Raw genomic sequence first — 71,923 nt, 5'->3', positions numbered from 1 at the left:
ACCTTTGTTGGCAAAGTAGTCTCTGCTTTTAAATATGCTGTCTAGGTTGGTTATAGCTTTTAGCAAGTGTCTTTTAATTTCATGGCTGTAGTCACCATCTGCAGTGATTTTGGAGCTCAAGAAAATAAAGTCTCTCACTGTTTCCATTGTTTCCCTGTCTATTTGCCATGAAGTGATGGGACCGGATACCAGATCTTCGTTTTTTGAATGTTGAATTTTAAGCCAGCTTTCTCATTCTCCTCTTTCACTGAGGTTATTTATATTTCTCCCTGCAATCTTGATTTCAGCTTGTGCTTTATCAAGTCCAGCATTTTGCATGATGTACTCTGCATATAAGTTAAATAATCAAGGTGACAACATACAGCCTTCACATACTCCTTTCTCAGTTTGGAACCAGTCTATTGTTCCATGTCTTTCACTCTCATCAGGAGGCTCTTTAGTTCCTTTATGCTTTCTGCCATAAGGGTGGTGTCATCTTTATATCTGAGGTTATACAGCTATATGTATACATATAGCTGATTCAATTTGTTGTACAGCAGAAACTAATACAACATAGTAATTATCTTCCAATTAAACCTAAATTTAAAAAAATACAAGGTGCTGTGAACACAATGGAAAATGGCATCTACAGATGGTCTCCAACTTACAATGGTTCAGCTTATGACTTTTCAACTTTACAATAGTGCAAAAGCAATACATAGTCAGTGGAAATCATCCTTGGGATTTTTATCTTTTCCTGGCTAGTAATTTATGGTATAAGGCTCTCCTGGGGTGCTGGGCAGGGCAGTCACAGCTCCCAGTCAGTCACAGGATCATTAGTAACTTGAAACTTCCCTGGTGGTCCAGCGGTTAAGACTTTGAACTTCTAATGCAGAGGCATGGTTCTGATCCTTGATCAGGGAACTAAGATCCTATGTGCAGTGCGGCGCAGCCAAAAAAAACATCACCACCAAGAATTTGAAAAATTTGGTTTAAAAATGACAAGGCTGATATTATCTCAGAGAGATATGTTAATAAACTGAGAATCCAGCAGACCAGATAGATAATCACTTACATAATTAAATACTTAAAGTTATTTAAATTACTTAAATACAAAACTGATTCATGAAATATATCCCATGAAGAGACCGATAACAAGAAGTTAACACTGTTTTAGTACAACTTTGATGGTCTCGTCCTTTTTCTTGGCATATAACTTCCTCTGTTTCTTCTTCTGTTAGGATTTAAAATGTACTGAGAGAAAGAGGTCAGGACCTCCAAGTTCCAGTGAAGCAATGTCATTTTAACTAGCATTTTCCTAGCACTACCACATCTGTGGGCCACCTGTATTATTATCTAATTTATTTTTTTCTTCAAATCAACTTTAACTTACCTTACTTTCAAAAACTTTGTTTCCGAGTAGTAGCATTGGCAAAAATTGGCTTTGGTGTACTAATTTTATTCTCCTCTCAAGCTCACTAAAAGAAACACATCCTTGCTTGAGTGAGAAATGTTTGTGTACTGCTTAAAATCATCTGCTTATCCTGGGATTACGTTTGTCCCACCAAAGAAAGAATTATACAGGTATCTAAGCTTCCAAAACAGAACATTTTCATCCTCAAAATATAAAATTGCAAAAAGCTTTTAATGTCTAAAATTTAACAAAAGTAATACTAAGAAGTTATAATATATATACACGCATAGATCACTTAGAAAGTTATGTCAATATCACTTGCCATCATTAAGGCACACAAACAGCCCCTGATCTCAGCACACAGGACTTAGTGCAACAAGCATCAAGTGCCTTAAACAGATGGGATGAATGTGTTGTGGCCTTGACCGGCGCGGTTCTATACTTTCTCCCACTACACTCAATAGCCCAGAGGAGACAACATGGACAAATGGGGTTTCCAGCATGGGGCACAGTCAAGGAGGATACAGTAGATAGCCTAGGGGGTGTTATTAAGAAGGAAAGTAGGGACTTCCCCAGCGGCTTAGCGGTAAAGAATCCACTGGCCAATGCAAGAGACACAGATTTGATCCCTGATGTGAGAAGGTCCCATATGCTGTGGAACAACTAAGCCTGGGAGCCGCAACTAGTGAGCCCACGGGCTGCACCTATGGAAGCCCGAGAAGCCTAGAATCCGTGCTCCGCAACAAGAGAAGCCACTGCAATGAGAAGCCTGGGCACCAAACACAACTAGAGAATAGCCCCGCTCACGGCAAAAGCCCGTGCAGCAACGAAGACTTAGCACAGCCAAAAATAAATACATACAATGATTTCAAAAAGGAAAATAAATACAGTATTGCTGTATAAATTTGATAGCCTATTACAACTTTTTAACATCATTTAACTTTTTGAATCATGTACATGTTGCATTTATCAAACCATAAGTAATAATATACAAAAATGCCACTGATAATACACAATAAAAATTATTCGAAGTGGTATAACAAATCTAAGACCACCACAAGCACTGAAATGGCAATCTTAAGGATTAATCCAGAGAAACAAGTGGGATGGTGGTGCTGGTGGGCTCATAAACTCGGAGAAATGTTGATCATTGCAGCATTATTTACTATAGAGAAAAACATTTAGCATGAGGAAAATGGCTAAGCAAATTATGATGGCCTCTTTCAGAGCTATTAAACATAAATGGTTTTTCTAGAGGTACCTCTGGGGAGCTGGCTACTTGGATGTATGTGCTCCCCAGGTTATGAAAACCCTTCAGGCTATACACTTAATATCCATGCAACACACACACACACACACACACACATGAACACACCCCAAAGATACACACCAAAAAGGGATCCATGCAAGTTTCTGTATATATGCTACACTTTAACAATTTTAAGCGAGTGCTTTTAATAATTAGGGAAATGTATATGAGAGAATGTTCAGCTTTAAAACGAGTTGGTTAATGAAGAATTTTAAAGTGCAACTTGGTCTCTCCAAATCTATCTCCCTTTCTCCCAGCGATCATTTCTGCTCCTCTGATTGGTTACAACCAGGATATTTGCTTCCTTCTTTTTCTATTTCCATCTACCAGGAAGGGTTTCATTTAGCTGGAGAGTATAAAGAAAAAAAGAAAAACAACAAAAAAAAGACATTTAAAAAAGAACAATGCAATTTGAGAGAATTACTCTAAGGAAACATAGACCCTGGAACTGTCTGTCTGCAGGGGAGATCCTTGGGATCCCCAGAAGGGCAGAGAAGAGAGACTGTGTCTTCTCTCCCTTCCTCGTTTCCTTTGTTAGGACTCAGCTCTTTCAGTACTGGATCCTTGGCAACTTTAGCTTCTCTTTCCTTGAGTTGCTGATTGTCACTCCCAAGACCTGCTCACAGACTCCCAAATGCTCTTGACACTGATAGCACCTGCTCATTCTTCTCTCTTGTTATTGACCTCACGGCTCTGACCTTGCTGCCAGAACCTGATTTTTTTTCCCCCTCTTGTTTGATCTAGAAGTGGTCCCCAGGCCACCCCTACTTTCTATCTCTTTCTGGCTTGTATGTTGACAAATCATGCTTATCCTCTACAATGCAAGGAAATGGCCAGTAGCCTCTGCCCTGTGGGCAGTAGCCCTGGCCAAGTGAGTTAGATTCTGTGGGACAAATACCAGAGTCAGCCCCTGGAGGGCATACACTTCCTGACGGCTGGCCTCCCACCTTTTGTGTGTGTGTGTGTGTGTGTTAGTCGTTCAGTCATGTCCAACACTTCGTGACCCCATGGGCTATAGCTGGATAGGTTCCTCTGTCCGTGGGATTCTCCAGGCAAGAATTCTGGAGTGGGTTGCCTTTCCCTTCTCCAGGGGATGTTCTTGACTCAGGGATCAAACCCAGGTCTCTGCATTGGCAGGTGGATTCTTTACCGTCTGAGCTTTATCAGGGAAGCTTTGGCTTCCTACCTTGGTATCCGCCAAATTACTCTAAAGGGTCTGGGAGGAGCTCTGACAGATCCTCCCCACAGCCCTCCACAGGGGACCTCGTCTTGTTGTTTGAAATCCCTAAAAAGGGGATAAGCCATAACTGAAAAGCTCAGAGTTCTCGTGTTGACACAATCAATAAACAATCTGTAACAATGAGCAGGAGAGGGTTTTATTTGAACCAGGCTGAGGACTAGCTCAGGAGGGCAGTCTCCAGTAAGGAAGAAAGTGGTCTGGAGAAGCATGGTTTTCCCTATAGTTTTATATTGTGTCAAAACGTAGAGCCTATGTCAAACATGACCTTTCTTCAAGGTTTCAACAGATGGTTACAGATTAGCATGTACACAGTGAGTCAGCAGGACCCTGGCTCTGGGAAGGCAAGCTTATCTTCAAAGGAGTGGAATGTTGGCATCACAGGAAGGGGAGTTTATAAGGGCAAAAACCACAAGGTTACAGTTAGATGAACTTTTTATTAAGAACTACAGTTGGAACTGGCAAAAATTAAGGATACTTGTTGAGTAAGAACTGATTGGGGCCCTAGTTACAAGGGGAAGAACTTGAGACCACAATTTTGCAGCCAGCAGGTTTTGTTCTGAAGACAGCTGGTGGTGTCCTTGGGTTGGAACAGTTTAAAGAAAGTTCATGTTCTCAGAGAGGCAGAGAGGTGTCCGAGATCAGATCCTCAGTGGCCACCATTTTTATACACCCAAATTGTGATTACTCAATTATAATTTCAATTTGTCATCACGAAGAATATTTTTAAGAAATATTTTAAGAAAATATTTAACAAAAATAAGCTACAAATTTTGCCTTCCTAAGAGGACCAAGGAACTATAGACGCCATTATTTGTCTGTTGAAATAACACTGCCTTAGTAAATATTCCATGAAAACTTGAGGCCACCTCTCGCCCTATTGTTTTGGATCCTCTAGGCTCACAGGGCAGTCCTGTTCCCCTGATGCATGTGTGGCCATGCACTCGTGCTGGCATTCTTTTAATCTGTTGGCAGATGCCATGACCAAAAGGCAGCCAGTGGCTCTAAATGGGCAACCAGGTTTAGTGATCCACCTCAACTGTTCAATGCCTCCAAAGGTGATGATCCAGTCTTGCTTTTTTCTATGCATGTAGTTTTATAAAGCAAACTGTAGGATTCACACATACATGTCCAGCCTGTTGATCTGTCATCTTTGACTCATCAATTCCGTGAGAATTATGGAAAAGGAGGATGGAAAGTGTTGAGGAATATGTCCTGGCAAGAATTTGGAGATCTTGAAAGTCGAGTTCTACTTCCACCCAAAGGATGCAACTCAGCCCACGTGACCGACATTTTGCAGGCAATGAGTTCTTCTCCTGGTTACCTGAGAGACCCTGGCAGCCAACCTGCCAATCCTGGGTGAAGGCGAGGGGATCAAACAGTGAGGAACAGGTTGATGGTGAAGCAGGTTCAATGGCTGTGAAGGAACAGATTTGGCAATCATATTCATGGGAGCATGGTAGAGACCAACAGATTATGGGCATGGGCAATGCAACGACCAATTGCTAGAAAAGAATAAATGGCAATTGTAATTATCCTGAATAAAATGTCAACTATTAGCCTAACAGATTCAAGTCACTTCCAAAAGATTCTTCTTTACATGTTTTTATAAATTAGCAGATGGTACAGAAAACTTGGTTTCCTCTAATTTCTGGGTTCAGCACTGATAGGTGAAGGGGCAGTGATTATTTTTGATATGAACTTTCTCAACTGTCCCTATTTCCAAAACAATAAAACTATGCAAAAATATTGAACACGGGCTTCACCGAAGAACAGACACTTCATTTTTGGCTATTAGGTATCATGCTGTTATATATAGTAACACCAGATTCAGAGCACTTAAATCAAAAAAGAAATTAAAGTACAGGATAAGAGGTTTAGGGATAGAAGAGAAATAAGGGACGAGTGCTCATAAGAAGGGTGCTGGTCTGTGTTTCTGAATTTTACTTCCCCACTCGAGATTGGGCTTCCCTGGTAGCTCAGATGATAAAGAATCCACCTGCAATGTGGGAGACTGGGGTTCGATGCCTGGGTTGGGAAGATCCCCTGGAGAAGGGAATGGCTATCCACTCCATTCTGGTCTGGAGCATTCCATGGACAGAGAAGCCTGGCAGGCTACAGTCCACAGGGTCACAAAGAGTCAGACACGACTGAGTGAATTTCACCCGCGCTCTTGAGATCAGGCTTGGCCACTCACTCCAGGCTCTGGTCAGTAGGTGGGTGGAGCACGTGTGCCCCCAGGAAGAAGTTCTAAGGACCCCCATGGGGGTCTCCATGTTTGGTCTCTTCTGCCAAGAGCTGTCAGCTCAGGCTCCCAAGATGCCAGAGGAGAGCCAGCTGTGATGGACATGTGTGTGTGAAAGTCGCTCAGTCATATCCAACTCTTTGCAACCCCATGGACTGTAGCCCGCCAGGCTCCTCTGTCCATGATTCCTCCAGGCAAGAATACTGGAGTAGGTAGCTGTTCCCTTCTCCAGGGGATCTTCCCAACCGGGGGATCAAACCTGGGTCTCTTGAATTGTAGGCAGATTGTTTACCATCTGAGCCACCAGGGAAGCCTGAGAATACTAGAGTGGGTAGCTTATCCCTTCTCCAGGGGATCTTTCTGACCCAGGAATCAAAATGGGGTCTTCATGCATTGCAGGCAGATTCTTTACCAGCTGGGTTACCGGGAAAGCCTGTTATGGACACACAGTGAGTAAGAAATAAACCTTTGTTGTGTTTCACCCTGAGATTTGGGCAGTTGTTTCTTCTTGGAGCAAGTTGAACCTACCCTGACTGGTACAGGAGGATTTCCCAACACCTCTGGTCCCAGTTCGAAGATGAACTATTAGTTTTCCTAGTGGCTCAAATGTAAAGAATCTGCCTGCAATGCATGAGACCTGGGTTCAATCCCTGGCTTGGGAAGATACCCTGGAGAAAGGAATGGCAACCCACTCCAGTATTCTTCCCTGGAGAATTCCATGGACAGAGGAGCCTGGTGGGCTACAGTCCATGGGGTCACAAAGAGTTGGACATGACTGAGCAACTAACGTGACCGTATTACATTAATGAATATGCCAATAGGCAAATCAAGGTTTTTCTGATGCAGAATGCATGATGTTCTGATGATACCAAATCCTGACATTTTAGTACCTTCATGGATAGAAGTAGGGGAAACTGCTGTTTGACACTATCAATAAATTTTTAATTCATTTTAATAGCGCTTGTTCAGGGAGATGGAAGAAGCAACGTTTTGATGAGCTTCTTGGCCACATGAAACAAAATCTTCCTTCTTGGATTAAAAGGATTGAAAGGATCATGTGCTTAATTATGAGTAACCCTATCTTCTATAGGGGCCAAGTTGCATTTGCACTGATTGTTGTGTTTTGGAGGTGGGATCTGGACTCAGGCAAGGGGACCTTGTCCAAGAATCCCTCCCATCTAGGGGAGGTAAGATGGTGCTGGCAACTTGGGACAGGTCAGCGCCAGGGAGGTAGGACTCGGGGCAGCCTCCAAACAAGCCCATGGCCAATAGACTCTAGAAGCCAGAGTCCAATGCCCAGTTGTATGGTTGGTTTCTTTTTGTGGGGGGTAGGGGTGGGGGAGGGGAGGGTATATAGAATCCTCTCTTCCTCAGGCCTTCAGTAAAAAATCACATGAAGTTACAGCCAGGCTTTTGATGTACTTTGCAGGATCCTGTCCATGGTTGTGAAAGTGAGTGAAACTCATTCAGTCGTGTCCAACTCTTTCCAACTCCATGGACTACATAGTCCATGGAACTCTCCAGGCCAGAATACTGTAGTGGGCAGCCATTCTCTTTTCCAGGGGAGCTCCCCAACCCAGGGAGAGAAGCCAGGTCTCCTGAATTGCAGGCAGATTCTTCACCAGCTGAGCCACAAGAGAAGGGGACAAAAATCCATGGTTGGGGTGCAGGATTTTGGGAGAAATTTGCAGCTTGTAAAGCAATTAGAAGATGGTAAAAGGTGGCTGCAGAGAAGTGGAAGCCAGCCAGGGCTAGAGATTGGCTGAGGTATGAGTGACAACCAAGACTAGTTTATGTAACATAGAAGAATTCCTAGAATTTCCAGGAATACTTTGGAAGAGGAAAAACATAAAAGAAAGAATGTTAACTGTCACATAGCCTGGAGGCTTGAATGGTTACTTATGAGCTTGTTTAGGATTCTCTAGCCTGGAAAATCCCATGGACAGAGGAGCCTGGTAGGCTGCAGTCCATGGGGTCACTAGGAGTTGGACAAGACTGAGCGACTTCACTTTCACTTTTCACTTTCATGCATTGGAGAAGGAAATGGCAACTCACTCCAGTGTTCTTGCCTGGAGAATCCCAGGGATGGCAGGGCCTGGTGGGCTGCCGTCTATGGAGTCGCACAGAGTCGGACATGACTGAAGCGACTTAGCAGCAGCAGCCCCTCAGTTTCTGCCTACTTCCTCTATAATCACAGTCACTTTATAGATACAATGTAGTAGAGAACTTCAAGATATTTTCTTCTGTTTGTTGTCACTTCACCTTCCCTTTTTAACGGAGGATATACTTTTTAGGGCTCCCCTGGTTGCTTGGTGGTAAAGAACTCACCTGCCAATGCAGGAGACCTGCATTCAATCCCTGGGTCAGGAAGATCCACTGGAGAAAGAAATGGCAACCCACTCTAGCATTCTTGCCTGGGAAATCCCATGCACAGAGGAGCCTGACAGGCTACAGTCCATGGGGTTGCAAAAGAGTGATTAACAATTTCTAAAAATTTATTTTTAAAAATTGATGTATGGTTGATTTATGGTGTTGTATTAATTAGTTTCAGGTGTACTGCTATATATATATACTTTTTCAGATTCTTTTCCCATATAGGTTATTAAAAAATACTGAATATTGTTCCCTGTGCTATACAGTAGGATCATGTTGTTTATTTTACATATAGTAGCATGTATATGTTACTTCCAGTTTCCTATTCACCTTCCTTTTCATTTACTTTGTGGTTTTGATGTCTGGTTCCAAACATCTATGGAGTGCATAACTGCTGATGGTAGCCATGTATTGTTCCAGGTGGGAATCTAAGCATCTCATGAGATGGGGTATGCTTCTCCCCTCCTTTCCATCCATGCAGACAGCAGGTTCTAGGTTCAGTCTCAGGACAGGATGCCACAGGGAGAGAACACATTGAAGAAAAAGGTTTATCAATTATAAGTTTACTGTATTCATTGTTATCTTTGAGTCAAATCTATTGTTATAGGAAGAAGAGCCTTAAGGAAAAATAAGTGTTTTCTCCAGGCTTCAGTCCTGGGGAATCCTAATTGGGTTTCGGTGTGAGAAATGTAAAACGTTCTGTGACTTGACTTCATCAACCCGATTTTGTATGACGCTTGGCAAGACCTTCTGGGCCAATGGATGGCTCCAGTACTCAGAACTGTAAGCACAGAGGTCTTTTTGTTCTGTCAACTGTTCCCCTGGAGGTAAATTCTGTGAATCTGTCTTCTTCCATTGGGCTGTCCTCAACGGCTCAGTTATCCCTGCCTGGGAGCTCCCCTTTGAGACCCCCGGGTGGACCGTCTGCCGCTCTGGAGTGAGCATTCTGCCTAAGGGTAGGTGCAGTGTATTCACTGCCAGAACAGACGTGTTGCCAAGCGGGGTCTCTTGGTGGCTGGCCTCCTGGACTTGGACGGTCCCGCTCTCCCTACTGCAGGATATGGCTCTTCCCGCCCTGGAGGCTGTGAGTCGAGAATGGGTATGTCTGGTGCAGGTGGGCCTGCTGGCCCGGCTGCTTCTACTGCAGCACCCTGTGTAATCCCCTTCTGACTTTCCTCTCTGTACGTTGCCCAAGCCTGTCCTGGCCCCGGGTTCCACCACTTGCGGTGGTTCCAGGCCTCCCCAGCGGGACCGCCACCCATTAGGGTAGTGCCCACCCATGCACCTGCCACCGGTGTTTCAGGCGGCAGTTTCTCTCTTCAACTCAATCCCCGATGGTTTCACTTTCTCACGGACTTCTTAGCTTCACATCCACGACTTCCCATTCTTGCTTTAAAAACGTTTGGCGATGTATTTCTCTATTCTTTTTTTGAAAAGTGTGTACCACATCTCAGTTCCAAGACAGGAGCGGAGGGGGCAGTAGGATCACATGTCCTTATCCACCGGAAGCACGTGTCACAGCAGCTGGCAGGTCTATTAGAGTCAACAGGTCTCCTGATTTCCCCGAAGTACTGCAACACTAACAGGGAACAAGGAGGTTGACAGGACTTCCAAGAGGTTCTATGAGGCTGACAGTGATGTGTCTGCAAATGTATTATCTAAAGAGACTGGATTTTCAGTTTGTCTCCTTGTGTGAGAAGGAACCGCTTGTCAGTACAGAGAACTGCTATGAGCTACAGTAAGAACGGCTAACGCTGAACAAGCACAACTGCCGTGTGCCCTCTGCATACCATCCTTGAACCCCACAAGCACCCTATGAAGTAACTACTATGATCACCCTCTTTTTACAGACGTGATGTGAGACCCAGAAAGGAGAAACACCACACTTGTGTGGCATATATCTAGTGTAAGGAAGAGCTTAGAGCCAGGCACTCTGACTCCAGGGCCCGCAGTGTAACCTCGACGACAAGACGTGTGCTACCTTATCACCCCTCAAGGAACTGACAGAGCAGTTACAAGGTCAAAGGGTCAACAGTGCTATCTTGCCTGGTAATGGTTTTAAACACGGCAGATGATGCTATCCCTAGGTTACACATGGATGTAATGAGCCAGTGGTTGGGACACGGTGTCCACCTCTGCCGTTTACTTTTCACACCCTCCCTCATTACCTCTCCTTCACCCCAAGCCCTGACACGCACAACTGACAACTGACTCTTCGTTCCCCTGCACAAATTCATCAGTGGATCTGCTTGATCATTTAAAATATACCCTGAGTCTCACCACCTCTGACATCGCCATTGTATCTGGGACCCAGAGATCAGGGTCAGAATCAAGAAGCCCCTGCGATCATTGCTGCTACTGTGCCTGCCGCCTCCTGTACCCCAGGGAGCCGAGGAACCATGGCCAGGATGCTGCCCTGGAGACCCACTCCACGCCCCTGCCTGCAGCAGCAGACCGGCCAGCACAGGACAGGAAACTCCCTGCACCTCAGCTTTGCTTCCCTAATTGTTTCTGCCGGTGAAGCCACATACTTCTCATACTCTGGCATACACAGGATCAGCTTCCTGTGGTCCATTCTTGCATCTTAGCTCCCTAGACTTCTAGCTCCAAGAGGGAACCCGTGCCCTCATCTTTTTATGTTCCCCAGTAGTATCTAGAATGCAGTCCTTTAGTACATAGGTTTCACTGGGAACAAAGAACTTTTCCAGGCTGGAGCTTTTTTGTGGGGGGGGGCACACAAATTGTCTTGTGGGATCTTAGTTCCCTGACCAGGGATTGAACTTGAACTCAGGCCCTGCAGTGAAAGCGCAGAGTACTCACTGCTGGACTGCCAGGGAATTCTCAAACCAAGCTTTTCTTAATCATTAGGAGACTAACATCCTTCTTCACTGCCATACTCATAACTTGGTTTTAGAGCTGATTCTTACCAATGTTTTGGAGCATGATGAAAATAAGGAAAAATCTATCCAACTTAATTTAATTTCAAGAAATTGTTCAGCTGTGAACAGTTTTAGAAACAATCTTCAAATGTTCAATGTAAGTATACCTAGCTTTCAGGAAAACATCTGCCCATTTTGGAGGTTCACAAGTCTACACAAGTTCATTGACACTTATTCCACACTATATTTCAGTTCAGTTCAGTTCAGTTGCTGTCGTGTCCGACTCTTTGTGACTCTATGAATCGCAGCACGCCAGGCCTCCCTGTCCATCACCAACTCCCGGGAGTTCACTCAGATTCATGACCATCGAGTCAGTGATACCATCCAGCCATCTCATCCTCTGTCGTCCCCTTTTCCTCCTGCCCCCAATCCCTCCCAGCATTAGTCTTTTCCAACGAGTCAACTCTTCACAGGAGGTGGCCAAAGTACTGGAGTTTTGATTTGACAAGAGAAAAAAACATTTGATATTAAATGCCAAACCGTAAATCTAAATTATAAAATACTGTTGTTTAGTCACTAAGTAGTGTATGACTCTTTGTGATCCCATGGACTGTAGCCCATCACACTCCTCTGTCCATGGGATTTCCAAGGCAAGAATACTAGAGTGGGGTGCCATTTCCTATTCCAGGGGATCTTCCTGACCAAGGCTTCGAACCCATATCTCCTGCCTTGCAGGTGGATTCTTTACTGATGAGCCACCGGGGAAGCCCTTTAAAGTACTGGGTTGGCCCAAAAGTTCATTCATTTTTTTGGTAACATCTTATGGAAAATCCAGAACGAAACTTTTTGGTCAACCTAATATTAATGCTCTTACAAATACATATGGGAATACTTGTTTGTTCTCTAAAATTTTATTCTATTTGATGGTTCCTACGGCTATAAACTGTGACAGTTTTTCTTTTATAGTATTAGCCATTCTACTGAAATAAAAAATTCCTGAGTTCTCCTTTTAGTATTGCCTCTAAATACACAAAAGAAAACGGAACTATAATTGAAAGAGGAATGTTTTATGGTCTTCATTATTTGACTTCCTCCAAATCATATTAAAGCAGACTCTAAGATCCTATAATTTGAATTTTTTTTAACATATAATGAGATTATAAGTAGGACAATTTGGGACAAGATTCTTTCCAAGATTCATTTTTGATAAAAGAGAACACTACTTTTCTCTGTTCACACTGTACCACACAGATCAAACTTTTTTTTTAACGTTTACCTGTTTGAAATGTTTGCAAAAAGCAAAATGCTCTAATGACAAACAATAATAAATTATAGTAAAATGTGAAGTCATAAATAAGAGTTCTGAAAATTAAGAACAAGTACAACCTTGACATTAGATGGTCAGTAGCCTTGTTATGTCAACAAAACCTTCTATGGCTGTTTTTTTAAAAGGTTAGGTCAAAGTTCTACTCCACCAAATTACCAGTCCTTTGACTACAGCTCAGTATCATATGGCTTCACTGTAGTATTTATTACTACAGTTTCACTTTTATTTTGGAAGTGAAACTTCTGCAAGATTAACAACTAATGTCCTCCCTGCTTTATAGCACATTCTTAAAATGGATAATGCACTTCAGCAACTGAAGTGTGTTGTACGTTTTCATTTCAAAAACACCCACAAACTAAAGCGGATATTTAAAATCTTTATTGTTTCATCATCAAAAGTTCTCTTTCCATAGAAGAATGGCAATGCAGGGTCAGTGCATATTCTATGGAAAATTCAGCCCTCAAGTAATTTTAGCCTAGAAATCAGAGACAGCACGATGTCAAGCTAGTGTGCAAGGTCAAAGACACAATGCTGCCGGGGCGATTATTATACAGAAGAAATCCGCAGCTGCCAGAAAAAGAGTCTACGGCCAAGTAAATAAGACAGTAGCAGTGCACCGCACTGACACTCTAGAACAGAAAACAGGGAAGGACCAGAGACTGTACTTTTGGCAAAAAGAAAAACTCGAGTAGATCACAGGCACTGAGCTCCCAACTCTGCCTCCAGCTGCCTGCTCCATGAGCAGCTGTCCCTTCGTCTTTAGGCCTACCTCATGACACCGCAAGCCGCCTTCGGCTGTGTGCAGATGCGACAGCCACACGTGGGCATCTCGTCCTGCTGCCCATCTCACGGCTCAAAGTAACAACTTGGGTTGGGCAAAGAAGCCTTGAGGCATCTCTAGTAGAAAGTTGAACAAACCCACAATCTGCTCCCAATTTTTTTGAGAAATCAACTTTATAGAACGAGATAGTTGTCGTAATTACTGTTTCATCTGAAGGCAAAACAGATTTTTAAGTAAGTATACTGAATAAACATACAAACAAATGTCCTTAACAAAATAGTGTCAGACCTGGACTATTTTCAAAATTCCTGAACAAACACTTATCATTGCGGAAGAGGTGAGTGACCACGACAACTTGATCATGCCTGGTTACTGGGAATCTGGGGGTCAGGTTTGCATCTGAAGCTGCCACACAGCTGGATTTGGCTGCTTTGTATGAATTCACACAATCAAGGCCATTTATAAAAGGAAACAGTGTATCTCTGAGGGTGAAAGAAAAAAAACGTTGAGAAGTACACAGAAACTCGTCTTAACTATTTTAAAAACACGTATGTACAACCTTAGGGAATAAGTACTACCATTCCCATGTTCTAGATCTTAAGTTGTTAATTATGACTGGCAAGACTAAGTCACTTGTTAATCACCTCAAGGCCTTCTGTGTGGGGCAGGGACACTCTGAATGTGGGGCAAAGCACTCACCTCTAATTTAAGGTGTTACTAAACTGTATGGGAAAATTTACTGAATATATACAATGTATAAAATAAGTCACAGGAGGAAGCAGGAAGAGGTATTCTAGTATGTAGGGTGCAAACATACACTTTCCAGTGTCAGAAGCAGTTCCACATGTGTCCCTTTACCCATGTAAAACATGAAAGCCTGAAAGAAGATCAAAATTTTCACTTATAAATAGAAACAGGATTTTTTTAAAAAATGGAATTTCAACCTCATTTCTTCCTGCCATGCAACTCACTCTAACTATAATAAACATAAATAAAAACCATGTCTCAAAAATCTGTTTTTACACCCTTACCTTTAACCCTAAGTTCTTCTAGCAACTGAGAATAAAAGCACTCCTTTGCAACAATTCCATAAAATAATTTTCAATTCACAAAACACCTGCTTTCTGGCAAAACCAGCAACTATTATGGAGGGCACGGCATTAACACTTGGCCCCTCTGAGGTATAAATGCAGCTAGATTTGCACTGAGTATATAGTCTATAAGGTATGCTAATGGTCTGCATGTTTGCATAAAATTGGGAGTGATGTCATCCTGACTGAATGAAAAATTTATTTTTATAACTATGTGTAGTAATGGAAGTTAAATAATTTTAAGGGAAAAAAAAATGTATTTAGCCCAGTAATAGCCAGCAGAACCCTAATGCCTAACCAATGCAAATGGTTATTACATTTAAAAAATGTTTAACATTGCATATTGATTAAAAAAAAAAACTGAACAGGAAAAACACATAAATATTTTAAAATCAGCAGGACACGACAAAAAGCATACTAGAGATAAGTGTGAAATCAGTCAAGCTCCTCCAAAAGAGAAAATCCTTTTAATCCTTCAGCAAGTCTCTGTGAAAATAGTATGCTTACAATACAAGTGAGAAGGGAGCACCTTGAACACCCCCGAGAGGCTTGCTCCACTGCTCAGCATCACTGCCCTGTCTCCTGTGTGTGCGGACGGCCGAGAAATGACAAGAAGTCCATGTGACAAGAGTTCAGTGATTCCTTTCACCACTGCTGCCAGCTGAAGTCATCATTGCTTCCAAAGACCAAGAAAAAGCCCAGGATAGTTGCAAAGATGACGGTGTTTCCTGTGAGGACGAGTGCACAAGCTCCCCATTGGATCTACGGATGTAAGACAGAAATGCTCAGTTAACAGACATGAAAAACAACAAGGGAACTAAAAGCAATCAAGGCTCCGATTGTACGCCAACCACGATCCAAAACAAAGACGACGTGTAATGACAACTGACACTGCTGAACGTAATGGCTGTTCCTGTAGACCTGGCTGTTCTTGTAGACCTGTGATTCCTTTAAAGAGACAGAAAGGCATGGAAGATAATCATTTTTGAAAAGCAAGCTTGACTTCTAGGTTATGAAGAGGCAGCACAGAATTCTACGATTTTCTGTTTTCAGAGAAGTTTGCTTCAAATCTTCCTTAGTGAATCTAAAAATTTTACCTAGAGAGCAGACTATATTAGAGCTTGCACCTGTGCTCGTGTATGGTCTGTTAAGGAGGCAGGCGGAGTCACTGCCCTCTCTGTGTGGAAGGGTGGCCAACCTGTCTTCTTTGCCGTCTCCATCTTCCCAGACACGGAGGAGCGAATCTGACTGGTGAGTCAGGGAGGTCTCTTCTATTCTTTGGTACCTTCCCACCTGCAGAGATTTCCTCAGGTCGTCAATGTTTTAAGCTGTACAGGGTAGGCCTGGGGTTGTGCGGCACTGGGCGAGTCCATGCCCCCAGTTGTTACCTATCTATTTAAGTTCTTGGCCACACCACGTGGCATGTGGGATCCTAGTTCCCTGACCAGACACTGAACCTGGGCTCCTGTGTTGGGAGCATGGAGTCTTAACCACTGGACCACCAGGGAAGTCCCCATGTGCCCAATTCTGAGAGTGAAGTACTGGCATGCCAACCGCTGCTGCCAATACATTCTAGTATTTGTACCAATTAACAACAACAAAAGTAAGATTTTTCTCTCATCTTCTAGGTTCCTATGTCTCTCATCTCTTTTTCATGTTATTTAACAGACTTTTTTTCCAAGAAAAACTGAACATAGTCTACTGCAAAATCGTAAGTAGGAGAATGCTGTCACTTACCAAATTTGCTCTGGCAAATACGATAGGGAGGCCAAAAGCTGAGACCACAATGCCTGTTGTAAGAAATATGGCGAGTTCCTTACAGGCGTTACTCATAGCATCCGTATCGTCTACTAGTCTTCTTGCTATGCAGTATGGAATAGGTGAAAGGATATAGAAGAACAGAACAAAGAGGGGCCAGTATTGGCTAGAAAAGGAAAAATAAGTTAATGTAGTTATTGCTGTCTTTGTCATTTTCCTATACACAGAATATACTCTTTTTAAAAAATAAGGACCAAAGTATACTGCAAGGTACAAATATGATATAGTTTAAATATAAGCTATAAGCTGAACACCAAAAAAGAGAAAACATTTTGAGTCACAGTATTCCTAAAGTCAACTGTGATACAATGATTAAATTTTCTTAAATGAAAAGAAAATGCTTTATGATTTGTAACAGTTGGAATTAAGGCCCAAAATTAAAAATATTTTTAGGTTATAAATAAAAAAGCATATGAAAAATGGGATTATTAACACAGTATTTTTTAAAATTCAAGATTCATAACCTTGACTTCTAAAATCCTGCTTTGGCATGAAGCTGGAACACCCCCAAACTTTCCTTAGTTCACTAGGAACTCCCAAAATACTGCATAAAGAAAATGAACTGAAAGTAATACTGCAGACTTTCAATCAGAATGTCAACTTTATCATAATAAAAATCACCTAGCTATTGTATTGTGCCATGTCCTTTCCTGGTTTGGATGATATAAAACACTTATGTAAGATATTACCACTGGGAGAAGATGGGTGAAGGGTGCCAGGAACTTCTCTGTGCTATTTTTGCAGCTTCTTGACAGTTCATCATCATTTCAAAATGAAATGTTAAAATGAAATAGATGACTTTTAAAACTGCCATAAAATACATATCATAATGGAGATTTGCTTGTACTTAGAGGCTCACGATAAGCAAAGATTTATCTATGTGTTTCTCCTAAAAATCTTTTGCTGAATATTTTGAGAACGACAACAAAAAATTACAAATGGGCATAAGTTTAAGGGAAAACACCTGCAAAAAATACAAAAGGACAACAAGTGAAAAATCAAGGTTACCCGTGTCTTCCCTTTCCCAGTTCTACTGGTGTGGGTCTTTCCAGATTCCCATATGGATAAACTTTAGAGATACGAATGAATCACTGTACTTATAAATTTAACAAGATCGCCTGTTTAACAGATTAGCAATCATGGCTCTTTCTTGTCCCTTATAAGGCGACCTGGTATTTCCATCAGTGGATGTACTGATTTATCATTTTTCTCTTGACAGACCTTTAGGATGCTTCCAGTTTTCTTGCTGTTGTTAGTATTATAACCAAGGCCGCCATGAACATCCATACTCTGCCCTGACTACACCTATCTTTGTAAACATCTGCAAGTAGATGTGTGTGAGTAATTCTAAGAAGTGGAAGGATATGTTTTGAGAGCTACAGGCAAACTGGTCACCCAGGAGATTGCACCTGTTTGAACTTCCACCCAGGGTACACAACAATGCTTGTCTGTCGTATCTTTTACCTTTGCCAATTGATTTCATGTAATTTTAAAAAGTTTTTGTACTATTTATTTATGGCTGTGCTGGGTCTTCCCTGCTGCGCACAGGCTTTCTCCAGTTGTGGCAGTCGGGGACTACTCTCTAGTGCCACACCTTCTCTTGCTGCGGAGCACAGGCTCAAGAGTCGTGGCACGTGGGCTTAGTTGCTCTGCAGCATGTGGGATCTTCCTGGATCAGGGATCGATCTCCTGCATTGGCAGGAGGATTCTTTACCGCTGAGCCACTAGGGAAGTCCTAATTTTGAGTGAGGTTGAGTATATTTTCATGTTCTTATTAGCAAACGGCAATCCTTTTTTACATATTTGTTGTTCGTTTTTCTATTGTGCTGTCTGTATTTTTCTTACTAATTTATCCTATTAATTTAAAAAATTCTCTCTGTCCTATAGAGTAATTGTTTACATAACTTTTTTCTTTGTCAGTTGCTCTTGACTCTGCTTACAGTTTTTTGTGTTGAAAAAGACATTTTACATTTTCTTGTCTATAACTTAATCAATTGGTTCTCCAGATGAAGCAGTAGTGATGGGTTAGCATTTCGCTATCTGGCCATTAAAAACTCAGCAGCAGTCAAGGAACAACAGCCAAAGGCTTTTCTACATGCTGCTGTCCTAAAATACGTTCAAACAAATTTTAAGTGAAGACTTAAAAGTTTATCCTTAACAAATGACCATTTCTCAGGTTTACTTCTATTGTAGTTAAAAAAAGAAAGTGTTTTAACTTTAAAAGTAGAAAAATTTTACACTTAGGGCTTCCCTGGTGGCTCAATGGGTAAAGTAGAAAAATTTTACACTTAAACACAAAAAGACGAAAATGTTACATACTTGTATATTGGAAGGGCACATCCAAGCATTAAAAACATCAGTCCAATTGCTCCTCCAAAGGACAAGCTAATCAAAGCTGCAGAGTAAATAAAAAGTCAAACAGAAACAGCAATTAAATCAACATTTATTTTTATTAACATTACTATTAGCAGTCAGAACATTCCCTGAAATCCCAGAAGCAAAAAGCAAGACAAACACAACAAAAAAGCAAATGTATTAGTGACTCATCTTCAAAAGCTGGAGTTATCTTGTCTTGGAATAAGCTATTTGAGGCATCTTCAAAGCAAAATATACTGATACTGATTTTCAAAGCCCTGACAGATGGCAGGCACATTACCACATTCCCGAATTAATGGTCCCATGTCAAAGGAGTCCCACCCCAGTCTGCAAGATCAATGATCCTCCAGCCTTTAGTATGGTATTTGTTGTCTAGTCACTAAGTCGTGTCCAACTCTTTGTGACCCCATGGACTGTAGCCTGCCAGACTCCTCTGTCCGTGGGATTCTCCAGGCAAGAACACTGGAGTGGGTTGCCATTCTCTTCTCCAGGGGATCTTTCCCACCAAGGGATTGAACCCAAGTCTCCTGAATTGCAGGCAGACTCTTTACTGCTGAGGCATGGGGGAAGCCCAGTGTGATATGACATTTACTCCACAAATCTCTACAGTTTTCAAAAGCAGTCTGTGCAGAAACTCTGCAGTCAGCTTTACTGGACTTTAGAGGCCTCATCTACGGGAAAACCTCTCCTGATCAGCGACTGCTTCTTGCATATATGCCCCTTGTGTGTACAGATGAAAAGTGTTCCAGGGTACCTGTAGTCAATAATCTCAATTAATTTTGCTACAGATCTTTAAATAGCTTACAAAACTACAGCCAGATTTCTTTCCCTAAGCCGCTACACATCAGAAAATATTCAGGATCACAGGTATAATCCTTCAGTTGTATCACCATTTTAAGACGTTATCACAGCCATAGATACATTCTATAGGTGAAATACAGTTTCTGAGGTCACAAGCAAACAACACACACACCCCCCTATACAAAGCATATATTTTAGAAAGTGTTTTCACATATGTCAGTGAGTAGAAACAATGTTCTTGAAAAAGTATAATCAACAGTCTAGAATTAAGCAAAGAAATAAATGATCAATTTGAGCTCCACATAACCTCTATTTCTGCAACTAATAGTGGCTAAAAGAATAACTTTCTTTTTTTGTCCAACGATGCAGTCTATTAATCTTAACAGAAATGTTAAAATTCAAAAGAGCTGTCAAAAGTCTACAAGTTAGCAAGACAAAACTCAACATATATAAACCAAATTAACACTTAAGGGGTTAAATGCTGCTCAGAATTAGACATACTTCTCTGAATTAAAATGGTCATAATCAAGGACACCCAGAGACATGGGAGCTGAGCAGATTTAGTTTTCATTCCGATCACTGATGTAGGTCATGTCAACCCTGAACACATTTACTTCGTCCTTAATGCCATTAGATTTTCAGTTGCACAAGGCAAAGAAAAATAAAAATATCTGCATTTTAATTTGTGGCAAAGGAGGAGCTTTAAGTTTCCAAGGGAATGTGATGTCAACAGTGAGGTAAATACCGAGTTTACCATGTTTTGTTCAGTTCAAGACAGGTCCTCAGAAGCTGGTTTTGCTTACTTGTGAGGACATGCATTCACCCCAGGCTGCACCCCTTGGCCTCTGCATCTGTACTGGCCTTCTTTCCCCTCCTGGAAGTCAGCGGCTCTCTCAACCACAGGCCCTTTGCATATGCTATCCTTTCTACCTCAGATACTTTTTCATTCACTCATTTCATTCAAGAAATGTCTACGGAGAGCCAAATACCTAACAGGTGCTGGGGTGGTGTTAACGAACAAGGCAAGGCTGTGAACAACTTAGGAGCTTGCATTCTTATCACAGCTCTGGCCTCTTTCCGCCACATGAGCTCCTGCTTTTCCTTTAGATCTCAGCCCAGTTACCTCTTCCTCAGTGAAGTTTTCAAAAGTCCCTGACTAGACCCATTCCCCCTATTATGTTTATTTATTTCTTCACTCTGCAAACATCTACTGAGTGCCTCCTGAGCGCTGCACACTGTTCTTGACACTGGAGACAAAGCAATGAAAAGAAATTAAAACTCTCGCTCTCATGCCTATGTTCTGGTGGGAGAATAAAGTGATTTTTTTTTTAAAGTAAACAAATGTCAAATATTATTTAAAAAACAAAACAAAACAAAACCAAGGGCATAGGAGTGCTATTCTAGCTATATCGTCCTGGAAGCCATCTCTGATGAACAGACATCTGGGCAGAGATCTACGTGAAATGAAGTGAATCAACCTTGCGGCTATGTGGGGGGACATTTCAGGCTGGGGCACACGTGCGGAGGCTCTCTTTGCTCTGGCGTGCCTCCTCTGTGCTCATTTATCACAGCAGCCAGGTTTTTTGTTTGTTCCCAGAAAAAACATAATTTTATGTCATCAATTGACAATTTCCTTAAACTGAAGCTAAAATACATGTTTGGTAAACAAAGATTAGTAGAGTAACTGATTTTGAATAAATTTAAGCTATCGAATTACCATGACATTTGGACAACCAGACATGAAAATGGTTCAGTATAAATGTTTATGCAATGCTATACAGATTTGTCTTTCCTTCTAAGCTGTTCACACCACGAGAGCAGAGAACAGAAGTTTTCTACTGATTCTCAGGGCTCAGCTCTTAAGACTCCATAATAATTATGTGTGGAATGAACGAAAGGAGGCTGAAGGAAAAGAGAGAGGGTGGGGAGATGGAAAAAAGAAGACATGAGAAGAGAGCCCAGTGCAGCTGAGCAGAAACGGTTGCAAGTGAGAGTCAAGAGGCACTGGGGCCCAGCGCCTATCAGCCACTTACTATCTGACTATGTAAGTCATCTGAGCGTCAGTTCTTTCTTCCATAAAATAAGGGTTGGACTAGATCTAACATGCAAATAATTCTCTGAACACTAAGATACTTGTTATAAGACATGCTGAAGAAATTAAAAAAAAATAAATAAACAAAACCAACTCCACTTTTTGAAAGGTAACTGCCTAACAGCTCAGTTCATAACTATAGTAACACCTGATTTATACAAAAGCCATTTATGCTGACCATAGCTTATAAACCTGGAGGAAACAGAGAGACCACACAGATGTCACAAAGCTAACATGTTAAAGCTAACATTCTTTACCCTCTTATTCAGAAGTTATTTATTTGATTTTTGTGACAATTGTTGTATGTTGGAATGAAACCTTTTATTTTAAAGAATCACCTATGCTCACTTATACATATATATTTCAATAGGCAATTCATGTACCCAGAACAAAGTTAAAGTGAAAAGTAACCTTCCTTTCCTGGAAGCAATTACTGTTACCTGAATCGTTTGAGCACAAAATTTTGTAAGCTTATTTTGCTTCTCATATTGAAAATGATGATAAACAGGAGGGAGAGCTGCAGACAAGAACTGCCTTCTGATTGGAGGTAAGAAACTGGAAAAAAAAATTCCAGTTAAATCAGGCATAAAAAAAATCTCAAAAAGCATACCAGATTTGTGATAGTCTTGGCCAGGAGATTAGTAACCTCAGAACTTGGTTGCTGTGGTTAACACTGTTCTAAGTCAGAGAAAAATTACTTATATTCTTATCATCAAAAAAAGAGTCTAAATTCTTTTTAGTATGCTCTTAAAAAGTTAATGATGTAGAAAAAACAAACAAACAAGGAACTGAAAAGAGATAAGATTCAGGTATCAAAAGATTCCTTTGTGTGACATCTCACCTCCGGGTCATACTGGATAAGATAAATACCAATGAGATTAGATAAACTGCTCAAAAAGAGTTCTCAAAAGTGTAAAGTTCCTCCAGTCATGAATCAACAACCAGGTTGATGTATATACAAATCTCGCCATGTATGTATAAACGGATGTCCCAGATGACAGATCAACAAGGCAAAATTTTACACTGTAATTAAGTGATGTAACATTCAGAAAGCAAAGCTTTGGTGAGTCTGGTTTCTGCTCCCAAAGCCTCCAGGTTAGGGGTGGAACAGGCCAATTATCTAAACTCTCAAGACACTGGGTGTGGTTTCTGTGATTACAAAAAGATTGAAATAGGAGAAGGGACCTAAACTGGGAGTTACCAGAAAAATCCAATATGTAACAAAGTAATAGACAAATGACTTGAGAAGTCCAGGATTCAATTGGTAAAGTATCCACTTGCAATGCGGGAGACCTGGGTTCGATCCCTGGGTTGGGAAGATCCCCGGAGACCGGAATGGCAAGCAAACCACTCCAGTACTGTGGCCTGGAGAATCCCATAGTCCACGGAGTCACAGAGTTGGACAAGACTGTGACTTTCACTAACATAAAGATAGGTCAACAGGAAGAAAACATCCTGATAACAACGACAACAATCAGAAAACTGTACTGAAACCAAAAGTGTAAGTACAATTCCGCCTGAGATACTTTCTGCTGATTAATACTCACCTATCCATAATTACAAAGTTATTTTCTTGAGAGACTTAATTGACAGTACAGAAATGGCAAAGAATTGGGAAACTGGCAACATCCTAAAAATCACAACATTTCTACCATGACTACCTTTCACACAAGTATTTTAAAAGGTGTGTTATAGTTCAAAAGGAGACAGGAAAGCTGTCCTAGCTGCTCAACTGACAAAGTTTTCTACCGGAAATGTTTCCAGACATTATAAATAAACAAGAAACAGTAAATGTGACTCTGGGGAAGAAGCTCAGCAAAAGCTGTCCTTGAAGAAAATAAAACAACAGAAAAAACACTGTTACTGAAGTTCTTCACTTCCTGCTTGCCTGCCCTTCAAACAAAGCCGCAGGTCAGGAAATCAATGTAATTCGTTGTCAAGAATTAAGTTGAAAATGTTGTTCCTGGTTATTTGCTTCTAACCTAACGAAACTACCAACCAACAGCTGGAGGAAAAAAAATGCAACATTCCTTTCTTTTTTAAAGGAAACAGACAAATAAAACGAGAACTTTTTCATTGAGTTTTTATAAAAAAAAACTCTTTTACCTTAAAAAAAAAAAACACCTAACTTAATAAAAACATTGAAATATGAAAAAGCCTCAAGGTGCAACTGTGGAGAGGGGAGGGAAAAGGAGCCCTTTGGGGTCGCTTACGAGCTTTACCTAGTCAGACCAACACCACAAACCATAACGCATCCGTTTTAGGAGCGTGAAGCTCAGAGTCCGGGTCCTGACGCGGATGTGATCACCGAGGTTTGGGAAAGAATCATTCCTAAAGCCCTTCCAGCGCATTCCTGGGGGCTCGGTTCTGCTCAGCATCCGAAAAGATCGCCCTTGTGCCTTTAAATGGGAAATGACACCGATTTTCCATAACTGGCATCTCTGGCGGCCTCCTCAACCCCCTCAAAACCACACGGTGCCGCCTAGCCCTCGGCTGCAAACTCCTGCAAAACGCGTGTGTGTGGAGCCGAGCGGCTGCGGGACTCAGAACGCCCGGCGGGGCCACTTCAATTCTTCGCACCGGGGGGCGACGGGCGGGAGCTAGGCGGCCGAGCTCAGCACCGGGCGGGGGCTGACGCGGGAGCCGCCGACCCTGCCCAGTCCTTTCCGGGAGGCCGCCGCGCCCACCGCGGCCCGGAGGCCGGAGGCGGGGGTCGCGGTCAGGGGGAGCCGGGAGTCAGCCGCCAACGCAGGGAGCCCCGCGGCGCGCGCCGGGTCCCGGGAGACGGCGTCTGGGCCCCGCGTGGGCCCCCCCGTCCCCTCTCTCGGGGCGGCGGCCCAGCCCGCCCGGGCTCAGCGCCCCAGGCCCACCTTTGATGCCGGCCATGGTGGTGACGTCGCTCCTGCCTCCGGGACCCGAGGCGGCGGCGGCGGCGGCCTGGAGACCGTAGACGCGCGGCGGCGGCAGCCAGACAACACCCGGAAGTGCGCGACGCAGCACTTCCGCCGGCGGCTCGCGCTCGCGCGGGGGCGCGGGGGGCGCGCCGGACTGGGGACCGTGGCTCCAGGCCCGTTCCTCCTCAGCTGCGCTGTTGGGAGATCACTGCTCTCCGAGCCTTTCCGTCCCCTGTCCCGGTTCAGGGGGCGGTGGAAACACCAGCTTCATCCCGAAGTCCCCAACGGGCATCCCGCAACCTCCCACATCCTTTTGAGGAGAAGGGACGCGACTGGAAGCCGTCCCCTTGGGACGCGTGGTGTGATGCCTTTGGGGGAATCTTTTAGCGTTCTTCACCCACTTCTCTCTCCGCTCCATCTGGTAATAAAGGAGCTGTAAGGCCGGTTGCGTGGCCTGCACTTGGCTCCTCACTTTCTGACACAGAACCGGAGTTCTGGTGAGACCCACCTCCCGAAGTAGCGGCGGAACCCAGTAACAGGTGGGATTTAATACAATACAAACGGAATTTAATACAAATCCGAGCTCTTGGAAGTCTGTGAGAGTCGGTTGTGTTTTTGTAACAGGGCTAGGAAAAAATGAGAAAGCAGAGGTACAAATACATTTAGTTAAGTCGTCCTGCAAATCGATTGAACGTTTACAATGGATGAAGTGATGAAAAACTAGATACAGTTTCTATCCTCAAGGAACTTGCAGTTTAGTGACACAGAGACGAAAAGGTGTAAAATTACAACAAGGACAATTGTTAGCAAAGTGGATAACTAGTCCAATGACAGTCTGATTTAGATCCATCAGATAACTATTTCCCTGAGGGACAACAGCAGGATGGACAGGTGGGTAAGTAGGAGAGAAAAGGAAAAAGCCATCCTGGGGAGAAGATAGTGTTTGCAGGGGTGGGGAAGGGAAAGAGCACATTTGGGAATCCTTTTGGGGCACAAGCCCTGGTGGCTGAGTAAAGTGCATCTTCCCTAATTTGCTTGTGAATACAAAAGGGTTGGGCATTGCAGACATTTGTTCTCCGTGACATTAGTGGGCAACTGGGATTATTCTTCAGATTATTATTATTCAGATTCTTCTTATTATTCAGATTCTTCTATATTCTTTTGCATCCGTGGTCATGAAGAAATCCTAAGTGAATATGCTCTGATTTTTCCCATGAGACCCAGTGTTTCCAGCTTTAAAAAAAAAAAAAAAGCGCTACCCTAAGGACTATTTTTTTGAACAACAGATGTTGTTTAGAGTCAGTTGAAACCTTAAAAACAGTATTTCTAAGTGTTGTATTTCAAAGACCACTTACAACAGAATTCTTTGGGATCGTTCTTAAAAATGCACGTTCCTAAGCTCCACTCCAGACATTCTGGCTCAGACTTTTTGTGGGCAGAGCCCAGAAATCTGAAATTTTAACCAGCATCCCAAAGGATTCCTATGCAAAGTAAAGCTTGAAAATAATTGAAGAAGGTGTCATCACGTTTTGACTTAACGAATTAACATTTCCTGTCATCAGTTTTCTAAGCAAATCCTAAGCATTAATAGGGCTTCCCTGGTCGCTCAGATGGTAAAGAATCTGCCTGTAATGCAGGAGGCCTGGGTTCATCCCTGGGTGAGAAGATCCCCTGGAGGAGGGAACTGCTACCCTCTCCAGTATTCTTGCCTGGAGAATTACATGGACACAGAGGAGCCTGGCATGCTACAGTCCATGGGGTCACAAAGAGTTGGACAGGACTGAGCAACTTTCACACTTCACTTCAAGCATTAATATTACATCCTTTGAATATTCTCTAAATAGTCTTACATAAATTCCTAGTTCAAAAACTTTTCCTTCAGATAGCTTCCTATCTTCCAAAGTCAACTTGCAAAGATGGGCATGAGAGGAAGAGAGCTATTTTTTATCGAGCAGCTGCTATAAACATTTATCTGTTGCTTTAAACACTGATCTAATTTAATCCTCTCCACACTTTTGTAAACTTGGGATTCTTAACTCTTACAGATCAAGTCAGAGACATCTCAGATAAGTTTAAAAAAATTTTTTTATTATAGAAAAAATTTAATATATAAAAAAGTAATCAGAAGTGTCTAATGAACTCCCATGTACCATCAGCTGCCTTCAACAATTAACACACAGTCAATGTTGTTTTATCTATATTCACATCCACTTTCCTTTACTTCCCATAGTATTTTTCCCCATGTTATTTTGAAGAAAATTCCAGATATGATTTTAATAGCTCAGTATGTTTTGAAAATGATTCTTAACAAAAACATACATTTATCACACCTAAACAGTAATTAATATTTTTATATATCTAGTCAGTGCTTACATTTCCATACCTCATAAGTGTCTCTTATAGTTTATTTGAATCAAGGTCCAAATCGATTTTATATATTGCTATTGCTATGATTCAGAGATGTTTTTAAAAACTGCTTTTTATCATATACCTCTCAGCTTGAATGGTAACTCTTCAGAACCTTTCCTGGACATCTTATTTTAGCATTTCACGTCATATTACCCTATTTTCTTCTTGAAGGCACTTATTATTTATCTGAACCATATTATTTGTTGGCTGTCTCTCCCACTAGAATGTAAATTAGTACAGTCCTTTATGTTTTGTATACTACTGTCAGAAGTGTATGTGGCCATTGATGGGACCTCAAATAACAGAAATTCTCTTAAAGTAATTAGTGGCCTCTACATTGCAAAATCCAAAGGTCACTTTCTGACCCAACCTTTCAACAACAGTGGACACTGGTGACCATTCTTTCTCTCAACTACCACACCATTACTCTCCTGTTTGTTTCTTATACCTCACCAGAGATTACTTTTCAGACTCTTTCCAGGATCTTATGCTAGAAGTTCAAATGTTAGTATTTGGTCCTGGGCCTGTGCCTTTGTTGGGCTTCCCTGGTGGCTCACACAGTAAATAATCTGCCTGCAATGTAGGAGACCCGGGTTCAGTCTCTGGGCCAGGAAGATCCCCTGGACAAGGGAATGGCACTGCACTCCAGGATTCTTGCCTGGACAATTCCATGGATAGAGGAGCCTGGCAGACTACAGTCCATGGGGTTGCAAAGAGTTGGACAGGACTGAGCGGCCGACACACTTTCACTGTCTTTGCTATATCGAAATGCTTTCCCTATGAATTGTATCCCTTCTTGTCACATTAAATACTGTTTTCATTTTGATAATATAAGTTCACCTTAGCTTGGAAATTTAGACTTGTCTATCCAAATGTCTATTTAACTTGTCTATCTGGGTTCCTGACAGTCACCTCAAACCTACCATGAGGACAGACAAATGATTCTAAGGGCATGAGCTCGCTGTGTCCCCCTTTTCTGACAAAGCAATAAAGCTGTCCTTTTCTACTTCACCTCCATCCCCCCCCCCCAAAAAAAAGCCTAATATGCAGAGACCAGAATTCTCTATTATCTTTATTCCAGTCCTGCTTGGTCCTACTCCATGCTACCACTGTTATGCCTCCTCTTGTTCCTTTCTTTCCCAAACCTACTTTCCTTCAGTTGCACTTCCTTTGTTTGCCTCTCCGAACCTCCAAGTTTTGTTTTATTCACTGTATATCCCCACTGCCTAGAACGCTGCCTTGCAGGTACTGTTAGATACTCACTTCAGCTGTTCAGCTCAGTCGCTCAGTCGTGTCTGACTCTCTTCGACCCCGTGAATCACAGCACGCCAGGCCTCCCTGTCCATCACCAACTCCCGGAGTTCACTCAAACTCATGTCCATTGAGTCGGTGATGCCATCCAGCCATCTCATCCTCTGTCGTCCCTTTCTCATCCTGCCCCCAATCCCTCCCAGCATCAGAGTCTTTTCCAATGAGTCAACTCTTCACAGGAGGTGGCCAAAGTACTGGAGTTTCAGCTTGAGCATCATTCCTTCCAAAGAACACCCAGGGCTGATCTCCTTTAGAATGGACTGATTGGATTTCCTTGCAGTCCAAGGGACTCTCAAGAGTCTTCTCCAACACCACAGTTCAAAAGCATCAATTCTTTGGTGCTCAGCCTTCTTCACAGTCCAACTCTCACATCCATACATGACCACTGGAAAAACCATAGCCTTGACTAGACGGACCTTTGTTGGCAAAGTAATGTCTCTGCTTTTGAATATGCTATCTAGATTGGTCATAACTTTCCTTCCAAGGAGTAAGCATCTTTTAATTTCATGGCTGCAATCACGATCTGCCATGATTTTGAAGCCCCCCAAAATAAAGTCTGACACTGTTTCCACTGTTTCCCCATCTATTTCCCATGAAGTGATGGGACCAGATGCCATGATCTTTGTTTTCTGAATGTTGAGCTTTAAGCCAACTTTTCCACTCTCCTCTTTCACTTTCATCAAGAGGCTTTTTAGTTCCTCTTCACTTTCTGCCATAAGGGTGGTGTCATCTGCATATCTGAGGTTATTGATATTTCTCCCGGCAATCTTGATTCCAGCTTGTGTTTCTTCCAGCCCAGTGTTTCTCATGATGTATTCTGCATAGAAGTTAAATAAGCAGGGTGACAATAAACAGCCTTGACGTACTCCTTTTCCTGTTTGGAACCAGTCTGTTGTTCCATGTCCAGTTCTAATTGTTGTTTCCTGACCTGCATACAGGTTTCTCAAGAGGCAGGTCAGGTGGTCTGGTGTTCCCATCTCTTTCAGAATTTTCCACAGTTAATGGAACACAAATCTTGTGCCAGATATCATGCTAGGGGCTGACGATATTAAGTTGAGTAAGGCACAGTAACATCTGTCGAGAAAGTTATTGAGGTTTTATAAATACATAATTGACTACAGTTAGACTTTGCCTGGGGCTTCCCTAGTAGCTCAGCTGGTAAAAGAATCCGCCTGCCAGGCAGGAGACTCGGATTCCATTCCCGGATAGGGAAGATATCCTGGAGAAGGGATAAGCTACCCACTCCAGTATTCTTGGGCTTCCCTGGTGGCTCAGACGGAAAAGAATCCGCCTGTAACGCGGGAGACCTGGGTTTGATCCCTGGGTTGGGAAGATCCCCTGGAGGAGGGCACGGCAACCCACTCCAGTATTCTTGCTTGAAGAATCCCCACGTACAGAGAAACCTAGCAGGCTACAGTCAAAACAGACTCGAAAAGAGTCGGACACGACTGAGCGACTAAGCATAGCAGAACCCAAAGACTTTGCCTAATAATGGTTTCATTTTTCAACCACAGCACCTTTGCGCTAAACTCTCAGGCGACTGGCCCTCATCCCGGCTCACAGCCTGTGGGCTCGCCCTTGGTTCCGCCCAAACGACGGCACCCCGCCCACGCCCCGCCCACACTATATGTGCCCGCCCTTGGCTCCTCCCAATGGCGGTGCCCCGCCCACAGCGGAGGCCACTCGGGTCCCCACACGCGGCGCAGCGGCAGTGACGTCAGAGTGGCGCACGGACCGTTCTTGCGGCAGCGGCTCTGCGGCAGATTGGCCTTTCTCGGCGGCCCGAGCCACAGGCGTCAGTGCGGAGCGGCGCGTGGACACCTGCAGCCCCGGCTCTGGCTCGCGACTGCCCGGCTGCCGCGCGCCATCTTCACCCAGCGCCATGGCGGCGGCCGGCGGGCCGGCAGCAGCCGGACGCTGCGCTCCGTCCATCCTCCTTTTGCTCCTGCTGGTCGTGGGCACAGCCCGGTGCTGGGACGAACACGGTGAGTGCCGCTCACACTCCCCCTTTCCCGCTGCCTTCAGCTAGCGGAGGACCATCTCCGCTCGCCGCCCCTTCAGCCCTTCTGCCGTAGTTTCTCGTTTACGTCCTCCTGCCTGTCCCGCGTGCGCTTCCCCGACGTCCTCCCGGACTTGTGGACTGCGGGGAGTGGGCGGGACGGGACGATCCTAGCGTGGTTACTATTCCCTTTTCCCCTCCCTGGACTCCCGGAATTGGCCCACCTTCTCTTTTCTCGGCCAGCCCTTGTCCCCCTAGTCTGGCTGGCAAGCTCGACTCTCGCCTGCGCTTCCTGCTTTGTTGTCAAGACTGTCTGACGTCATCGTCGCTGGCTGTTGTCTTGGCTGCCTGTTGCTATACCTGGAGGTTGCCACAGCACGCGCAGTGTCTGAGTCACACTTAGTGGACAGGTTGCAGACCTTGGAGGTAGATTGTTGTTGTTGTTCAGTCGCTCAGTAGTGTCTGACTCTGCGATCCCATGAACTGAAGCACGCCAAGCTTCCCTGTTCTTTCATCTCCCGGAGTTTGCTCAAGCTCATGTCCATTGAGCCGATGTTGCATTCAACCATCTCACCCTCTGTTGCCCCTTCTCCTGCCTTCAGTCTTTCCCAGCATCAGGGTCTTTTTCATTGCGTGGATTCTTTGCATCAGGTGGCCAGAGTATTGGAGCTTCAGCTTCAGCATCAGTCCTTCCAGTGAATATTCAGGGGTGATTTCCTTTAGGATGGACTGGTTTGATCTCCTTGCTGTCCAGGGGGCTCTCAAGGTTAGCAGAGACGTAGACTGTACTATTTATGTGAGCACAACTCATGCTGTTGCTTCTATTACCGTGAAGTCCATTGCATTACATAAGCTTTTCTCATTGGATCCAAAAAAAATACATTATATTTTGGTGATGGTACATAGTTGATTTTTAAGAAAAAGTTATTTTATATCACTGTGTTATTAGAATTTTCTAACGACATTTGATGGGAACGGTAATATCCCATATAATTAATATGTATGTGTGTATATGTGCACACAGACGGTTTTTCCAATTAGTAAGTGATGCATGGTGTTAAATTGGAGTGATGTAAAAAATGATTTTCAAACAATGAAGACATCATTTTTGCTTTGTGGAGTAAAGATGTTAAAGCATGGAAAGTGTACCATTATTGCAGTAGTGATTTGGTGATGGGAAATGACTGTGTTTTTGAACTTAAGCAACAGATTTATTTTTTTTTAGCTTCTTATTTCTGTTTTTAAATGCTAAAAAGGTTTTATTTGTAAGTACTTGACTTTGATTACTCCTTTGATGTTGATGTTTTACTAAAAACAAGTTCTATTTAAATGTCTGTACATTTTACATATGTATTTCTAGAAGTTTTATATAGATAGGAGACTTTGATCAGAATTATAATTTATAAACTGGATTAAAACATTAGTTGAACCTTCAATCCTTTCTTAAATAAAGAAGTGAGGTTTACAGATGAGTCAAGGGAATGAAAAAAAGGAACCAAATTTAAATAAATGGTGAACTGCTTCCTGGTAGCTCTTAGTCTGCTTGCTCTATAAAACTATTGTTCTGGAACAAAAGGCACTGAAATATTTTCAGAGTAAACACAGTCTTAACTACTTGGCCTTAACTTTCTTTTGAGGAACTGTTTGTCTTTTGTTTGACTTTGCATGTACTTACTTTGTCCTTAGCTAACACAAAGCAGTAATATACCCAGAAAAGAAAAATTGTACCAGTTCTAAAGAGAGTACCTAAAAATTTTCAAAATTCCTTATTGAGCTACTTTGTATTTGTTATTCATCTGGGTGTTGGATAGATAGCAGTGAACAAACAGTGTTTTGCCCTGAAGGAGTTTACATCTGTTGAGAAATAGACAATAAATCAGGCAAAAAAAAGTGTTGTATTGTAAATAGTGGTATGTGTTTGTGTACTCAGTTGCTCAGTCGTGTCTGACTCTGCAGCCCCATGGACTGTAGACCCCCAGGCTCCTCTGTCCGTGGAATTTTCCAGGCAAGAATACTGGAGTGGGTTGCCACTTACTTCTCCAGGGAACTTCCTGACCCAGGGCATCAAACTTTCATCTCCTGCATTGGCAGGCAGGTTCTTTACCACTAGCACCACCCGGGAAGCCTGAATAGTGGTGTGGACATTGATGAAGATAGGATAAGGCGGACAGAGTGTGTAGGTAGAAGCAGGGAGTTTGAAAATATACATTAATCAGGGAAGAATTCACATTTAAGGTGATAATTGATGAGAAATCTGAATGGATGGGTGTGCTATGACCTGTATTTTATTTTATTCTACTCTATTCTATCTAGTCGTGTCAGGAGGATCCCTTGGAGAAGGGTTAGGCTACCCACTCCATTATTCACGGGCTTCCTGGTGTCTCAGACGATAAAGAATCTTCCTGCAATGTGGAAGACCTAGGTTCCATCCCTGGATTGGGAAGATCCCCTGGAGGAGGGCATGGCAATCCACTTCAGTATTCTTACCTGGAGAATCCCCATGAACAGAGGAGCCTGGCAGGCTACAACCATGGGGTCACAAAGAATAGGACACGACTGAGCAACTAAGCACAGGACACATAACACACATATGTGTGTGTGTATTTACATATCTATCTAATATGACCTGTATTTTAGAGGGTCATTCTGCCTGCTCCTTGGAAAACAGACCATAGCGGGTGAGGGTGTGGGGGAAGCTGGGAGGCCAGTGAAGGTTCAAGAGAGGTGATGGTTTGGGCCAGGGAGAAGCAGTAGAGTTGATGAGAGTGGTTGGCTTCTCACTTGTTTTGAATGTAGAAATGACAAGATGATTCTGCTGGATTAGACATAGGGGTGGAAGGAAGAGAAAAGACAAAGATGACTTCATGGTTTTGGGTCTGAGTGGCTAGAAGGATGGAATTACATTTCCTGAGATGGGGGATTGTGGGAGAATCAGGTTTGGGGGAGTTTGGTTTTGTTCACCTTAAACTTGAGACCTCCTATGAGTAAATTTCGATTTGTGAGTCTGGATTTCAGGGAACTCTGTGTGACCCTTGACTGATGTGGAGTAAGGTTGTGAGCATTTTGTTCTTAGCCCTTGTGTTAGTTCAAGCTTCTGTAACAAAATAGCATAGACTTGGAACAGCATTTATTCCTCGATTTCTGGAGGCTGAGAGTCCAAGATCAGGTGCCAGCATATTTGGTGTCTGGTGAAGCCCCTCTTCCTGCTCTGCAGATGGCTGTCTTGTTAACGTTCTCACATTACAGAGTGGAGGTGGGGAGATAGGAGCCCTGGTCTCTTCCTGTTCTCACAAGGGCACTGATCCCATCATTGGAGTTCAATACTCATGACCTCATATAAAACTAAAGGCCCTGTCTCCAAATGCCATCTGTTGGGGATTAGGGCTTCACATACAAATTTTGGGGGACACAAAACGTAGCAGCGTTTAGGATCTCTAGGAGGAAAGATGCTGTGGAGTTATGGTAATGAAAACCCATAGGTATGCGTGTGCGTGCCAAGTTGCTTTAGTCGTGTCGACTCTGTGCCATCCTATGGACTGCAGCTGGCCAGGCTCCTCTGTTCATGGGGATTTTCCAGGCACGAATGCTGGAGTGGGTTGCTGTGCCCTCCTCCAGGGGATCCTCCCAACCTAGGGATCGAACCTGCTGCCTCTCTTACGTTTCCTGCATTGGCAGGAGAGGTGTTTCGTGTTTTTTTTTTTTTTTTAACCACTAGTGCCGCTTGTGGAGAAGGCAGTGGCACCCCACTCCAGTACTCTTGCCTGGAAAATCCCATGGATGGAGGACCCTGGTAGGCTGCAGTCCATGGAGTCGTACAGAGTTGGACACGACTGAAGTGACTTAGCAGCAGCAGCAGCAGTGCCACTTGGGAAGGCTAATATTTTTCATACTTGATCTCCTATTATGTGTCAAGCACTCTGCTAGATAATTTTAGTAAATCATATCTAAGCTTCACAACCAGTTTTTTGGTTAATCTCATTTTAACTTTACTGGTAATTTCTATACAGGTAAGTAAAGTGACATGGCCAAAGTTATATAGCAAGTTGGTGGTGGGAATTTAGTTCAGTGTGCTTTGCATTATCTCAGCCCTTGTGCAACAAAGTCAAGTTGTTATTATTCCTGTTACTTAATTTAGTAATACTTTCTGATTTTTTAAACCATTGAACATTTTCATTGTTACAATTTTTTACTTAGTAGGAGGGAGTATGGCACCCCACTCCAGTACTCTTGCCTGGAAAATCCCATGAACAGAGGAGCCTGGAAGGTTGCAGTCTGTGGGGTCGCTGAGGGTCGGACACAACTGAGCGACTTCACTTTCACTTTTCACTTTCCTGCATTGGAGAAGGAAATGGCAACCCACTCCAGTGTTCTTGTCTGGAGAATCCCAAGGATGGGGGATGCCGTCTATGGGGTCGCACAGAGTTGGACATGACTGAAGCAACTTAGCAGCAGCAGCAGCAGTAGTATGGTTTTAATATACAATATTTTATTTTAGTGTAGTTCTGAGAAATTTAGATCTTTGGCTCAAACGTGGAATTAAGTTTTTATATAGTTTTAGGTGAATTTTATTCTGGGGCTTCCTTGATGGCTCAAATGGTAACGAGTCTGCCTGCAATGTAGGAGACCTGGGATCAGTCCCTGGGTAAGGAAGATCCCCTGGAGAAGGGAATGGCAACTCACTCTGGTATCCTTGCCTGGAAATTTCCATAGACAAAGCCTGGTGGGCTACAGTCCATGGGATCACAAAGAGTTAGACACGACTGAGTGAAAATTTCTGTTTCTCTTTCTGTAGGTGGGTTTTATTCTAATTGTATAGTCAGTTATGACAAAACATTAATAAATGAAGGCATCCTTTGTCTACTAAATTAAAAAGCCCACTTTATCTTGTATTGAATTTCTACATAAATCTGGATTTATTTCTAGACTTTCTTTTGTTTCACAGTTCACTAGTCTATTTCTGTTACTATTCATACCATTTTGATTATTTTAATTTTATAGTAAGCTTTATCACCTGGTAAAGCAATGCCTTCTTTTTTTTTAATTGATGTATTGACTGACAATGTTTGTTTTAGGTGTCAACATATGTTTGGGGTTTTTTTTTTTAAGATTGTTTTCCATTTAAAGTTATTACAAAATAATGGCTCTATTTCCTTGTGCTGTGTAGTCTATCCTTTTAGCTTATTTAAGCAAAGTATTTTTCAGAAAAATTTTTGGCTACTTATAGACATCAATTTTTCTGAAAGCCTTTAACATAATTTCTTTCTAGTTCCAAGGAAGCCCAGTTGGGTTCCTGGTTGTACCTGCCTTAAATTTATTTAGGTTTTATTTATATATATATTTTCTTATATAGATCACATATTGACCTTAAGTTTGTTTCTAGATATTTTATGGATGTATATAGTAATTATATACACATATATAGTATATATGTAATTTTTCATATAAAAATATAGTAATTTGTCAGTAATTTGAGATAGGCTTTAAATTTTCTTCTGTAATTAGACATTACAGTTATAAGAAGAGCTTTGGCCTTTTGGTAAGCTGACAGAATATCCAACCGTCTTGTTAAATTCTCCTAATACAACAGAGTTGTCTTTTGGGAAGTTCTCTTGGATTTTGTAGGTTCAACAGCTCTAAATAAAATGATATTTCTTCTACTCTCTGTACCAAACATGACAGACAGTGTTTGATGATTATTCAAAAGCTGTTTTCTTCTTTCTTCTCCTTGTCTTTCTCCATGTACATATTGGAAAAGTCAAATACTGATTTTACTTGAATCTCTTGACACTAAGTGATCTTGTCAATCTACTGGAGGAATTCTGGGGAAAGTATCTTTAAGTTTTGATGGAAAATCATTAATCTTATTTCTCTGTTTTCTTTCAACCCTCTCTTTTTTAAAATGATGAAATACTTTAATTACAGGCCATAAGTAAATCCTACAGTATAAACCTTTTTAAAATGAACTTTCCCTAAATAGTAAAAATAACATTACATCTAACAAAATTAAGCCTAATTTCTTAATATCAACTAATTACTTATTCCATATTCGGATACCACAGTTGTCCCTAAAATGTCTAAGCTAGTTTGTTCAAACCTGGGCCCAGTCTAGGACCATGCATCGCATATGATTGAATTATCCCTTAAGTCTTTTGAAAATGTAGAAGGGTCTCTTTTTGTCCATGCCCCTGCTTTGCTGAAGGGATTGGGCCAGTTGTTCTTCAGAATATCCTACCTTCTAGATTCTGTTTTCTCATGGCACTATCTTAGCTAGTAAACTGAATGCTAGGTTCAAAGGATTGATTAGATTCGTCTTAAGTACTTTGGGAGGTTGCATCACTGGAGATGGTGTAATACAGTCTGTTCTACCTTTGGCAGTGCTAAAGTGACTAGTGGATTACAGTGGTTCTATTTCTCCCTTGTGAAGTACGTTTCCCCCTCTTGTGACTGCAAAGCACTCGTGTAATGTTACTTGGCACCATACCAGTATCCATTCACTTAATGATTTTAAAACTAGTTAGTCCGAATCTGAGTCTGTTTCTTCAGTGGGTTGTAAAATGATGATTTTTCTATTTCCTCTGCTTTTATTAACTGATATTCTTCAGTAAAGTTGAGATTATCTATTGTTTCAGATTATAGTTCTGGCTAGAGAGTCAGGATAAACATTTAATTTAAAATCTTTAATTACTAGTTTTCAAATTAAGGAGGTGATTGATTGGGTCTCACTTTAAGTATAGACAAATGAGTTTTTGGCTGTCTCTTTGAGTATTATTATGGATTCTTGGGTTTTTATAGATTGAACATGATTTGCCAAGTACAGCCACTGTCTTGCTGGTCCATCTTGCTTTTGGTGTCTTAAGATCTTTCTAATCCCTGGGATCTTTCTAATCCCAGGATCATAAACATATTCTGTTGTGCTTTTTTCCAGTATTTTTAGTTGGTTGTATGTTTTATGGTGAGTGTTTAACTGTCAGGGATTAATTTTTATATGTTGTGCACAGGATGATCAGTTTTCTAATCCTGTGGTAGTGTTACTCTAGGCTTAATAGGTTTAATTGGGGCTTCCCTGGTGGCTCAATTGGTAAAGAATCTGCCTGCAATGCAGGAGACTCAGGTTCACTGCCTGGGTGGGGAGATCCCCTGGAGAAGGGAATGGCAACCCACTCCAGTATTCTGGCCTGGAGAATTCCATGGACAGAGGAGCTTGGTGGGCTATAGCCATGGGGTCACAAAGAGTGGGACACAACTTAGTGACTAAACCACCATATAGGTTTGATTACATATATATTTTGTTAGCTTTAGTCCAGTTTTCCGTTCTTTGTTACTGGTTTTCAGCTGTCTTTTTACTATTGTTTTATATGTTATTTTTTATATTATTTTTAGTTTTGTTTTGTTAACAGAATATGGCCAGTGAGTCTCAGCCTAGTCTAATTTATTAAGCTTTTTTTGGTAAATAAGTATAAATAGAATCTGTATTTGCTGATGTCAGGGAATATCTATGATTAGGTGGAAAATCATGGGAAGACTCATGTGCACTGTATGATTCAATTATATAAAAATAAACAAGAATCAAAACAGCCTCTGTATATGTATCTGTTTGTGTGATCAAGAAGCTACTTACCAGGCTGCTAGTTTTGGTTATCATAGAAATATGAAGTTGGAGGAAGAGTGGATCTCTCATTTTAAAGGGAAAACGAGTTACTTTTAGACTTTAAAAAACTATAAAATACATATATATATTTCACAACTATATATGAGTTGGGGAGACGATCTAGGGATGTAGCTTCGTCTCAGGTTTCCATGGACTGCTATTCAAGAGCTGCCATTTCCTGTTCCTTTAAAGGATTCCATCATGTGTATCAGGTTGGTTCTTGGTTTTCTCACCTGCTGGTTTGGCATTTGGCTTATACTTAGGACTAACTACTAGTCCGGGGCTTCCCTCACAGCTCAGTTGGTAAAGAATCTGCCTGCAATGCAGGAGACCCCAGTTCAATTCCTGGGTGGAGAAGATCCACTGGAGAAGGGAAAGGCTACCCAGTCCAGTATTCTTCGGCTTCCCTTGTGGCTCAGCTGGTAGAGAATCTGTCTGCAATGTGGGAGACTTGGGTTCGATCCCAGGGTTGGGAAGATCCCCTGGAGAAGGGAAAGGCTCCCTACTCCAGCACTCTGGCCTGGAAAATTCCATGGACTGCATGTTACAGTCCATGGGTCACAAAGAGCTGGACATGACCGAGGGACTTCACTAGTCTGCTTCCACCTTCTGGAATTCTGTTGCCGTCTCCTTTTCTGTTTTGCCTCACCTTGTTTATTCATGTCATCAAGACAATTCGTTTATTGTACTTTCCCTGGGATTTGAGAGGCAGCACATGCTGCTATTTTGACAGGTTGATTGTAGGGAATTGGGTGCTAACAAAATGGTAGAAAGTGATGCCTGCTTCATCTGTAGCAGTGAACAATAGGTGGCTTCCATCAAGCCTCCTGGCATCCACAGAGCTAATTATGGGTCATTGGACAGTGTCAGAAAAGCCCTGAGCCCCGCACCTGTCTGCTAGCCAGAGCGTGGTCTGAGTTGAAGCTCTGCCCTCCGGGTCTTGCTTGAGTACCCCCCGGTTGACAGAACCGAGATCTCTTTCAGGAACTGTAGCTTTAAGAGGTTTTAGGGGTCTTTTAGCTTTGCAAGAACTTAGTACCAGTTTGAGGGAAAAATGGATGTTGAGTGAACCAGTCCACAGTCTCTTCCATCATAATCCAAGGATGATAAGTAGGAAGATTTTTCATTTTCTAGTAACACTTCAAAACTAATTTATGTACATCAATGCTGGACTTCATTTCCTTGTTTTGATGTCTTCTTTTTAAACTGCTTTGTCTGTGATTTTTAATTTGTAAGATAATGTAACTGTTTCTAACTTTTTAAAATTTTGAAATGTTTAAAATATTTAAACACACAGAAGTGTACAAGGAAAATCCCATATCCTCACCAGCCAGTTTTATTGAATCTTCACATTTTACTGTATTTGCAGCAAGTCTTTTCCCACCTGCAAAGTATAAAACATTAGAGATAGAGAGCTAAAGTCTCTTATCTCCCTCTCTCCTCAGAGATACTCTGCTATTGAGTCATTCCTATGTGGTTTTCATATATTTTTATATACATGTATAGACTTCAACAGTAAGTAGTGCCATGTTGCCAGTTTTCAAGGTTCTTGTAAAGCTATCCTGCTAAACATTCTACAACACACATTTTGCTTGAGATATTTTTACTGTTTCTTTTGTGATAGATGAATTCTAGTTCACTCATTTTAACTGCTGTAGATTTGGGGACTAGGCCAAAATTGTATTAAACCATTTACACGTTGACAGACATTCAAGTCATTAAATATGCTCCAGGAGCATTCGTGTATATTTTTTGCTTTTTAAATTAACCATCGATGTTGTCATACAGTAGTACAACATTTCAGGGTAATGTACTTTTGCCTCTGATTTGCAAAAATTATGTAGAACTTACGATATAGAAGCTGTTTAGGGGGCATCCATCCTGAAATGAAGGGAGGCCTCAGAGGTGTGACTTTCTGAATTTTGTGCGAAAGGCCTGAAGGATGTTGTGACGGCTTTGGGATTTGGGAAACTCCTTCGTCTACTCTTCCATGGTCATCCTCAAAAGGCAGGAAAGACTGACTTTTGAAAGTATTTCCTACCACAAGAGTTTGACTAGAACGAATCTTTTATAGGACAATATTTACCATCTGTTTATCTGTGTTCTTACTGTTTCAGACAGAATATTGTTGCGGGACATAAAAGCTCTCACCCTCTACTATGACCGATATACCACTTCCCGGAGGTTGGATCCCATCCCACAGTTGAAATGTGTGGGAGGTACAGCTGGATGTGACTCTTACACCCCTAAAGTCATACAGTGTCAGAACAGAGGCTGGGATGGTTATGATGTACAGGTAATACTATTATGTCGATGCCAGTCTAAATTGAATTTTTTTCAGAAAACTGTTTATTGAGATGTTCAGTATTTTTGGAAGCACATATAGAAAAATCTAAGGTTACATGAAAATATATAAATATAAATCAGTCATCCATTCTCTGGAAGAAAGCTTCTACAAAAGAAATGAACTGCTTTTAAAGCCTGGAAATAATCATTGTAATTTTTATGCCATAACTTTTTTCTAAGACATTAGTAAGTTCTTAAAACTTTTCATATACTTGGGGGGTAGGGGGAAGATTTCTTCTGGTTGTTATTTTTTTGTCATCTCTCAAAGAATACCAACCTACTCTTAAAAAATAACAATGATTATTAAGGCATTGTAGATCGTAAGTAGTGGGGTTACATGTGTCGCTATGATGCTTCAAATGTTTAATATTTTAAAAGTTGTTTTTGAACTGAGGGTGGTTACTTCTGAATGAAAACATTTCACTGGGCTTTGTTTATTGTCTTTAAGTCTCAGGTATTTTGTTCTTAGGCTCGGCCATCTCCTTGAAGTTCCAAAATTTACTATCCTTTAGAAATGGAATGGAGAAGGCAATGGCACCCCACTCCAGTACTCTTGCCTGGAAAATCCCATGGATGGAGGAGCCTGGTAGGCTGCAGTCCATGGGGTCTCTTGGAGTCAGACACGACTGAGCAACTTCACTTTCACTTTTCACTTTCATGCTTTGGAGAAGGAAATGGCAACCCTCTCCAGTGTTCTTGCCTGGAGAATCCCAGAGATTGGGGAGCCTGGTGGGCTGCCATCTCTGGGGTCGCACAGTCGGACACGACTAAAGCGACTTAGCAGCAGCAGCAGCAGCAGAAATGGAATAGATTTTATTAACTCAATTCAGTTTAAATCAATACCACTAATTTCTACTTTGTATCCTACCTGCTTTCAAAAAGGACCTAAGATGGTTGGTCATCTGGCAAGAAACTTATGTTGACAGTTTACTGTTCCATCAGAGTGATAGTCTTATTTGATAAAATCTTTAGCCAACTTTATGCAATTCAGGGAGAGGGTTCTTATTTGCTTGGTGATACTTGCTTCACAATACTTTTTTATAGTCTTGCTCACTGAACCATGGAATCTTCAGGTTAAAGCTGAAATTATTTTTGTATTACTTTTCAGTCTTGATGGAAAAAAGATACTATCAGTGAAGTCATTGACTAAATGTATATTAAATACTATAATACAAAAATGAATGAGGGAGTCACAACCCCCGAGCGCTCTTCCTAGTAGAAAAGATGAGACAGGCGCTCACATTACATCTAGGTGCCAGCAAAGCATTGTAAAGTCATGTGTTGTTGGCGGGATTGTGAAAGACTTCCAGAGGAAAACAGTGATGTACTGTGTTAGTAAGGAATGATAAGATTTTTAGAGCTGAAGAGATGGAGAAGGGAGTAAATGCCAGAGCAAAGAAATCTAGAGGCCATCATACATTGACTTATGTTTAGTAGCAGGAGAGAGCCTTGGTTAACTCTGAGAGTTTAAATATAATAATTAAAAGCCACTTTTAGTATATGCTATTAAGGAAATGACAGTTAACATGAAATACCAGTAGAGATCGAGTTTGTCTTATTTACCTAAATCAACAAGCTTTTAAATCTGCATCCAAATAAAATTGTTTAAAAAATGGAATAGTGGTAGCAACAACAGCACCATAGAAAAATTATATATTATCCAAATTAAAAATATTTAGTCTTCCAGAAAGTGAAAAGGATGTACGCAAAAGGAGAAAGCTTTTGCAGTCTAGTATCTGATTGGGAACTTGTGTCCAGAGTATGTGAAGAACTGTTAAAACTCAGAAGACAGATAACCAAATTTAAAAGTGGATAAGGTATTTAAGTAGACATTTCTCTAAAGAAGATATACAGATGGTCAATAAACATGTGAAAAAAAAAATGTTCCACATCATTAGCTGTCAGGGAAATAGAAGTTAAAACCTCAATAAAATACCAGTTCCTACCCAACAGGATGCCTGCCATTAAAAAGGCATAATAACAGATGTCAGTGAGGATGAGAGTCTCATACACTGTTGTTGGGCATGTGAACTGGTATAGCACTTTGAAACACTGGCAGTTTCTCAAAAGCTTAAAACATAGAGTTACTGTATGCCCCAGTCATTCCACACCTAGGTGTTCACCCAAGAGAACTGGAAACGCATATCCACACAGAAACATACTAAATGTTTGCAGCAGCGTTATTCACAAAAGCCAAAAAGTAGAAACAGCCCAGAAGTCCATTGGTGATGAATGAATAAACAAAATGTGGTATTTCCATACGATGGAGTATTTTTAAGCCACAAAAAGAAATGAAGTGCTAATTCATGCTACGTGTGTGAACCTTAAAAACATTCTGCCAAGTGAAAGCAGCTAGTCACATAGGACCACATATTGTATGTTTCCATTTATGTGAAATGTTCAGAATAGGGGAATCCTTGCAGACAGATTGGTGGTTGTCTGAAGTTGCGGGGAAATGGAGTGACTGCTCACGGAGATGAGATTTCTTTTGGGGGTGATGAGAATATTCCAAAATTGGTTGTGGTGATAGCTGCACAGCTCTGTGAATATACTACAACCCAATGAAATGGGTGAATGTATAGTATGTGAATTATATATGAATAAAGCTGTCACAATGTATCTGAAGTTTGAGAGAGGAAGATATTGTCCTAAAAAAGAGAAAAGCAATAGAACCAATCAGATCTATTTTAGCTTACCTTTTAAAAAAAGTTGTTAGAGAAGCTTTCAGCTGAAAATAGTTATAAAATTCAAACTAGGCCTGGACTTTTTTTTTTTTAAAGCTGGAAAATTTTGAGGCTAGCATAGATTCTTTTTGTGTTTTTCTAAGTATCTTTAGAAAAAGCTTTAAGCAGTTGCTTCTTGGATTGGACCTTGGGAATGGTAGTTCATGGTTTTTATAGAATTTGTAAGGAAAGTTTTTCTCGGAAGGTTATATACTGTCTCTAATGCTGTATGGAGCCACCAGGTACCGTATATGATGCTAATTTTTGAACCTTAATGTTTAAAAAAACCTCTGTTTTTAAAGAAAACTTCTTCAGCAACAGTGATTAAAAAGTTGACATTTAAAAAAATTTGCTTAAAATTTATAAATTAGGGAAGGCTTAATATGTACAAAAGAATAGACTGTATGTAAGAAATAAGGAATAGTAATAAATGAGCACTCCTGTACCCACCACCTAGCTTCAGTATATTGTGAACATCACCAATATCTTTGAAGCCCCCAGTTTGCCCTCCCCCAGCACAGAAATACTCATTCTGAATTTTATCATTCCCTTGCTTCTTTTTGTTGTTTGGGCTTCCCTGATAGCTCAGTTGGTAAAGAATCCACCTGCAATGCGGGAGACCTGAGTTCGATCTCTGGGTTGGGAAGATCCCCTGAAGAAAGGAAAGGTTACCCATGCCAGTATTCTCACCCAGAGAGTTCCATGGGGTCCATGGAGAAGTCCATGGGGTCTCAGAGTCGGACATGACTGTGAGACTTTCACTCACTCATACAGCCCAAATAATGTATATTGAGTGAAAAAAAAAATCTTATGATTCTAATAACCTATTTCTACTTTTTCTTCACAGTGGGAATGTAAGACCGATTTAGATGTCGCATACAAATTTGGAAAAACTGTGGTGAGCTGCGAAGGCTATGAATCCTCTGAAGACCAGTATGTACTTAGAGGTTCCTGTGGCTTGGAGTACCAGTTAGATTACACAGAACTCGGCCTGAAGAAGCTGAGAGAGTCTGGAAAAGAGCGTGGCTTCAGCTCATTCTCTAACTACTATAACAGGTTGTACTCCTCAGAGTCTTGTAGCCTCAGTGGAGTGGTCACCATCGCGGTGCTGCTTGCTCTTGCCTTTGGAGTTTATAAATTCTTCCTCAGTGATGGTCATGAGTCACCTCCACCATATTCTGAGGATCCTCCATATCCCCATCGTTATCAGAGATTCGGCAGCTCGGCCGGGCCTCCTCCTGCAGGCTTTAAGTCTGAGTTCACAGGTATGTTTCCCTAGGCCATGGCAGTAAGTAAGGTAGGAGTCTGGCAGTGAATCCTGTGTGGTCTGAAGTATAAAAATGCTCACACTGGGAAACCAAAGCAGATTTGTCTTCTTATTTTTTACTTTTGACTTCTTTTACCGCTTCGGTTTTCTCTTTTAAGTCAATTGTGATTACTATTTTAAGGATTCGTGATTAAATGATAAATTATCTAGTCAGACTTGATTAGATTTGGTAATAACCTTGAACTCTGTTTCATACCATACACAAAATTTTATTCATTAAATATTACAGAGTTCAACATAAAAGATACAACAATTAGGTTTCCAGGAGGAAACAGGAAAATATTTGTCATGATAGGCAAAAATGTCTTTGAGTACAAAAAAATGCCAGCAAAAAAGAAGAGATGGGTAAACTAGATTAATTTAAGAATGTCTAGTCATCTAAAAACAACTTTGACAGAGTGAAAAGGCAAGCCACAGACTGGGAGAAGGTATTTGTAAAATGTATTTCCAACAAAGGATGTGTGTCTACAATAAAGAACTCCCAGAAATCAGAGAAAAAGACAGACAACTGAATTTTTTTAGTGGACAGAAGATTTAAACAGCTCTTTTTAAAAAAAATTATTATAGTAAAAGAAGATGTCCAGATGTCCAGTAAAAATTTGAAAAGGTGCTTAGCATCATTCATCTTCAGGAAAATGCAGATTAAAACCTGAGTTCTTCATTAACCACCATTTAATCATAATGGCTGACATTAAAAGGGCAGGCTACCAAGTAATGGCAAGGATGTAGGTAACTGGAACTTGCTGAAAAAGGCTGAGATGATAAAGCACTGTGGAAAACTGTCAGTGTCTATTGAGACTAGACGCACGTCACCCAGTGACCCAGCAGTTTCATTCTGAGATCCACACCTGAGAGGAATGCACACACGTGTGCACAGAAAGATGTGCACAGGAATGCTCAGGGCAGTTTATTCATAGCAGCCAAAAACTAGAAACAGAATGTCTGTAAACATTCAGTTCAGTTCAGTCTCTCAGTCGTGTCCAACTCTTTGCGACCCATTGAATTGCAGCACGCCAGGCCTCCCTGTCCATCACCAACTCCTGGAGTTCACTCAAACTCACGTCCATCGAGTTGGTGATGCCATCCAGCCATCTCATCCTCTCTCGTCCCCTTCTCCTCCTGTCCCCAATCCCTCCCCGCATTAGGATGAGACAATTTTTTTTTTTCTCTCACACACATTAGAATACTGTAGAAAAATTTAGAAAAAACAAAACTGATACATGCAGTGGCAAAGGTCGACTCTCCTGGATCTGATATATAGCAGACACAGAAGAATATCTCTGTATGATTCTGTTTATAAAATGTTCAAGACAGGGTGAAACCAAAGTGTAGTGAGAGAAGTCAGAGTCGGCTTTTCTCTGACATGGGAGTTGTCATGAGGGAGTCTCTGGGTGCTGGAAACGTTTTACTGATGTGGGGAGTGGTTACACGCATGGGTAGTATATGCAAACACAGAGGATTAGCTGTAAGAGCTGTACACATAGGATTAGTGCCTTCTTTTATGTATATCATACAGCAGTTTAAAAAAACCTTCCTCTGAACAGAAGATTTTTTTGGGTCTCTTTTAAGACCTGACTTCCCTACTAACAAATAGCCTCCACTTGGATTTCTCCACTAGACACTCAGGTACAGTCTCACCTGGCACTTCTGGAGATGCCCCCAAGGTAGAAGGGAAGTTACTCTGACACGTGTGGTCGTCTTACAGTAACTAATCTGGAGCAGGGCGGATGTGACCTTTCAGGAAGAAAGCACCTTCCACTGTCCTAAAACACATCTCTCCTCCTCCATGTATGTGGGAAAGGGAGGCACTCCTTAGTTATAAGACTGTTTTATGAGTACATTTTTTGAATATAACTTGTTATAAGTTGAAACCAAACTATTATTGTTAAATCATACAGATGAAGCAATTGAAATGTCATATTTTACCTTTAGTTTTGTAGGCGATGGTTTAAGAGGGGATACATAAGAAATCCTTTTTATTTCCAGGACCGCATGGTGCAGCTGCCGGTTTTGGCAGTGCTTTTCCCGGACAGCAAGGGCATGACCGTTCAGGACCGGGGTTCTGGACTGGCTTGGGGACCGGAGGGATATTAGGATATTTGTTCGGCAGCAACAGGTAGGCTTTGCATTTATCTCATCTGCTCTTTAATTCAGCCTTTCTTTAGAGGCTTCTTTGTCTTGTAAATCTGACTGGATTTGTTAAGGAAGTAAAGTCCGATGACATTACCCTGTTAAATCAGATTCTCTGGGGGCGGGGAAGTAATGCTGTCTGTGCTTCGATCAGTGTTATATGTCTTGTTTTCTTTCCCATGTCGTGCTTACAGATTTGAGATAGGAGAAAGATGTTGACATCAGAGAAGGCAGGAAAGAATGCAGCATTTGGGGCACAGTTGGCCTTCTGGTTAGTTGAAGAATGGTAGAAGCAAGGGTCAAAAGAGCTGGGGACCCATTTTTTTAATGTCTTCAGTGTTGACTGTAGTTTAAGTTTATAGTGTATTTGAGTGTGAATTCAGAAAGGAGCCTTTATTTGTGTCATTTTCTTCCTTCACAGCAATGACCATAACAAGGGCAGAAATGTAAAACAGTATTTATTTCATGTTAATCCTCATATGGCGGGCTTCCTTGGTGGCTCAGTGATAAGGAATCCCCCTTCCAATGCAGGAGATGTGGGTTTGATCCTGGGTTGGGAAGATCCCCTGGAGAAGGGAATGCCAACCCACTCCAATATTCTTACCTGGAGAATCCCATGGTCAGAGGGGCCTGGCGGACTACAGTCCATGGGGTCACAAAGTGAAAAAGTGAAAAGTGAAAGTTGCTCAATTGTGTCCAACTCTTCACGACCCAGGGACTATATATAGTATGTGGAATTGTCCAGGCCAGAATACTGAAGTGGGTAGCCTATCTCTTCTCCAGGGGATCTTCCCGACCCAGGAATCGAACTGGACTCTGCTGCATTGCAGGCAGATTCTTTACCAAAGAGTTGAACAGAATTTATCGACTAAATAACAGCAACAAATTCGCATGTACCAGAAACACTGTGGGAAAAAATACTTGATAAAAATTGTTTCCTGATAGCTTAGGAACAGGAAAGAATTTAAAAATCATAGTCACAAGGAAAATGCCTGCCCTGCTTTTTTCTTTCTAGAGCGGCAACCCCCTTTTCAGACTCGTGGTACCCATCCTATCCTCCATCATACACCAGCACGTGGAATAGCCGGGCCTACTCACCACTTCGGGGAGGCCCTGGAAGCTATTCAGCATGTTCAAGCTCAGAGCCAAGAACCAGAACAGCATCAGGTGAGAGCAAAAATCAGTAAGTTCCTGTTCAGTAGAGTACAGAGGTAATTTGGACCTTACTATGATTATATATTTAGCAGTTATGCTTTACGTGGTGTACCTGCCAGAAATATTAATTGCATAATTAATTGAGATAAAAATACAATTCAGATTCATTCTTTTCTTCGACTTCTCTTCTTTAAAACTCAAACAGGAATTTGGTTTAGAGACTCACTTTTACTGCTAGTCATCTTTTAAGTTAAACCTTCCTGAACATTGGATTTGTCTATGTTTAATTCTGTTAAATCTCTAGGGGTCCTTTAAGCTCTAAAGTGGGAATTTTCTAGGTAGAAGGCTAAACATTTTAGTTCAGTAAAGCTCAATAAAAATTTATTGAGCCATTCTTCAATTTACATTATTGTCAAAAATATGTTTATTGCAGTTGCTAAGAGGAAATTTTGTAAAGAAGCAGAGATGAGATATATATAAAATAATTAGTTGGAGTTAAGCATCCAGCTAATTAGCAGAGAATGGGGTTAGTGAATGATCAAGCAGTAATAGATTGCTATGGGTTGGGTTTTTCTTCTCTTAGCAGAGGGTAGAAGTTACAGAACAGTGAATAATTCTTGAAATTAGGAGAATAGAAAACTCATTCTCCATGGAAACAAGAATTATCAACTAGATATATCAACTAGAAAGAAATTTTTCTCCTTATATGAAGAAAATCATAGACATTAGCAAATAACTTACAGGAAAGTCTGAAAAAGAATGAGAACAGATGGAAACACTCGTGGTCTTGTAACGTGTTAGCGCGTATGCGTGCATGCGCATGTGTGTGTTGACTAACATTTATCATCAAAAGTCCATAACCCTCCCCCAGGTTACTTCTGTTTCCCACTGGAGTCATGAGAGGCAGCAGGGCCTGACCTAGGCCTCAGTGACCTCTCGGCTGTTTGGCTTAGACTTTGAGAATCGCCTGTACTATGTCAGGCTGCCCCGAGAGAACACATCTTTGGTTTCCTGATTAAAAGTTACTCCCAGCAACCATGATGCTGATGGGAGGATGGGAAGGATGGGGGCCAGGGCGGATGCTCTGTGTCCTGCACAGCCCTGGACCACAGCCTGCTTCTCTTCTTCCCTCATATCTCTTACTCACTTGCTGACAGTAAACGTGTGTACTGTTGTCATTTTATGAGCAGTTTTGGTGCATTTAAGAAAACTGACACGAAATTTGCTCTTCTCCTTCTAGGATATGGTGGAACCAGAAGACGATAAGAGAGTTAAAAGTTGGGGTCAAACACTGGACGCAAATGTTCTGATGTTTCATCACTTTCTCTTATAAAACGTGCTCCCTGCTAATAGCTGGGGGAAGAGAATACACCAAAGTTCTGTGGTGGTGTCCTGTATGGCTTTCTGTAGTCTGTTATTTGAGGCTAAGAGGGACATATGACAGAATGCTTCTGCAGACAACTGTATGTTTGTGTAACACGCAGATGTGTATTATATTTGAAAGTGATGACTCCTGTGGAATGCTAGGAATGTATTGTGTGATTTCTAAAACCTGTGATGCCGTAAGAATAAGAATGAAGGCTTTATACCAGTAGACACTGAGTCAGAAATTTTCAGTTTTAGGTGGTTTTAGTTGTGGATTCATTATTATTGTAGAAATGATAATAAGCTATTTGGTATGTATTATTGAGTGTTTGCTGTTCTCCAAACATTTAACCCAAGCTTTGGGCTGCTAATTATACTTTGCTGTATGTTTTGATCACTTCTGAGCTGAGGAGCTTTGAATCTGTCAGTGGTAGGTGGGGTTCTGGTAAATGAGAATTACCTTTTTTTTAGGAAAAGGTGGAAAATAAGTATCTAGAAGGTTGTCATGAATGACTGTGCTGACAAAAATGCTTGAAACCTCCATATTCATTTTTTAAAGAAGGAAAGTTCAAGTGCTTCAAAGTTTTCTAATAGCAGAAGCATGTAGTTTTCTGTGGAATCTCAAATGTTGTATAGCAGTCTGTTTCAATCTTACATTAAAATGACAGAAAAAATAAAAACAAAGGGTTTTGTTCTTTCTATCAGCCTCCACACAAGTTGGTGTTACTTTTTCCCAAAGGAAAAGGGATCGTGCAGAAGTTCTCTCTCCCTAAAGAGGAGTTTCCCATGGTCGTCTTGCCTTAGCTACCCTGTCACACAGAAAACCTCAGTTCAGGAATTCCCAATTATAGTCATTAAACACCATTATTTTGCTATGGAAGACAAGAACAGATTTGTGTTATTATCACTACATATGCTACGAATTCTTAAAAAAATTTTTTTCTTTTATTGAGATAATAGTTGATGTACAATATGGTGACTCAACAATTTTTAAAGGTTAAACTGCCCTTCTATTTTGTTGTTCAGTTGCTCAGTCGTGTCCGACTCTTTGTGACCCTATGGATGGCAGCACGCCAGGCTTCCCTGTCCATCACCAACTCCCAGAGCTTGCTCAGACTTATGTCCATCGAGTTGGTGATGCCATCCAACCATTTCATCCTCTGTTGTCCCCTTCTCTTCCTGCCTTCAATCTTGCCCAGCATTGGGGTCTTTTCTAATGAGTCGCCTTTTCGCATCAGGCGGCCTACTCCTAATTTTTATATCTACAGTAGTCGTTATACCTTAACCAGTGGGTTTCAGGATTCTTGCTTTTTAAAAATTACTCCAGGCTTCTTGCTTCCTTGAAAATTATGGATTGGATAACTTTGGAAAGCAATACCAGGTTGTATTTTTTCTGACATAGAATGACTCATGGTATCTTCTAATCAAAAACTGTTAAGAAGCCACCTGTCATGGCACAGAGAATCTAAAACTTCAGAATGTGTCATTGGCAGCGTTGGTTGCCACTGCCTAGCTTTTCCTAAATTCTTTTTTCTTTTCATCACTAGAGGGCAGTAATGCTCCAATATACAAAGTGGGCAGTGACGTCTCTACTTTGAATATTTTGTGGGCTGTAAACCTGCTGTAGACCTATTAGGGAGATAAGCTTCTCCCGGCCTGCTACTAGAATATAAGGGTTGCTTATATTACAGTTTTTCACACAAGATGTTTCTGACCTATTAGAACCTATTAGAGACACTGGCCTCCCATTTTCAGTCACACAGGACTTAATACTTTTCTATACAAGAAAGTAAATCCAGATTCGGATGATGTCTCATCTTTTTCACTGTTGCCACGCAGGTGCAAGTCACCATCATCTGTCACTCAGTGAGGTCTACACTGATGGCTTGCATCCTTTAGGATAGACTGGTAACAAAGAATCCCCAAGTCTGACTAGCTTAAATCAAAGTAGGGGTTTCTGCTCATCACAGTTACTCAGGGATTCTGGTTGATTGGAGCCTCCTTCTGGCATGTTCTGCTGTGGCTGTCACAAGGGAGGGGTGTGTGGAGAACCACACACTATTCTTAAATGGCCAGATGTCCTCAAATTAATGAACACCTGTTCAAGAACATCAGAAACATCTATTGACTAAAGTTCTTGAGTTCCAATAAGACAAGCTTTTTAAAAATAAGACACCTCATTTGGCTTCACTTAAAAATATACGAAAGAAAAGTGAAAGTATCAGTCATTCAGTTGTGTCCGACTCTGCGACCCCATGGACTATAGTTCACCAGGCTCCTCTGTCCATGGAATTCTCCAGGCAAGAATACTGGAATGGGCAGCCATTCCCATCTCCAGAGGATCTTCCCAATCCAGGGATGGAACTCTAGTCTCCCTCACTGCAAGCAGATTCTTTACCTGAGCCCTGGTCTGAGTCACTAGGGAAGCCCAAAAATATATGCTGCTAAGTCACTTCAGTCGTGTCCGACTCTGTGCGACCCCATAGACGGCAGCCCACCAGGCTCCGCCTTCCCTGGGATTCTCCAGGCAAGAACACGAGTGGGTTGCCGTTTCCTTCTCCAATGCATGAAAGTGAAAAGTGAAAGCGAAGTTGCTCAGTCGTGTCCAACTCTTAGCGACCCCATGAAGTGCAGCCTACCAGGCTCCTCCGCCCATGGGATTTTCCAGGCAAGAGTACTGGAGTGGGCTGCCATTGCCTTCTCCGAAAAATATATGAGCATCATCTAAAGTATGAATTCCAACCTCCATTTAAAGAAACTGAAGTGTAATTGATATATAATATTGTGTTAGTTTCAGGTATACAACAAACTGATTCAGGTATATATATATATATACGTGGGTGTGTGTGTATTTTCCATTGTAGGTTATTACAAGATATTGAGTATAGTCCCCTGTGTTATGCAGTAAATCCTTGTTGCTATGTAATCTCCATTTGATAAAGTTTTCATCAGTATCTTGAAACAACTGTCCTGGGTATTCTTCCCTATCTACTAGTTTTGTCTGACAATCCCCTACCCTGCGCTGACCCAGCTCACTGTGCGGCCCCTGGGAAAAGGTCCAGTCATGGGCCTTCTCTCCTGTCTGCAGTACCTTCCGTTCTGGGTCCCTCGCTTCTTTCTGCCTGTGGCCACTCCTCCTTCTTTTCACGCTGTGAGAGGGTGGGCCTTGGGGGAGTTTAACGAGACTGTGTTGGTAGGACCGCACAAGACGAAGTGAGAGAAGAGGACAGGTGACGGGACCACGCTTCTGGCTGCACCTCCGCCTTCCCCACTGCCAACTGCCACTGTCAGCCGCTGGTCCCCGCGCAGGGGAGTGGCGTCCTTTTTCAATCCTTCAGTCTTCTCAGAGTCCCTAATGTGCCCCGCTCCCCTGACTCACGTTGGGGTGACGACTGACTCTCCGAACTGCAGCTGTGGGAGGGAACGAGACGGGGAGCAGGCAGGAAGCCCCAGAGGTGGCATCACCAGTGCTCACAACCCACGCCCCAGGCCAGGAATGTGACTGGTCCTCTGGTCCCATCGGGTTAGAAGGTCAGATATCCAAAGTCAATGCCTTATTTTTTTCAAACCTTGGGTCAGGGTTTTGTTCCCTCTGATCAGAGGAAGAGAAAAGTGGACTTCCAGCTGGCAAATCAACAGATTATGATGCTGCTCATGAACCATAGCTAATCTTAGCTATTAAGCAACATCTGGCTTCCTCTTCTTGAAAGTGTCTCAAATGTGACTTTTCTTTCTCAGATATGGTGTAGGGGAAACAGGACTGAGAATCTCTGCCTTGGTTTATACTATATCCACCTTCCTTAGTTCCATTTCCTCCCCACCCCAGGCGCTAGGCTGTTTTCTTACAAGTGATGTCACGGAAATTTTGTGAAGAGAAGCAGTGTGGAACATCTGGATGCCTTGTCCTCTTTCCCATGTCAGGTGTCGGCAGAGATCAAAGCAGCAAATTCAGACTCTATGGTCAGTTTTAGATTTTCTCGTGAATAGTTATTCATTTTAAAATGTATTACAGAATATATCAAGCATGAGAAAATTTATCAAATATCCTTGTATCTACCATGTAAATGACAAAATTTTGTCATATCTATTTCAGATCTCTCAATCTATCCATCTAATGGATATTATAATCTATTGTATATATGTATTCAATCTATATGTATATGATATTTATTATATACATAACTATTGGATATTATATTATTGGTTTCATTTGCTGTGCCAAAGCTTTTAAGTTTGACTAGGTCCAATTATTTACTTTTGTTTCTTGTTTCCCTTACCTGAGGAGACAGATCCAAAGAAATATTGTTAAGACCGATGTCAGAGAGTACAACCTGTATTTCTTCTAGATTTTTATGGTTTTAGGTGTTACATTTAGGACTTTATATTGAGTTTCTTTTGTACATGGCATGACAAAATATTCTAATTTCATTCTTTTACATGTAGCCCAGTTTTCCCAATATTATTTATGGAAGAGACTGTCTTTTCCTCATTGTATATTCTTGCCTCCCTTGTAGATTAATTGACCATATATGCATGGGTTTATTTGTGGGCTCTCTATTTTATTCCTATGATTATTTATTTTTATGCTTGAAAAACTCAATCCCCTTCAAAAACCCTTCCAAGGACTCATGCATTATGCGTTGAACTGTATGAAATTGCCATGATTGTAAGTCAAAAATCATCAAAAATTGATAATTTTGTAAGGTTCCATTTAATACTTGGCTTCAGAGTATAAGTTTTATTTTGAAATTATGAGAGGAAGAAACAGCAGAAGGATGAAATTTTGATAATAGAATACAGATGAGGGCTCTGTCTCTTGGGACAGAAAAGTCCCCAAGTGTTGAATTTGTGCCCCCTTAATCCTTCAATTTCTGGGCATTTCTTCAACTTTATTGTAATTTAGTTACTTGATTTTAACATGGCCTAGTTTAAAGTTTTATCAGAAAGTTGCAGAAAGATTATATATTGCAGTGTGTTGGATTGGCTTATGTATTCAAAATGTCAAAAATCCCGTTTTTGAAGTGATCATTAGGAACAGGAGCTGGCCAGCTTGCTAGCTAGTTGGCCAGGACCTCATTAGTGAGCTCGTAAGGTGGCCTGCTGAGTGATGGGGACAAAGAATCGAGAGTGAATTTACATACTTCTCCATCTGATCTTGTTAACACCGGAGAGCTGATTAATAATTGTGGAGAGAATAAAGGTCCTGCCAGGTGGCCCACGGGGAGCAGTACCTAATTAGAACCAACATCCCTTGCCAAACAGAGAGCTAGCGCTGTAGGGCTGATGAATAACCTTCTGACACCGGGTGCTGGAGTCTAGCCAAGCTCCTGTCGCTTGCTGTGTAATTTGACTGTGTGATTCACTGACACAAGAGAAGTGGCTCCACGGAGGTAAATCCTCCCACACTCGAGCCCCTCACATGCTGTCAGACTCCTTTTGAATTCCCTCCTCTTGCAGAGACTGGCAATTAGGTAATCTCTCTGACTCAGTTTTTATGATTAAGGTAAATTAGAAGATGGTGTGCGAGCTCAGTCATTCAGCCATGTTAGACTCTTTGTGACCCCATGGACTGTAGCCCATCAGGCTCCTCTGTCCATGGAATTTTCCAGGCAAGAATACTGGAATGGGTTGCCATTTCCATCTCCAGGGGATCTTCCTGACCCGGGAATCAAACCTGCGTCTCTTGCGTTTCCTGCATTGGCAGGTGGATTCTTTACCACTGTGCTACCTGGGGAACCCAATTAGTGACAATTAAATCTGCTATGGAAGAGACTGAGTTAGTATATTCAGTACTGTGGTGTTGGAGAAGACTCTTGAGAGTCCCTTGGACTGCAAGGAGATCCAACCAGTCCATTCTAAAGGAGATCAGTCCTGGGTGTTCTTTGGAAGCAGTGATGCTAAAGCTGAAACTCTAGTACTTTGGCCACCTCATGGAAAGAGTTGACTCACTGGAAAAGACCCTGATGCTGGGAGGGATTGGGGGCAGAGGAGAAGGGGATGACAGAGGATGAGATGGCTGGATGGCATCACTGACTCGCTGGACGTGAGTTTGAGTGAACTCCAGGAGTTGGTGATGGACAGGGAGGCCTGGCTTGCTGCAATTCATGGGGTCACAAAGAGTTGGACACGACTGCGTGACTGGACTGAACTGAAGTGAACTGAATATGACTTTCAGTAGTTAAGAGACCAGTAACCAGTTAACACACCACACCTCCACTGCACAGGGGATGGGCTCGATCCTTGGTCAGGGAAATAAGATCCCTCATGTTGCGCAGCATGGCCAAAAAAATAGAAAAAATAAAATTGCCTCAAGACTTGGGCCAATCTAGCTTTGTGGCTGGCAGGATTTTTCCTGCCCTCAAATGGAATGGGGGCTGAATGTTGATTCAAATGACAGGGTGGGTATTACCACATCTCCCAGAAGACAATGGCTCATACCTTTCTCTTAAATTCTTTTAAAAAATTACATAAGTCATCAGCAATAACTTCCATGATAAACAAAAGAAAAAACCAGAGTCAGTTGCCCCATGATCACTCAGACATGGCCTGATGAACACCTTGGGTGGACAGTCTGACCCTGAGCAGAGAGAAGTTTCAGTCCAGAGTACACATGGAGAAAAATGAGTTTCATTGAGGGAAAGGCACTTCCTCTATGTAATAGAGAAAGAAGATAGTAGTTGCAAATAGAGGCTTGGTGGCTGAAATACGAGGGATCTGGCATGGAGTGCTCTGTAGTCCTCAGGAATGAGCACCAGCTGACAACAGAGAGAAGGAGGAAGTCAGAGTTTCAGTGGAGGGGAGAGGTAAGAAATCATTAAACATGGGAGAGGGGCTTAGCAGAGAAGGAAGCAGGAAGGAGCAGGAAGATTTGCTCCACCGTTGAGCATAAGTTCAGGCTTGATCACTATGAATTTGACCTAGTAGCATCCTGACTAGTTGGGGGTTTTCTCCAGCAATAACTAGGACTTCAGGTTGAGGCCCAGAGATGGTAGGTGGTCTCGGATCCTTGCTTAGGGTTTTGCTTTGGAAGGAGAAGATCAAGGAACTGAAGGTGTTTGCAAATGCAGTGTTGGACCCTGTAACTGCAGCTGGACAAGGAGGGACACGACTGATAAAATGTTAGGAAGCGTCGGTGTGTTGGTGACATTGATGAGGTCAAAGAACTCTGGTCTTGGGATGGCAGGAACTTGAGAAAATGATGTGAAGGCAAAGGTTGTGGTAGGAGATTAGGCTTTTGAGTTAGTGCCTTTAACTCATCTCCCTCCCTCCCTCCCTCCATTCCTTCCCCAGCTCCTTCTTTTTACTGAGAAGCTCAGTGAAAGAGAAAGTATAGTTCTTCTGGAGTGACTGGAAAGGCTCAAAGAGGTGAGATTTGAGCTGGCCTTGGAAAGATTGGTGGGGCTTCCCTGGTAGCTCAGTTGGTAAAGAATCCACTTGTAATGCAGGAGATCCTGGTTCGATTTCTGGGTTGAGAAGATCTTCTGGAGAAGGGATAGGCTACCCTTTCCAGTATTCTTGGTCTTCCCTTGTGGCTCAGCTGGTAAGGAATCCACCTGCAATGCGGGAGACCTGGGTTCGATCCCTGGGTTGGGAAGATCCCCTGAAGAATGGGAAAAGTTACCGACTCCAGTATTCTGACCTGGAGAATTCCATGCACTGTATACATAGAGTGCATGGGGTCACAAAGAGTCGGACATGACTGAGCAACTTTCACTTTCTGGAAAGACTTGGAGCAAAGAAGCTGCAAGTTATGTGGAACTGTAATTTTGGTGAACATATCTAACGGTGAAAATTCACATTTGCTTTCTTTTGCAATGAATAGCTTTCCTCAGTCATTGCTGATTTAGAGGAACATAACTAGTTTGTTATGTCAGACAGGCTCTCAAGGGTGTGTGAGTGTGTGTGTGTGTGTGTGTACAGGATCTTGGCACTTTAATTCAATGACTTCTGTTTGTCATTTTATCGGGTACTTTGCCTTTAGGGGACTGAGTCATTCCAGGCAAATCTAAAAAAGAATGTGTGATAAATTACAAAATTCCTACTGCTAAAGTTCCAAGACAGAAAGTTCCTGTGGGCTGATCAGCACATTCTTCCCAGTTTATGTCTCTTTCTTTATCTCTCTGTACAGGTATCATTATCTGTGCATTTAGTTATGTTTTGCACTATTTACTGAGGACTTACTATGTTCTGGGCTTCCCTTGTGGCTCAGCTGGTACAGAATCCGCCTGCAGTGCAGGAGACCTGAGTTCAGTCTCTGGTTTGGGAAGATCCCCTGGAGAAGGGAAAGGCTACCCACTCCAGTATTCTGGCCTGGAGAATTCTGTGGACTGATTGTCCATGGGGTCACAAGGAGTCGGACACGACTGAGTGACTTTCACTTTCACTTCACTACTATGTTCTAGTCCCATGATATGTACTTTCATTAGCTCATTTAATCCTCATGACAACTCTATGAGGCAGGCATTATTATCATCCCCATTTTTCACACAGGAAACTGAGACTTAGAGAGTTAAGTGGTTTGATTTCATTCACCTACCTGGTAGAGCTGAGTGTCAAATGCAGCCTATAGACTAACCAGAGCTTGAGTCACTTAATTCCGTGCTAGGCGTGTGTGCACATACATGTGTGTGCTATGGGGTTGTGCATGCTTGCTAAGTCGCTTCAGTGGTGTCCAACTCTTTGCGATCCTATGGACTGTAGCCGTAGCCCACCAGGCTCCTGTGTCCATGGGATTCTCCAGGCAAAAAGACTGGAACTTACGTCTCTTTTGTCTCTTGCATAGGTAGGTGGGTTCTTTACCACTAGCACCACTTGAGTTGTGTGTGCGCACATAGACACACACATTTAACAATTGAGATAAAATTCACATACATACATTCACCATTTTAACCATTTTAATGTGTACTATTCAGTGGCTTTTAGTCTCTTCACAAGGCTTTGTGACCATTACCACTGTCTAACTCTGACCACTTCATCCTTGCGAAAACAAACTCCATGCCCATTAGAGTCACTTCCTGTCTTCCCTTCTCTGCAGCCATTCATTGTCCTTCTGTTTCTGTGAGTTTCTCTGTTCTAGATGTTTCATCTGGGCTTCCCTGGTGGCTCAGATGGTAAAGAATCCGCCTGCAGTGCAGGAGACCTGGATTTGATCCTGAGTTGGGACGATCCCCTGGAGGAGGGCATGGCAACCCACTCCAGGATTTTTGCCTGGAGAATCCCATGGACAGAGAAGCCTGGTGGGCTACAGTCCCAGGGGTGGCAACGAGTCAGACACAACTGAGTGACTAAGCACACGCAGATGTTTCATAAAGATAGAATCATACAATATGTGGTCTTTTGTGCTTTGCTTCTTTCATTTGTTTTTAAGGTTTATCATGTAACACGATCAGCACTTCATGCCTTTTAGTGGCAGAATAATATTCCGTGGTATGGATATGCCACATTTTGCTTATCCATTCATTAGTTAATGATATTTGATTTGCCTTTTGGTGGAAAATTTCGGCTATTCTAATAACTTCTCTAAATAATACTGCTCTAAACACTGTACAGGTTTTATTTTGACATACATTTTTTTTCAGCTCTCTTAGGTGGCGTCTGGTTTTCCCTGGTGGCTCAGATGGTAGGTAATACCTAGGAGTAGATATGCTGGTGGTATGGTGACTCCAACTTTTTGAAGAGCCACCAAACTGTTTTCCACAGTGGCTGTTTTCCATTTTCCATTTCTACCTACATTGTATGAGGGTTCCAGTTGTTTAAAATTACAGCAGTCCTACTGGGTGTGAAGTGGCATCTCAGTGTGGTTTTGAGTTGCATTTACTTAATGACTGATGATACCGAATTTTTTACTTCATTATTGTAGTCAGGCTTCTGTTGACTAAAAAAAGATGTACAACTTGAGAGTTGTGAGTTAAGTTTTATTTGGGGCAAAATGAGGATGGCAGCCTGGGAGGCAGCATCTCAGATAGCTCTGAGAGACTGTTCCAAAGCAGCAGTGGGGGGAAGTCAATATATAAGGTTTTGGTGAAGGGGGAGTTCAATACCATGAAGCACTCATTTTACAAAAGGTTTTTTTGTTAGTTATGAGGGTCTGATGTCACCATGAAGGGATTTAGCGCTTCTCGAGATATGAGGAGATACAAGGATTGAGATCATAAAATCTCTTCCTAAAAACATCCAACTGTCTAAAGAGCTGTCCCTCCAGATTCCCTGGAGCATGCCTCTCTCCACCCTGAACTCCCTCAGGGGGCGTGGAAGGTCAACACCATAGCAGCATGGGGTTCAGTCTCTGTAGAGGCAGATGGCAAACGCCTTTGCGGTTCAGTTGTTGGCATTGCTCTTGGTAAGTGCCAATTTGTAGTTGACACTTTCATTGCTGATTCATGCAAGAAAGACTTCAACACTGACGTTTTTTGAAAAAGCTTGGCAGAGATTGCTAGTGCTAAGTGAGCTCCAGTTTTCTAACCCCTTCTGGACAAGTGGAAGGAATACTCTTTTCTCTTTCATGTGACTAGTTCTGGCCAATGAGATGTGAATAAAAGCAATACTGGTCACTTCTGGGCTGCACCATTTATCCATTTGCATGAGACCCTCCATTGCTAATATCTCGAAGCAGACTTGCTGGGTTGTGTTGTCACATACAACTTCAACCGTATTATATAATGTCTACTTTTGCTCTTTGTACCAGTTGCAATAATTTACATTATCGCCAAGGTGATAAGAAAGGGCCATTTCTCCACATCATCACCCAATTTCTGAAAAATTTAAAGTATTTTGCCAGAATTTTCTGGTGGCCTAGCAATTAGGTCTCTGAGTTTTCACTGTCGAGGGCCTGAGTTTGATATCTGATCGAGGAACTAAAATCCTACAAACCATGTGGCAAAAAAAAAAAAAAAAAAAAAGCAATCTATTGTCTATAAAATAGTCTATTTTTGTTATAAATTTGCATTTCCATGATGACTAGTGAAACTGACAATCCTTTCACATATTTACTGGCCGTTGTTTCATTTTCTGTTTGGTCTTTTCTGTAGGGATCTTGCTTCATTTATCACTGCTCTAAGTATTCTCTCTATATCTTAATAACTGTCCACAAGCAGAATCCTTCTTGCACAAGGATGATGTCAGAAAACAAAATCATGTCAGGCTCTCCTGTAACGAGAGTGCGGTGTTGAACCTAGATTCGTCCCATAGAAGACTTTGTATAGAAGTGAACGATTTGAGGGATTTCCTTAGGGTAAAACAGTAGCTGCCGTTAAAAAACCTCATCCTCAGCACTGAAACCCAATATACACTTACTTCTCATTACAAACTGATGCTGGAGTTCTTGGTGGAGCATGTTAGGACCAAACGGAAAAAACGGAGAAAAGCTGAGGCTCTGGGAACTCCCGCAGGCAGAGTAGCTCGACCAATCAGAAAAAATCCCCATAGCCCCCGCCTGCGCCAGACCCGAGCCAATCTAGATAGGGATGCGAGGTTTAAAAGTCCCGCGCGCGCGTATGGTTTAACCAATCAGCTATGCTGTTACAGAAACAAAGAACCGTCTGTATAAAAGTATATGTGATTCAGAACTCAGGGCCTTTGTCAGATTCCACTGTGCTGGATGAAACCTAGGCCCGGGCTCGAGCTTGTAATAAACCCCTTTATGCTTTTGCATTGCTGTGGACGTCTTATTCTCTCAGTTTTGGGGACTCGGACTCTGGGCACAACAGAGCAGACTTCCACATGGGCTCTCAGAAACTCGGGCACTGGAAGAAGCAACAGAGAACCATTTGCAGGAAGATTTTACGGGCTCTTCTGGGAAGTGGTATGCTTCTTTTCCTGATACATCCTATTGGCCAGAACTCAGGCACACCTAACAGCAACAGAAATATAATCTGGTCATGGGTTTTGGTGAGTGCATAGGAGTTCAGCTACGTGGTGAAATTACTCTTTTGACTAGCATGGTGACAGATGGCTGGTTTCTTGGGGGAAGCAATGGTGGAGTTTAGAGCGTTTAGCCTCGAGAGCCATAGAACGAGCAAGATGGCAAAGGTGGTTCGCTAGAAGTTTCTGCAATGTGGTTGGGTGTTGTTCCTGCTTGCCTAGCTTCAGTGGCTGGCTTTCTACCCCTCCCAGGAATTCTCATGGCTGTCTAAATATCCTTCAGCAAGTTCCTTTTCTGCTTTTCAGTTCATTTCTTTTTCTTGGTTGCTTTCTATATTCTCCACCAGGTGGCTCTAGTCTCTCAATGTAAACCCTGCCTACAGCCAGCTTTTGAGCCAGGCTTACTTTTGTGGGTTACTCCCCTCTGCACAATCAATTTCGACTCTCCTCCAAGGCTTTAGACAAAACCATTTCATAGGCTTGAAAGCATCTTCTTCCTGTCTTCCATGGTACATTACTCTTCTTGTTTAAACTACTGGAGAAGGAAATGGCAACCCACTCCAGTATTCTTGCTGGGAAATTCCATGGACAGGAGGGCCTGGCGGACTACAGGCCATGGTGCTGCAGAGTCAGGCATGACTTAGCGACTAAACAAGAAGACTCAGCCCAATAATTTATTATTATTTTTTGATGACACTAAGCTATCTTCTACCACAGTTTCTACGGTGAATGGTGACCAAGCCTAGTTCTTCACACTTGAAGCTAGCTCACTGGTGCTGTCAGAGGTAGCAGACAGTATGCCCCTCTGTGCAGCCAGGAGTTGCTCATATGGCTCATATGGCTGAAGAAGTTCCAATGGAAGTGGACAACCTGAGATTCTGGGCTCTTCCATTTTGGTGGATTCCTTACTCTGCTTGATCTGATGAAACCACTCAGTTCTGGGAGCCTCTCCATGTGGAATTAGGAGCAATCAGGAAGTAGTCATCATCCTAGACAGCATATTAAAAAAGCAGAGACATTACTTTGCCAACAAAGAGTCATCTAGTCAAGGCTATGGGTTTTCCAGTAGTCACGTGTGGATGTGAGAGTTAGATTATAAAGAAAGCTGAGCGCCAAAGAATTGATGCTTTTGAACTGTGGTGTTGGAGAAGACTCTTGAGAGTCCCTTGGACTGCGAGGAGATCCAACCAGTCCATCCTAAAGGAAATCAGTCCTTAATATTCATTGGAAGGACTGATGTTGAAGCTGAAACTCCAATGCTTTGGCCACCTGATGTGAAGAACTGACTCACTAGAAAAGACCCTGGTGCTGGGGAAGATTGAAGGTGGGAGGAGAAGGGGATGACAGAGGATGAGATGGTTGGATGGCATCACCGACTCAATGGACATGAGTTTGAGTAAACTTCGGGAGTTGGTGATGGACAGGGAGGACTGGCGTGCTGCGGTTCACGGGGTTGCAAAGAGTTGGACACGACTGAGCAACTGAACTGAACTGAGGAAGTAGTCTGCTCATCTATAGCTTTCTTCTTGTGTATATTCACTTCACTGCTCATTGGGTGGTTGAATACCAAGCAAAAGCAGAAACAACCTTAAACTAAGTCCAAATCATCATTCTGAAAAATCACTGAATTCAGATAGTTTTGTGTGGTGATCCTAGCTCAGACTCTAATCAACTATTTCCTTAAAATAATCCCTATATTAAAGATACATCTGTGTGTACATGTGTGTGATAGTAATTGGAAAATTAATAACTTGTTTCCTTCTGCTGTGGACTGAGCTAGAAAGAATGAAAAACACTTTTCCATTTTCCACTCCTGAGTTATGTTGTTTTTGAAGACCTAGGTCCATTAGGGGGGGGTCTGTTGGCAGAAGAATGTTGGATGGACAGTATAAGGAAAGCAGGAGATTGGAGACCTGGCATATTCCATTATTCATTCAACAGATATCTGTCACTGACATGAGCCAGGCACTTTTCTAGGCACTGGATTGTTGTTGTTTTAGTTGCTGAGTTGTGTCCGACTCTTTTGTGACCCTATGGACTTCAGCCCGCCAGGCTCCTCTATCCATGGGATTCTCCTGGCAAGAATACTGGAGTGGGTTGCCATTTCCTGTTCCAGGGGATTTTCCCCACCCAGGGATCAAACTCATGTCTCCTGCATTGGCTGATGGTTCCTTTACCACTGAACCACCTGGAAAGCCCAGGCATTGGATACATGCCAGAAAGTAGGATTTGGCTCTCAGGGGATTTATGTTCTTCCAAAGAAAACAGAAAATCAACATGAAGTCCATAAATCAAGTGGTTTCAGATACTGATCTGTGCTATGAAGAAGCTGTGACCAGGCTGTGGGGTGTAGAATGCCAGGAACAGCTGTTGAACTGAGGCCTGGAAGGATGGGGAGGCAGTAGCTAAGTCCCCCAGGGCTGGAAAAGGGCTTGTGAGTTTCATAAAGTGGGAAGAGCTGTGCTCACTTGAATGCAACAGCTCAGAGGTGGAAAGACATACAAAGGCTGTGGCTGCTTGGCTGAGTGAGGACTCTCCTTCATGGTTGAACTTGGCACAAAGGAGGGGTTAAAAGTGCTTGCCACTGAACACACCTAGCATATAGCCTGGACAAGGAACGAGGCAGCGTCTATGTCCTGGTGTGATAAGCAGAACCTGCCTCTTTTTTTTTTTTTTTTTTAATCATAAGCTCCATGATTTCTTATGCTCATGGGAGATGGAAAGAACCTTCTGAAATGACAGACACTAGACTCTTCATCACTTTTGGAAAGGACAGTCTTAATAGATTTAATTTGACTAACATATAGAAACTGGCACTTTTAATGTCTTTCTCGTCATAGAGCTGCACAAACCAGCTACACGTTACCTACAGGGGCTCACCTGAATTCCCTTGTGAGAACACAGGTGCCTTGAGGTCAGGGACTTGACTTTGAAAGATAGAATATTTTCTGTTATATCAGGAAATAAAGGATGTCACAGTCATCAGCAATTGGCAGCCCCCAGGGAAGGTGAGCTGGTGAGCCCTGAGGGAACTCAGGAAAGAGAGAATACCTGCCATCTAGCAGCCACAGAAAAGAAATGCAAAAAAGCAAAATGGCTGTCTGAGGAGGCCTTACAAATAGCTGTGAAAAGAAGAGAAGCGGAAAGCAAAGGAGAAAAGAAAGATATTCCCATTTAAATGCAGAGTTCCAAAGAATAGCAAGGAGAGATAAGAAAGCCTTCCTCAGCGATCAATGTAAAGAAATAGAGGAAAACAATAGAATGGGAAAGACTAGAGATCTCTTCAAGAAAATTAGAGATACCAAGGGAACATTTCATGCAAAGATGGGCTCGATAAAGGACAGAAATGGTATGGACCTAACAGAAGTAGAAGATACACAGAAGAACTGTACAAAAAAGATCTTCATGACCCAGATAATCACGGTGTGATCACTCACCTAGAGCCAGACATCCTGGAATGTGAAGTCAAGGGGGCCTTAGAAAGCATCACTATGAACAAAGCTAGTGGAGGGGATAGAATTCCAGTTGAGCTATTTCAAATCTTGAAAGATGATGCTGTGAAAGTGCTGCACTCAATATGCCAGCAAATTTGGAAAACTCAGCAGTGGCCACAGGACTGGAAAAGGTCAGTTTTCATTCTAATCCCAAAGAAAGGCAATGCCAAAGAATGCTCAAACTACCACACAACCGCATTCATCTCACAGGCTAGTAAAGTGATGCTCAAAATTCTCCAAGCCAGGCTTCAGCAATACATGAACCATGAACTTCCAGGTGTTCAGGATGGTTTTAGAAAAGGCAGAGGAACCAGAGATCAAATTGCTAACATCCGCTGGATCATGAAAAAAGCAAGAGAGTTCCAGAAAAACATCTATTTCTGCTTTATTGACTATGCCAAAGCCTTTGACTGTGTGGATCACAATAAACTGTGGAAAATTCTTAAACAGATGGGAATACAGACCCGCTGACCTGTCTTTTAAGAAACCTATATGCAGGTCAGGAAGCAACAGTTAGAACTGGACATGGAACAACAGACTGGTTCCAAATAGGAAAAGGAGTACGTCCAGGCTGTATATTGTCACCCTGCTTATTTAACTTCTATGCAGAGTACATCATGAGAAACGCTGGGCTAGAAGAAGCACAAGCTGGAATCCAGATTGCCGGGAGAAATATCAATAACCTCAGAGATGCAGATGACACCACCCTTATGGCAGAAAGTGAAGAGGAACTAAAAAGCCTCTTGATGAAAGTGACAGTGGAGAGTGAAAAAGTTGGCTTAAAGCTCAACATTAAGGAAACGAAGATCATGGCATCTGGTCCCATCACTTCATGGGAAATAGATGGGGAAACAGTTTCAGACCTTATTTTTGGGGGCTCCAAAATCACTGCAGATGGTGATTGCAGCCATGAAATTAAAAGATGCTTACTCCTTGGAAGGAAAGTTATGACCAACCTAGATAACATATTAAAAAGCAGAGACATTACTTTGCCAACAAAGGTCCATCTAGTGAAGGCTATGGTTTTTCCAGTGGTCATGTATGGATGTGAGAGTTGGACCATAAAGAAAGCTGAGCACTGAAGAACTGATGCTTTTGAACTGTGGTGTTGGAGAAGACTCTTGAGAGTCACTTGGACTGCAAGGAGATCCAACCAGTCCATCCTAAAGGAGATCAGTCCTGGGTGTTCATTGGAAGAACTGATGCTAAAGCTGAAACTCCAGTACTTTGGCCACCTCATGCGAAGAGTTGAGTCATTTGAAAAGACCCTGATGCTGGGAGGGATTGGGGGCAGGAGGAGAAGGGGACGACCGAAGATGAGATGGCTGGATGGCATCCCTGACTCGATGGACGTGAGTCTGAGTGAACTCCCGGGAGTTGGTGATGGACAGGGAGGCCTGGCGTGCTGCGATTCATGGGGTCGCAGAGAGTCGGACACGACTGAGCGACTGGACTGACTGACTGACTGGGCAGCCGTCAAACTGCAGCCACTCCCTACAGTGAGGAAGTTCAGGATGTGAAAAACACGAGGAACTGGCCCCAGATAACTGAAGTGCGTATCAAAGGAAGGGTTTCAGTGAGCTAAGACGCTTGTATTTTTCCACACATAGAAAAGCCCGAACTCTTGCATTTTTTCACACATAGAAAAGCCCTAAATTCCTTAAGTTGGGATACTTGGTGTACTTTAATTTACAACAAAACTTTTGATGTTCAGAAAACCTGCCCTTCACTGTAAAACTTCTATATAACCTGGCTCTCCAACAACCACCCCCATGGCCCACCCTTTCCCTGCCCCAGAGAAGTTCTCTCAGGGTTACATGAGATGCTGCCTCCTACACTAAAAATTTCCACCAAAGAAAACATATTAATAGCTCTCAACTTTTAGGCTACATGTATTTTTGTATTTTTTCGGTCAACAACTTCATGCCCAGAAAGTTCCAGTGATTTGAAATTTGAAAGCTAACATTCAGTAGCCATTTCAACACAACAACAACAACAAATTTTTTTTTTTTTAAACTCAAACTGTTCCAGGTGTGAGGAGACCTTTGTGAAAATAGGGCATCATTTGACTGGTCCAGGGTGGGACCAGTAAGAGGTTAGACCTGTGTTCCAGAGGGTTCCAGAATCTTCTATTTGCTGCTCAGTGGCCGGGGATGACGATTTTCCTCCTGGAGGCCTCCATGATCTGGGTCTCTCCGAGACCTGGTGTCTCTGTGACCTGGCAGGAGTTGTGGGCAGAGAGGTGTAGGCAGAGGTTTTCATGACCTAGAAAAAGCAGCGCACAGTTCCTGTGGGGGTGAGTGGCGGATCCTGGATGGTTGTACAGAAGGGGCTGCATCTCGCCCCAGGAAGCCGGCTCCTGTGAGCCTCTGGCTCAGGAAGGGCTGGAAGGTGCCAAGAAACCTGCCAGGAGGGGGTCGCTGCATCTGCAGCAGCCGTTCAGTGCATCCGCCGGAGGCCGCGCACGCATACCACCTGTTTTCTGTGCGCCCTGCGGCCTTGGTCCGGGGTTGGGGGCCTGAAGAAGCCGATGCAAATATGAGCTTCTGGGGCGGCCACGTGGCCAGGGGCCAGTGCTCCGAGCCGTGTCCTCTCTCTCTCTCCGGCTTCTTGGCTTCGCTGGAAGGAGTGGTGTCAAACTAGGAGATTATGTGCTGGTCCCTTGACGGTGCGCCAGGATTTTGAGTGAGCAGGTGTTGTTAGCTGCCGGAGCTAGTTGCTAAGGTTTGAACCCAGACCAGGAAAAGGGTGGGTGTGGAGGACGGCAGAGTTGGGAGGGAGAGCACCTGTGAAGGGTTGGGGGGGGATAGGAGGTGAGTCAGCTGGAAATGGCCGCCTCCTGCCTCGTCTGTCCACCCAGCTGGCACTGGAATCTGGAGGCAAGACAGCCCAGCAACGGTTCCTGGCTCTGCCAGCACCCCACCGACCAGGCTGGCCCTAGGCTACTGGGCACTGAACATCTTCCCTGACCTCAGGAGAACACAGGCCTGCCAGACCTTTAGGTGTAAATGGGGCCTTCCCCAATCCCCTCCTTTTTTGCAGACTCCTACCAACATGATGGAGAAGGCAATGGCAACCCACTCCAGTACTCTTGCCTGGAAAATCCCATGGACGGAGGAGCCTGGTAGGCTGCAGTCCATGGGGTCACTAGGAGTCGGACACGACTGAGCAACTTCACTTTCACTTTACACTTTCATGCACTGGAGAAGGAAATGGCAACCCACTCCAGTGTTCTTGGCTGGAGAATCCCAGGGATGGGGGAGCCTGGTGGGTTTCCGTCTCTGGGGTTGCACAGAGTTGGACACGACTGAACCGACTTAGCAGCAGCAGCAGCACCAACATGACAGAGAAAGCCTGCAACCAAAGCTCGACCTACTCCCTAGCTTGGGCAGATGCCTCTCCTGAGTCCTTTCTTTAGCTCCAGGTTCTGTGCAGGGAGATGGTGACCCCATGACTGCAGGTTTCCTTCCTGACATCCTCTGTCTCTCTGGGGAGTCATGCCATTCACTGCAAGTCATTTACCAGCCCCATCCCCACTAGTGACGAAGTGTTACTGGGCCACCAGCAGGGCTACATGTATTGTCATTGCAAGGCTGCCAAGTGGATTAATGGATGATTTCAAAACACAAAAGGCTAGGTGGCAAGAGGAACCCACTCCCATTTCTATAGCCCTCTTTCCAAAAGAGGGGACCCTGGAGCAACCAAGTTTGGGCTGCCAGGTGATTGAGGGCCCCTCCCAGTTCCAGGAGAGGTGGCCTTAGCTCTGCAACCGTGACTCTCTGGGCCTCTGTTTCTTTACCTGTAAAATAGGGGCTGGTAAAAGGTGAAAGGATGGATGACCATAATCTCTTCCATCTTTGAACTGTACAGTTCTATGCTAGCAGCTGGGATTGATAAGAGCTTGAAGGAGAGTTTGCTGGGTGGTGTGGGTAGCAGTTTGCCCTCCTTTCTGGCCCTAAGGTTGATAGCTCTGAAGGCAGAGCAGATTGATCAAGACCGCAAGAAACGAGAAATCTCCTCTACCTCTGGATCAATGGGAAAAATTCATCCGAATCTCCCTAAAAGAACTCATTTTTTTCCTTTTCACGTCTTTCAGTTATAGGAAAAATAATTTGGGCAACTGACAGTAAAGTTTTTGTTAAGATCCTGTTTGACCTGGAAATACAGATGGAATCAAATTATGCTTTTCTTTTATCAGAATGCTTTCCCCTTCTAGTGATTCTGAGCTGGATCCTGCTGGTAAAGTGCTGAAGTCATAGGAAGACATGGGAGGGGTGGGGCTGGTACTGATGCTTTCAGGTTCTAAGGCCTGAATAAGCGAACAATATTCGAGTTTTACAGCAGCTGCCCCAGAAACCTGATTCAACCCACAGCAACAAAATTTAGTAATTCCTCCAAAGAAAAGGTGAATATATATATTTATTTTTTTTCCTGATGCTCAGAGATATAAAATGAGCTTTTTTATTTCTTTTGATTACTTTTGTAAGTCAAGGAATGTGTTTGAGATTTTCCACATAGTACGGCACTTCTGTAGTTTTTGATTTTCCTTTTTGAAATGGAATAATTGGTTTTGCTTAGAGTGGTGACTGGTACAGTAACGGAACTAGCTAATAGAGAAAACATAGTTTTCAATATTAATAGTTTTAGTAGTAAAACGCTAACTAATCTATGGTACCTATTGTGCTATATCACTGGACTGTGACTTTGGCCTCTTAGCATCAAAGTCACCTGGGATTTTTTAAAATAAAGACCACAAGCCTATTCCAGACCTACTAACAAAGTTTTTTTTTTTTGTTGTTGTTTAATGGTTTGGATTTGCTTTTTATTTTTTTTTCTAAATAAACTTTTAAATAAGTTTTTAGTAAGTTTTTCTGGTGCTCTGTTGTGTGCTGAAGAAACAGACTTACATGTCATTCTGCCCTGTCATAGCCCTTATGCTGTTCATTCTGGCTCTGTTTTATTTGGCTCACTCTCGCCTCTCTAACTGGATTGTAAGCTTCTGCAGGGCGACACACCACCAGCTTCTCTAGTGTTTAGGATGTACCGGTGCTATTCACTTTGAGGTTTCCATAAGAATCTGTAATTTGTAACCGGAAGGTCTGGCACACTTGGGGATTCTGCGGGGTAGCTGGTGGTGCTAGGAAGGAGGATGTGGTGAGGGAAGGTGGAGGGGGTCAGGCTTGATGCTTCCAGATGCAAGCACATGTTTCCCTCCCTTCTTGGAAAGCCTCTGCTGTAGGGCTCCTTCCTCTCCCGGAAGTGTGGGTCCTGGGGTTCGGACACCAGAGAAGGGCCTCGTAGGAACGAGTTTGAGGAGTATGTGAGGCTGGAGGAAAGCGAAGGGAGAAATGATGACTCCAGGGCACTGCAGTCCTGTTGCTTGAAAATCTCAGAGTTCCCGGTGGGATCTGGAACTGGACCTGAATATAGAGAGCAAGGAGAGACCAAGAAAGAGGCAGATTGGTAGGTGGTGGGTTTGATAAACTTTCCCAGAGGCTTAGCTCGGGCAGCTGCAAGAGGAGTGGATCCCAGCATCCACCATCCGGCAGAATCTCAACCCACTGGCTCAGGGGTCAGCGCAGTCGCGTGCTCTCCGTGACCTCCTCCACCGCGTCCCTGGCTCAGTGGCCAGTGTCTGCTGGCTTTGGCTCTGACCCAGGTGGTTAAAGGTGAACTGGAGACCCCGAGGAGGTCCCGAGGAGAGGGCGGCAGGAGAAGGCGGAGGCGCGAGGACCCTCAGCTCCCGGGAGAAAGGACCCAGCGGCTGCTGAATGCAGTCTTGCGTTAAGACCGGCACGTGAAAGCCCGGCCTCGCAGCCCTTCCCGCAGCCGAGCCGTGTTCATAGCGAGGAGTGAGTGACCGTCTCAGTGAGCGAGGTCAGCCCAGCGGGATCAGGTGAGGGAGCAACAACGCGGGGCCGTGGGGGAGAGGTGGCTAGCGCAGGGTGGGCGCAGACGCCTGGGGCGGACGGGGCGAGGGGCCAAGCAGGGGGGCACCGGGTCTCCTGGAGGCCGTGGCCGTGGCCGGCTCGGGGGCACCGGATCGCTCAGCACAGTCGTGGATCCAGATGCTGAGGGAGAGGAACCAGGTGGGAGGACGGGTGGGCTGGGAAGGAGCTGGGGCCACGGGCCTTCAGCCAGAGCGAAACCTGCCCGGTGGTTTCTTCCACCGCTGGTCTCCCTCTACAAAGCGCCCTGTACGAGTCATAACCTTTCGCGGGAAGCTTATTTCAGTGGCTTAGGGCTTTTTTCAGAAAGCATGCCGTGCAGGGGTGAGCTAAGAAGAGCCCGCCTTGGGGCCGGAGCTCCTGAATGGTGAAGGAGGCCCTGAAAGGCCTCCAGGCGGCTGGAGGGTGGATGGGTGGTCCAGGCTCAGCGAGCGGCTCCCCCAAGCTTGCTTTTCCACCTCCAGGTTTTCCATCACACCTCTAGTTCATAGTTGAAACTGTGTACATTGTACGAGACTATTTTATATTATGCTGCTGCTGCTGCGTCGCTTCAGTCGTGTCCGACTCTGTGCGACCCCATAGACGGCAGCCCACCAGGCTCCCCCATCCCTGGGATTCTCCAGGCAAGAACACTGGAGTGGGTTGCCATTTTCTTCTCCAATACATGAAAGTGAAAAGTGAAAGTGAAGTCGCTCAGTCGTGTCTGACTCTTCGAGACCCCATGGACTGCAGCCCACCAGGCTCCTCCGTCCATGGGATTTTCCACGAAAGAGTACTGGAGTGGGGTGCCATTGCCTTCTCCATTTTATATTATATATATATATCTAAATCTATATTATAAATAGTAATATAGATTTCCTAAACTTTCCTATTTTTAAATAGAAATAATGTTATATACAATATACTATATATTGTATAGTTATATAGTCATATAAGTATATAATTTTATTATAAATATATTATGAAATTATATTATGTAATATTATGTAATTATCTTAAAGTATACATTATATTATGTGACAATACTTACCATAATATGACTATGATAATTATATTGTGTGATTATATAATTAGTATATACTATATTATACTATATACTATATATTATATAATACTATATACTATATGTTGTATAATGTAATTAATCACACATACACATATTTATGTTATATATGATATGATGTAATTGATATATAAATATATTATTTAATGTATAACTATAGATATTATAGATTATCTATTGCATATTATAATTATATAATAGACAAATTGTCTTTCTCCAAGGCACTTAAAGTTCTTTATGCTTTCCATGACTCTAAGAGATGGCCAGAGGGCAGAAATATTATTCCTGTTGCTGCTGCTGCTGCTAAGTCACTTCAGTCATGTCTGACTCTGTGCGACCTCATAGGAAAATGTAGTTTAGAGATTCCAGGAGACTTGCTGGATGATTACAGCAAATTATTGGTTGAGACAGGAACAAAAGCTAGTGCAGTGTGTGATCCATGGCTGTTTGAGGCCATAGGAAAACCACCTTAGACTCCTGCCGTGGTGGCCTCCTTCAAGCTGGGCTTGCTCTTCTGTTTTCAGATTGAT

At 42.7% G+C, this 71,923-nt stretch overlaps 2 protein-coding genes across 2 annotated transcripts; one reads left to right on the top strand and one right to left on the bottom strand.

Moving 5' to 3' along the window:
* Window positions 1–13,123: 13,123 nt before the first annotated feature.
* Window positions 13,124–24,718, bottom strand: LEPROTL1 (leptin receptor overlapping transcript like 1). The gene is made up of 4 exons (XM_040242887.1): window positions 24,593–24,718; window positions 18,773–18,848; window positions 16,373–16,559; window positions 13,124–15,397 (listed from the first exon to the last, which is right to left on the bottom strand). The coding sequence occupies exons 1-4, from the start codon at window positions 24,606–24,608 to the stop codon at window positions 15,281–15,283; spliced, it is 396 nt and encodes a 131-aa protein (XP_040098821.1). The 5' UTR covers window positions 24,609–24,718; the 3' UTR covers window positions 13,124–15,280.
* Window positions 24,719–30,025: 5,307 nt separating this feature from the next.
* On the top strand, window positions 30,026–49,728 carry SARAF (store-operated calcium entry associated regulatory factor). The gene is made up of 6 exons (XM_040242886.1): window positions 30,026–30,321; window positions 40,101–40,279; window positions 43,900–44,317; window positions 46,366–46,495; window positions 47,525–47,676; window positions 48,905–49,728. The coding sequence occupies exons 1-6, from the start codon at window positions 30,219–30,221 to the stop codon at window positions 48,928–48,930; spliced, it is 1,008 nt and encodes a 335-aa protein (XP_040098820.1). The 5' UTR covers window positions 30,026–30,218; the 3' UTR covers window positions 48,931–49,728.
* The last annotated feature ends 22,195 nt before the right edge of the window (window positions 49,729–71,923 follow it).

The sequence above is a fragment of the Oryx dammah genome, unplaced genomic scaffold (assembly GCF_014754425.2).
Source record: "Oryx dammah isolate SB20612 unplaced genomic scaffold, SCBI_Odam_1.1 HiC_scaffold_7, whole genome shotgun sequence".
Taxonomy (NCBI): Eukaryota; Metazoa; Chordata; class Mammalia; order Artiodactyla; family Bovidae; genus Oryx; species Oryx dammah.
The sequence above is the reverse complement of the archived record's forward strand: the minus strand, read 5'-3'. Positions and strand labels throughout refer to the sequence as shown.

Coding starts and splice junctions, on each gene's coding strand:
- LEPROTL1 (XM_040242887.1), bottom strand. Junction 16,560..18,772: donor TGTGCCCTTCCAATATACAA/GTATGTAACATT, acceptor TTCCTTTTCTAG/CCAATACTGGCCCCTCTTTG. Junction 15,398..16,372: donor TATTTGCCAGAGCAAATTTG/GTAAGTGACAGC, acceptor TTACATCCGTAG/ATCCAATGGGGAGCTTGTGC.
- SARAF (XM_040242886.1), top strand. CDS start 30,219: ATGGCGGCGGCCGGCGGGCCGGCAGCAGCCGGACGCTGCGCTCCGTCC. Junction 30,322..40,100: donor CCGGTGCTGGGACGAACACG/GTGAGTGCCGCT, acceptor TTACTGTTTCAG/ACAGAATATTGTTGCGGGAC. Junction 47,677..48,904: donor AAGAACCAGAACAGCATCAG/GTGAGAGCAAAA, acceptor TTCTCCTTCTAG/GATATGGTGGAACCAGAAGA.